Source organism: Diceros bicornis, chromosome 19 (genome assembly GCF_020826845.1).
Source record: "Diceros bicornis minor isolate mBicDic1 chromosome 19, mDicBic1.mat.cur, whole genome shotgun sequence".
NCBI lineage: Eukaryota > Metazoa > Chordata > Mammalia > Perissodactyla > Rhinocerotidae > Diceros > Diceros bicornis.
In genome coordinates this window covers 29,190,988-29,262,572 of record NC_080758.1, presented here as the reverse complement: position 1 = coordinate 29,262,572, position 71,585 = coordinate 29,190,988, and the positions used below count along the sequence as shown (strand labels likewise).

The 71,585-nt window shown below is 47.0% G+C and overlaps 2 protein-coding genes across 2 annotated transcripts; one reads left to right on the top strand and one right to left on the bottom strand.

Annotated features, from left to right (window-relative positions):
* Positions 1 to 11,577: 11,577 nt before the first annotated feature.
* On the top strand, positions 11,578 to 16,646 carry TMEM74B (transmembrane protein 74B). The gene is made up of 2 exons (XM_058563034.1): positions 11,578 to 11,722; positions 15,658 to 16,646. The coding sequence occupies exon 2, from the start codon at positions 15,699 to 15,701 to the stop codon at positions 16,395 to 16,397; it is 699 nt and encodes a 232-aa protein (XP_058419017.1). The 5' UTR covers positions 11,578 to 11,722; positions 15,658 to 15,698; the 3' UTR covers positions 16,398 to 16,646.
* A 14,739-nt stretch (positions 16,647 to 31,385) lies between these two features.
* Positions 31,386 to 70,847, bottom strand: PSMF1 (proteasome inhibitor subunit 1). The gene is made up of 7 exons (XM_058563032.1): positions 70,585 to 70,847; positions 64,290 to 64,442; positions 62,758 to 62,840; positions 53,141 to 53,326; positions 33,661 to 33,714; positions 32,357 to 32,515; positions 31,386 to 31,813 (listed from the first exon to the last, which is right to left on the bottom strand). The coding sequence occupies exons 1-7, from the start codon at positions 70,711 to 70,713 to the stop codon at positions 31,762 to 31,764; spliced, it is 816 nt and encodes a 271-aa protein (XP_058419015.1). The 5' UTR covers positions 70,714 to 70,847; the 3' UTR covers positions 31,386 to 31,761.
* Positions 70,848 to 71,585: the final 738 nt, after the last annotated feature.

The window sequence follows — 71,585 nt, the reverse complement described above, 5'->3', positions numbered from 1 at the left end:
GTGGAGTGTGGAAGCACAGCCCCAGTGATCAGGGAGACTGGAGAAGGGGCTCCACTGCCTTGGAGTTGGAACCTGGGGCTCCTTCCAAGTGTGAGACCCACTGGGCAGGAAAGGGGGCATTGTATAGGAAGCCAGGACAACCGGATTCTAATCCCACTTCTACCAAACTTTTTGTGTGAACTTGGGCCTCATGCTTTCCATCTTAGGCATAATGAAGCTCCAAATAGTTACTAAAACGAATTGTAAGCAACATCACATTTTTCATACCCTGGGGTTTACAGCCTGAGATGCATTCTGCCGTGTGCAGAGAAAACTTCACGTGCCGTTTCTCCTAGCTTAGCTGTCACTCTTTACAACCAAAGAGGATCTGAGAAACTCACCCGCCACATTCACACCTCTTCTGAACACAAAAGCAAGAAATGATTTCTTCCAGGCAGGCCACCAGGCTTTGTGTCACATGACCCTGTAATTATGGGACAACTGCCTGGATCAGAGATGGGTGCCCTAGCCCAAGGCAGCCATCTACAAACTGGACAGGAGGGAGGTCCTCATCTCGTGGGTGACTAGTATGAAAGGAGCTGTGATCTGGGGGGTGACCAAATGGTCCAATCACATCTTCTCTCGGAGAATTTGAATTTGCCACAGACAGAGAGGGTGGATTGTCACAAGGACGCTGCGTAACAAACCTCTCCAAAACTCCATACCTTGAAACAATTGTTTATTTTCACTCTTTAGTTTGTGGGTTGGCTGGGATAGTCTGTATCAGGGTTCAGATCTGCAGATCTGAGCCCGCTCTATGGGTCTCTTGTCCTCCTCCTGGAACCACTGGGCTACTGGCGCATGTTCTTCTCTTGGCAATGGCAAATGATAGGAGAGCAAGTGGAAGCATGTGACCTAGGCTCAGAACTGTCACACTCTCACTTTCGTCATGTACCACTGGGCATGGTGCGTCACATAGCCGAGCCCAAAGTTAAGTGGCTGGGATGTATGTTCCACCCACCGTGAGATCACGGCAAGTGTGTGGAGTTAGAGAGGGGTGAAGAAATGGGACCAACAATTCTACACCAGGAAACAAGTTAGTTCAGAAGTGGGGCCATAGGCCTGGAGGGCCCAGAGGGAAGGTGGCAAGCAGAAATGATGAGGTGGCAGGAGCTGGAGATAGGACGAATTGCTGGGTGGCAGTGGCAGGAGACACAGAAAGAATGAGAGAGACTTGAAGGGTAATTTAGGACCACCAATGCTTACTGCTCTCCTACTCTAGACTAGGCATTGTGACAAGCCTTTGACTACACAACCTCATTTCATCCTCAAAACCTTACAACTCGGTTCCCAAACTGTGTGCTGAGGCACCCTGAGCACTGCAGCAAACTCACAGAGGCACTGCAAAATATTTTACAATTTTGAGGGAAACACAATAACATCTGTCAGATACTGCACAAACTACTATTATTAAGCTCTTTGAACCTAGCTGCTTAATAAACAACTGTTAGGTATTTTTTTGGGCCTGGCACACTATGAAAAAATTACTGAGATGCTAAGGGTACCATGAACAGAGAAAGTTTAGGAACCTCTGCCTATGAGGTAGGTGCGATTGTTATCTTCACTTTATAGTTGATTACAGATAGATCCTATTATTAGCCCCATTTTACAGATGAGGAAACTGAGGCTTAAAGAGGCCTGGGTTTTCCTAGAATCACCCCATCAGGTAAGCAAAGGGCTGGAGTTAGAGCCTATTCTCCCTGACCTGTGTGGAGGTCTTGCCTGTTGTCTTGCAGGGGGGAGGGCCAAGTGGGGGCTCGAGCCAGCCATCTGCTGCCCTCCTGGGCAGGGCCAGCAGGTTCTCTGCCCGACATGGTAGTTGATAGGAGTGCCAGGCAGTCAGAATCTGGTGCACTGTCCTTGGCCTCTAGCGCTGATGCCTAATCACCCTGGAAAGCCATTTCTTGTGGTTAACTTATTTTGATGCACTTTCATTTATTTTTAATCCCACTCTTAGGATTCTGGCTCAGAGCACATTTTACTTCACGGGCTCAGAAAGGCTTGGCACACAGGGATAAGTGGAGGTGGAGCCCTGGAAAGGGAAAGAACTTAAACCCCTGGGTGAGGAAAAGTGTCCTCACTAAGTACTAAAGCCAGAATGGCCATCCACTCATCATCTGTGGGCAGCTAATAATATGGCTTCCATGTGTCAAACCTGCACTGCATGATGGGGTTATAGCAGTGAACAAGGAAGAACTCACACCTGACCTCACGGGGCTCATGGTCCAGCTAGTAAGAGGATCCATTAGCAATCAAATAGTTCAAAAATTGTAATTTATACCACAAGTCTGGCTCATATGTATGTAGAACGAATGAATAAATGAATGAATGAATGAATGAATTTGTAAATGAAGAAATTATGGCTCAGGTGGAGATGTGAGTTGCCCAAGCAAGTCAGCAGCTGTGGCAAAAGTTGCAGGTTGCCCCTCAATATCCCTTTTCCCATTCACACATGGCAAAAGACTACATTCCCAGACACCCTTGCAGGTAAGTGTAGCCATGTGATTAAATCTTGGCCAATGGGATATGAATGGAAGTGAAGTGTGAAATTTCTAGGTTGTGCCCTTAAAAGGAAGGAAGAGGGTTCCTGCGCCTTCTCCTTGTTCTCCTTCTGCTGACTGGAATGTAGTCATAAGGGCTGGAGCTGGAGCAGCCATCCTGAACCACAAGATGGAGGACGGCAGAGCAACAAGATAGAAGGAACCCGGGTCTCTTGTGATTGGGGAACCCACCGTGTCAGCCTTAACTGTCAAGTATATTTTTACATGAGAGAGAAATAAGTTCTGTTTTATTGAAGACATTATTTTGGGTCTCTTTATTACAGGAGTCAAACCAATGACCTAAAAATAGAGCAGCAGAGCTAGCAGCAGAGGCCAGGTCCCTTGATTTCCCCACTCAGGCCCTTTCCATAATCTCCCCACCTGTATATTTGAGTGTTTTATTCTCCTCTGAGTGTTTTCTTGTTCATGACCTGATCTACTCCTCACAACAGCTATGTGAAGTCCATAGCAGAGAGAGGACTTCCATGATGCTCACTGGGCAGACAGTGAACTTGAGATGCAAGAGTAGTATGTGACCTGCCCTGAGACACATAGACATCCGTAATCTCTTGGATGGGGCAAGTGAGCTCATTTAGCTCTGCTCTCGTGTCTGACTCCTAGTCTAGGGCTCTACCCACCCTTGAGGGCTGTCCCCTCTCCTATCCTGGGCACCTTAATCCTCATCCCCACTTCATAAAATATAAATGAGGTGGAAGTTTAGCAGAGACAAGCACCCACCTTCCCTTCCTGCCATGTAAGCACACGCCATCACCCAACCAGAGGGCGCATGAGGACGGAGTACAGTTGGCTTGGGGGTCCCAACACCGCCTCTCCTCCTGTGGCTGTTTATCCCCTTCCAGCAGCCCTCCCTTTGGCCTGGACAATCAAGGCCAGTAATCCAATCATTCGTCTTCTGCCTGTGCCCTCTCTCTGTGTACTCCGAGGTCCTGAACACATGCCCTGCACCCCTGTGTCCTGTAGCAAATGCTCCCTGGGCCCCGCCCGTCTCCCCTCAACACTCTCCTTCTCCAGGTGTCCGAGGTTCCCTACTGCGAAGCACATCTGACTCTGCTTAGATAACACTCTCGACCTGTCAGAGGACAGGGTGGGATGCTGAGAACAGCCTCAACAATGACAAACAGGCATTGGTGGATAAATACCTGCATTCCCTCGGCTCTCAGGTGGGACAATACTTGGTCCAGCAGGACTGAGACCCAGCTGCTCACAGCAGTTGGGTACTCATCAACACACCTGCAGCTCATTGGAAGCCTTCCCTTCCGGGTCTCACTTCCCCACCCCTCTACTGTGCTTCCTGGGACCACCGCCCAGATAAACCACCTGCCCTCAAATTCTTGTCTTGGGTTTACTTCTGGGGGAATTCAACCTATGACATGTCCCATCCACGTGTGCCCTGTACAGATGAGTCCCATGTGCCTCTTCCTGCGCACACCTGTGCTGGCCGCTCTCTGCGCACACCTGTGCTGGACGGGAGTGTCCTGTACACGGGTATTCTAGCCCTTCTGCTCTGTACTCCACATTTCTGTTTTACGAAGTGGGGATGAGGGCTAAGCTGCCCAGGATAGGAGAGGGACAGCCCCCAAGGGTGGATAGAGCCCTAGACTAGGAGTCAGACCCAGAAGCAGAGCTAAACGAGCCCATTTGACCTATTCAAGAGATAAGAATAACTGCGTCCACGTGTCTCAGGGCAGGCCCTATGTACTTGTGTCCTACACACACCTGTCCCATGCCCAGGTACACAGTCCCACGTCCCATGTCAGGGAAGTGCAGCCCCTGACTCCGATGAGGTGATGGAGACTCTGGTGAGGCAGAGTGGGACAGTGGGAAGAGGGTCTCTTGGTCCCAGCTAGCTTTGGGTGTGACTCTGAAGCAAGTTACCTGATTGATCTGACCCCCAGTTCCCTCCCCTGGTGAATGAGCCCCAAGTCACCAGCCATATGAGTGTGGGGGGACCGAGTGGGGGTCACATGGGTTACAGAGCCCACATGAAGCCCCGCACAGGGACCAGCACACAGGAGGAGCTCCATCAAGGCTCCTGGGCCTGCCCTCTCCCAAGGGAGTGGCTTTAAATCCAGCTAACCCAGCGCCTCCAGGGCATCAGGCCTGCGCTGGCCTGGGGAGAAGGGCACATGGACGAGGTCCCTGCTCTCGTGGAGCTGCCCGGCGAAGGTGCTCACTCCTGCAGAGACTGGGAATGTGGGTCTCGATTCCCCTCCTTCCTCTTTCCAGGCAGGGAGAGATCTCAGCACCCAGGTTTTTCATTCCCTAAGGCTGGGAGTTTCAGACAGACCAGGTGGAGAGGAAGAGAATGCCGGCGGGGCTGGCTGAAGATGTGTGTGTGTGTGGCCGTGTGTGGGGACACTCCCTCCAGGGCCTGGAGAGTGGCCACCAAGTCATTTCCTCAAATCCCTGAACCATGTCCCATTTCCGTGATATCAGAGCCGCTCCATAAAAGCATCAGAGCTCGAGGAAAACCAGATGAGCCAGGCTGGCGCCAGAGGGTAAATGCAAAACAACGAACAGACCCAAACACCCGAACCAAGCAAAATGCTCAGAGACAGATGAGACTGAATGGGGTGGGGAGGGCAGGCATGTGGCTGCAGCTCTGGGGCTGTAGGTCTATCTGAGGTCCCCAAATCAATCTGGAAGTCAGAGGTCTTTGGTTCTAGTTGCACTTCTACTGACCCTCAATGTGGTCATAGGACAATCTCTTCTCTCTTTGGCACTCAATTTTCCCAGATTAGAAATGGGGATAACATTAACAACTCAGGAATTTTGCATGTGCTTTGAAAATTATGATGGAATCCAGCATACTGGTTACAAACACTGAGCTGGGGTCTGGATTCAAATACCAGATCTGTGGTATAACTGCTGTGTGACCTTGGGCAAGTTGTTAACCACTCTGTGTCTCCGTTCCCTCACGTTGAAATGGGGATAATAATAGCATCTACGTGATAAGGTGGTTAAGAGGAGTAAGTGAGTTAATACGTGTAAAGCACTTAGAACAGTGTCTGGCCTGTGGGGAGGGCTGTATAAATGTGTCAAATAAAATAAACACACAAGTAATTCATTCCTATTATTTCATCTCTGGGTCTATTAAGTGTTGTTCCCTCTCCAGGAACACTTTTCCTTTCTCCCCCTCCTTCACCCAGCGAAACCTCAATCTGACCAGGGTTACTCTTTCAGATCACCCTCCTGGACACACTGCGGGCTGTTTTCAGAGTTTTTTCACCTGGAATACAGGGGCTTGGATTGGATCTGTATTTTTCAAACTTCAGCCACTCACATATCTCTTTCTCAAATTTTGCCTACCACTTCTACTTTGATTTATTCATATTTGTCTTTAAAATGACCATATTAGATAGGAATAGTTCTTCTGAGTAATAGAAAATCGCAAATAATAGTATGCGATTTATACAAGATAGGAGTTTATTTCTCTCACAATTAAATGCATGGAAAACTATCCCAGGCTGGTGTTTCCATGGTCATCTGGGATCAAAAGTCCTTCAATTTTGTTTCTCTCCAATCCTAACATGTTTCCACCTCATGGTCTAAGATGGCTGCTCCAGCTCCAGGCATCAGGTCTGTATCCTGGCAGCAGAAAGGACAAAAGGGGAGAAGGAGAGCATACCCCCTTCCTTTAAGAACAGATGATACATTTTGCCCATACCACTTGCTCTGATATTCTAATGGCTCACTGTCCACTTGGTCATACGTAACTGCAAGGGGGACTGGGAAATGGAATCCTTATTCTCAGCACGCTGTGCTAGCTATTGATCAAGAAATAGCTATCCCGGTGGAAGAAAGAGAGAGTGATATTAGAGGAAACCAGCAGATTATGTTGCCCCAAATTTACATAGATTCATATTTTTTTCTCCCTCACTCTAAGCAATATTATCCATGATATCTTCTTATTTCATGAACTAGTTATATATTTTTCTAAAATATATTCAAAATAAATACGTAGCCATTACAATGAATACATACACACATACGGTGTGTGCGTATAGATATAGATGTAGTATAGACGGTGGGAGACTGTTACTGCCCCGGCGACCCCTGCCTCTCGGTATTCATAGCCTTGTGTGGACCCCTCCGCTTGAGTCAGGGCTGGCCTGTGACCTACATGAAAGCAACAGAATGCGGCAGAAGTTACACTGTGCCTGTTCAACCTGCAGCTTTAAGAACCTCCAACAGCTTCTTCTTTTGTACCGTGGGGAAAGTTGAGGGCCACAGAAAAACTCCAACTACCTTAAGACCACCATTGAGTGAGGAAGCCCAAGCTAGCCACCTGGGGATACCGTGTGGGCCAGAACAGGAAAACCTGGCTGACAACTCGCGGTGAGAGCCAAAGCCCCAGATACACGGATGTCGGAGCTTTTCCAGCCAGCTCGCAGCTGTTCCACCACTCCAGCTGACACCACGTAGAGCAGAACTGAGCTGTTCCCACCATGTCCAGCCAAAACTGCAAAACTGAGCAAATAAATGCTCATTTTCTTTTAAGCTGCTAAGTTTTGGAGGTGGTTTGTTATGCAGCAATAGATAACCCACACACATTTATCTATATGACAACTAAAATCATGTTATGTACATTACTCTTTGGAAAATTCTGGATTAAGGGATGTTCTAATGTTCTACAAGAGGTCCCTGTTCTCTAATAGACCCACACATCTCACAGATACACAACTGCGGGAATTGATCCAGGACTTCTAGCATGCCAACATGAGCACAGTAACCTCCCAAAGGTCTCTGTTTTCTCTCTTGTCCCTATGCCGCTGGAAGCAGCCAGAAAGAGCATTTCTCAAAATGCAAATCTGATCACGTCACTCTCCTGCTTATCACACACTGCAACGTCCACAAGGAGCCTTCCTAGGTTCAACTACAAATTCAGACTCAACAGATGATCACAAGCCATGCTTGGCATTGACCTGCTCTGAAAGATACAGGACAGGAGCCTGCTTGCTAGTGTGGCCCTCACTGCAGCACCAGGCGCTCTTCTCAGCGGGAGTCCTTGCTGCCGCCCCGGCAGAGCAGTACCGTGCACTGCAGAGAGATGAGCCCTCCATGGGGGCGGGGGTGGGTGCAGGTCCTGGCTTAAAAGCTTCATGTCCCATGGGAGCCAATTGCTTTGGAATTGTTCAGTTATATGAGTCACCATGCTCAGGAAACACAGGAAGTATGATCTCCCACCAGGTATTTATAGTTCCTCCCAGCCCAATGCAATTGACCAACCAGAAGTCTTTTTCTTTTTTCTTTAATAACTTTATATTTTAGAACAATTTTAGATTTACAGAAAAATTGGGAAGACAGTACAGATAGTTCCTGTATACCTCACACCCAGTTTCCCCTATTATTAATACCTTATGTTAGTATGGTACATTGTTACAATTAATGAACCAGTATGGTACATTATTATTAGCTAAAGTCCATCTGTTATTCAGATTTCCTTAGTGTTTACTTAAAGTCCTTTTTCTGTTCCAGGATCCCATCGAGGATACAGCACTACATTTAATCGCATGTCTCTTTAGGCTCCTCTTGGCTGTGATGGTTTCCCAGACTTTCCTTGTTTTTGATGACCTTGACAGTTTTGAGGAGTATCAGTCAGGTATTTTGTAGAATGTCCCTCAGTTGGGATCTGTCTGATGTTTATCTCATGGTTAGACTGTGGTTATGGCTTTTGGGAGGAAGACCACAGAGGTAAAGCACCCTTCTCATCCCATCATATCAAGGGTACATGCCATTAACATAATTTGACCGTTGAAGTTATTCTTGGTCATCTGGCTGAGGCAATCAGGATCACCACGTTTCTCCCCTGTAAAGTTACTCTTGCCCCCTTTCATACTGTCCTCTCTGAAAGTCACTGTGCTCAGCCCACACTTAAGAACTGGGGAGTTATGTTCCCCCTCCTTGAGCACAGAGTATCTACATATTTGGAATTCTGCATGGGAGACTCATCATATCTCCCCATTTTTTCTCATTTGTCATACTTTAGGTTACAATCAGATATTACTTTATTTATTTTATTGATTAAATCTTTCCAGCTTTGGCCATTGGGAGCTCTTTCAGTTGGTCCCCGTGTCCTCTGACATACCCCCATCATTGTGTGTGTGTGTGTGTGTGTGTGTGTGTGTTTTGTTTGTTTACTTAAGCCCGTCCTTACTTTCTGGGACTTTAAGATGCTCCAGGCTCATCTTGTGTATTTCCTGCTCCCGTCCTAGCATCAGCCATTTCTCCATGGTTCCTTTTACTGGAGAATGGTATTAGAAACCAAGATCTGGGCACTGAGTGTGCTCGTTGCTATGCAGTATCATTGCTTCTAGGCCCTCTCAGCTGACAGAGAAAGTAAATGTATACGTGTATAGTAACCTGTGTGTAGACACATGTCTATAACTATTTCTATATGTAATCATCTGCATCTATGTTAAGGTAAACATGAGTTCATACTGATATCTCCATTTCTAATCCATTACCATATGGATCACTCTAGCCTCCTCCTCGGGGGTCATTTTTGTCAAAGTAATGTTGCCTAGTAACATAGTGTACATATATTTATCTGTTTCCAAGGAAACAGCTAGACAGTTAACCAAAGGTCAAATTCTCAGGCAAAGGAGGAAAAGGCTTTGTTAACTCTTTCCTCATGCTGATCAGTGCTCCCCACTGCTCTGAGGATAAAGAGCGAGCTCCTTGGCCTACGAGGCTCTGCAGGGACCTGGCTTGCTGACAGTCCAGCCTCATCTCTTCCCATGTTCCTCCATGGCAACCACCTTGGTCTCCATCCATCAAAACTCACACTCGCCATACGCCCCTGTCTCCCATGGCCTTTGCCCACGCCAGTCCCTCTGCCAGGCCTCTCTTCCAGGCCCTCTTTACCTGGCTGCCTCCTATCCATCCTTCTGATCTCAGCTCAGTCCTGGCTTCTGCAGGGGAGCCATCCCCACCTCTCAGACGAGGTCAGCCCTTGTTTCAGGCTGGCACAGCATTGTGTACCTTGGCTGTGTAGCACTTACTACAGTAGCAGTGTAACGTTTACTTACCCTTTGTCCCTGCTAGAACACGAGCTTCTGGAGGGGAGGGATGAAGTCTACCTAGTTAACCAGTATACAAAGGTGCTCAATAAATATTTGCTCATTTTCTTCATTCTTTACCCAATAAATATTTATCCAGGGCCTCCTATGTGTCAGACCCTTTTCTAGTCTCTGGGGGCACAGCAGGCAGGGAAAGAGGCAAAGCTTCTGCCTCTCGGCACTTATTTTTTCGTGGGGATGACAATAAACAAAGAAGTAAGTTGCTGTCAGGAGTTGATCAATGCTATGGAGAAAGATTCAGAGTTAGGGAGTAAAGGGTGCTGGGGCACTGATGGTTTTAAAAGCGTGGTCTGGGAGAGTGTCTGTGAGAAGGTGACATTTGAGCAAAGACTTGAAGGAAGGAAGAGAGTGAGCTCTGGGATATCAGGAAGAGTGTGCCAGCCAGAAGGACCAGCAAAGGCAAAGGCTCTGAGGCAGGACTGTGCACGATTGAGGGAGGGAACCGTGAGCACTTTACAAGGACTATCTCATCCAGTCCCCATCACCCTCACTAAGTCCATTTCACAGATGAGGAAACTGAGCTTCAAGGGGGAGCCTTTTGCACAAGGCCACACAGCTGTGAGTGGTGGTGATGGGTTCGCGTGGGAGTCTGGTGCCACAGCTAGCTTCCCTTTGAAGTCCCCAACAACAGGCCAGGCCTCTGAAGGAAGGAAGAGACTGAAGCCTTCCCATCCCTGGAGGTCCCGTTCAAGTCTCCGCCACACCTGCCTCAAAGGCCCAGGTACCCGGCTTCCAGGGCGGCCTCCGCTCTCCTGGTTGTCGATGACCGCACAGCACTTCGGAGCAGGACAGGGCAGGCTCTCCCATGAGGTGGCTGAGGAGCCAGGACAAGGCAGCCTCATCTGCTGTCCTTCCAGATGGCCGGCCTCTGCTGACCTTCTCAAAGCCCCGGGAGCCTGCATTTTCAGGATCCCTTCAGCAGAGGCCAAAACTGAGGCTCCGAGAGGTGAGAGGACTAATCTGACTGAGGCCTCCTGAGTGAGCTGGCCACAGTCTTCCTGGAAACCCCATGATCTTCAGACCAAACTCCTCTCTGGGCTTGGCTTTGGCCCCCCCAAAATGAGCACCTCCTTAACTTTCATGCTCTAGGCACCTCACTTGACTCACCTTAATCTGGGTCCTGCAAAGGCAAGAAACAGTGAAAGTCACCCTGCTCACCACCTGTTCACCCACACCCATCGCTCTGGGCCTTGTCCTCCAAGAGCTGCTGGTCTGATGAAGGAAGCTGGCACTTACAGAAAACCACAACTCTCGGACATAAGGACAATAACTCAGGCAAAGGGAGAGCCCGGCTGGAGGGGCCCCTGGGAGAGGGAGTGTGTGGGGGAGCCAGGAAGGCTTCCCAGGGGTGGAGGCACTGCAGCTGGGCCTTGGAGGGCGGGAGTGTGTGTGCCATCGGCAATGCCCCAAGAGAACACCCCTCTTGGGCTGTGCACCCGCTGTCCCACAGAGAAAGAAGAGCAGGGAAGAAGGCGGGGTTGAAGGGGCTCATCAGAGGCTTCCTTTCAGCCTTCAGGTGGCGCCCTTGAGCCACGGAGCCGCACGCGCCGGAGAAGGCTACCCCGATCTGAGGACCGGGAGAGGACCCTGGGCTCTACCTGGGAGCTGTGTGTGGGGGGGAGGAGGGGTGGGAGGTGGAGGAAGAGTCTGGGCTTGGCGCAGTAGGGGCTCCCCAGCGCCCAGGAGAGGCAGGCGGCGGGGGGAGGGGTCTCCTTCGGCACCCACCCCCGCGCCCCGCCCCTGCGCCCGGGCACCGCGGGCTCAAAGCTCCCGTTCCCTAAGCCCAGGCGCTGGCGAAACAGATATGCCCTAAGGGGAGGGGGGGGAGGATGGAGCCGCACCCCCCCACCCTTACCCCAGTCGATCACCCGCCTCCCTGTCCCTCCCCGCGCTAACTCTCCGGGCGCCCTCGCCGGCCGCGGGCGGAGCTCGATCCGCCGCGCTCGGCGATCCCCGGCTCCCGCCCCTTCCCCTGTCGCTCCCTCCCCGGAGCCCGGGCGGCCGCGGCCGCCGCCGTTCAGCCCCGCGCGGCGCGAGCAGGTACGTGCGCCTCGGCAGCGGCTCCGGGCCGGGCCGGGAAGGGGGCGGGAGCCGGGGAGGGCGAGGCGGTGGCGGCCGGGCCCGCGCGCTCCCGGACTGCGCCGCAGCAGAGACACCGGCCGGCGGGCGCCGGCTGCTGGGAGGCGGGTGGGCGCCCGGGGAGGACGCGCCCTCGCCCTGGCCCGCCGGCCGCCCAGCGCCCTCGCTTCCCGCGTGGGGAGGCGGGGAGGGAGGCCCGGCACAGGTATGCACGCGGAGAGGAAACTGCGGGGGTCGGCAGGAGGCTGAGGGCCCGAGGCGGGGAGGGGCGGCGGCAGAGAGCTAGCCTGACCTCGCGGCCCGGCCGAAGGACATGCGGCGAGGGGACCCGGGCGCACGCCGGTCCTCGCGGAGCGCGGTCTCCCTGGGCCGCCTGGCCGCCCTGCTACCGGCGCCGCTCGGCCCGGTCCGGCCTGGCCTGGCCCGGCTGCTTTTGTGGTCAAGGGCAGGAGCAGGGGGTGTGAGTCGCGGGCAGGCGGGCGCGCAGGTGCGGCGGGAAGCCGGGGTGCTGGGGCTTTCTGCGCGGAACTTTGGGTATAACAGCGTGGACCTGCGTGTGCGTATGTGCGCGCCCCGAGGCTTTGTGTACAACTCGTGCGTGTGTCTATCCATTGGGTTTTGTGAAGCTTCACACACGCCTGCTGTGCGTCTGTCTCCCCGCGTGTTAGCGCGCGCGGGAGGGTGGGGTGCTGGGCTCGGGGGGTGGGGGGGGCGGTCTTGGTGGGTCTGGCTTAGATCTTAGCAGTCCTGGGGGTAGTTAACTGTGTGTGTGTGGCCAACTCTACTCCTTCCCGGGGTGTGGGTACCAGTGTGGTCTGTGGATCCGTGGGTCACACTGCTCGGTTTCCCGTGTCTGTGGATGCTGCGGGTGGAAAAGGCCCCAGGGCTGTCAGTGTGGAACTGTGATGTGCCTCTCAGGTCCTGTTGGACCGCAGATGAAATCGGAGTGTAACTGGCACAGGTGCAGAGTGTGAGCACAGGACACCAGCATCTTCGTGGGTTTGTCTGTCTCTGCGTATGTTTTGGGTGATTGACTGGACATGCCCTGGTAGGTATCTCTGAACCTGTGGGTGAGAGGGAGCCTCCTTTTTCTTCTGCCCTCTTCCTAACTCTGACATCCTAAGGAAAAAGTTTTGGGCTCCTGCTGGGTGAAGAGAGCCCTGCTCGCAGAATTTGGGTGCCCTGGGTTTCCTCTGGGATATGGAGGCATCAGTGTGTCCGTGTGGGAAGGGGATTCCTAGACCACTCCAGGAGCTGAGTTCTGTGGAGGGTGTTGAAGACCTGGGAGGGGTGGGGGGGTGTATCTGGACCCCCAGTGGGCAGGAGCGGTCACCACCACTCCCTGTTTGTGGCTGGCCACTCAGGAAAATGCTTTTGATGCCAAGAGTAAAAAAGCCAACCAACACCCCTCTCCTCTGGGTTTACTGGAATGTGGGAGCAGTCTGGGCAGAGCCTGGCCCTGAGTAGGCATTCCTCGGCCCTGGGGGGCGGGGGTGGATTGTCTGCCTGGGCAGGTTGCCAAGCCATTCCTGAAGGCTGGCTGTGCAGAGGGCTGGGGACCCAGATGGAATTCAGACATATCCCTGCCCTCAAGCTGCTCCCGGTTGCTGTTCAACAGTGGGATAAAGTAGAGAGTCCACCAGTGAGGGCTGGATGAGCCAGGGAGGGAGGGTGGCATGATGCCACTGGTACAGGGGTGTGTGGGTTTGCAGGTTTGTATAGGTGATAACAATTCTTAGGGAACCTGTGTTCAACTCCCGGCCCCCACATGCATGCCATGGTATCTTGGCCACGTTTTGTAAAACAAAATTCCTGCTCGTGGGGCTGGTGAGGGTTATACAGGACACTCCTGAGTGAAGTGCCTGCCATAGGGCCCAACAGGGAGTGTGGGTGCTCAGTCAACATTTATTAAATTGGAGCTCAGGAAAGAGGGAGATGGTGACAGAAATGGGTTGTAAGTGGAAACAGGCTTTGTACTCAGATGAAAGGCCCTGTGTGTGCTAAGAGGAGGTGTCTGAGGCAAGTCCATGTTGGAAGGAAGATCAGAAAAATAGAAAAACGTGCCTTCCTGCACTGAGGCTCTTTGAATTTCATTCATTCATTCATTTTCACTTCATTCATTTGCTCATATTCTCTCCCTCTCTCTCACATACATACACAGTCACAGAGCACTAGAGAATAAACTCAGGCATAGGCATGCAGAGAAACATCTAGAATCGTGTGTGTGTGTGTGGGTGTGTGTGCAGACACACCAGAGTGTATGAGCCACTCTGCACCTGGGGGTCTCTGTACAGTGTGGGGACTTGGGTCTGTGTGCCTGGGGCCCCAGCTGTGTGTTCCCCCAGGGCACTGATGTGCACTGGGGATGGTACTACTGTGGGCTCAGGAATTCTACATGTCAGGTGGGGAAGGGGGTGGAGGGGGGACCTGTGGGGGAGAGCCCTGGATCTGCTGAAGGGAGGGCTCCATCATCAACTCCAGCTGAGTGCTGTAGTGAGGGTATGGGGGCCAGATTCTTCCATTTCGCAAGAGGAGCCAGGAATCCAAAGTTTAAAATGTAAAATCTTTTGCTTTTTATATATTGGCAACCAAAACATCAAAAAAAATGAACAGACCAGAAATGAAAAGAAAGCAAAACTTTTATGAACCAAATACAGTCTCTGGGCTGTAAGCTGGTATCCTTTGGCAGGAATGCACATGTGCTGTCTGTCTGTCTGTGGGGATGTGTGTTGAGGTTCTTGGGTAGGGTATCTCCTCTTTGGGCAGAGAGTGCCCCCTCCTCACTTCCCCTCCCTGCTCCCCTCCTGTGGTCTCATCCAGGTCTCCCCTGCTTCTACTTACAAACAGGCATTTGGCTTTGACCTCAGTCGTGGCTCTCAAATACGCTCCTCCCTCTTTGTCCTCCCAGGCACCATCCATGCCTCTGTTGACTGTGCTGGCTTCCTCCCTGGACCCCTGCCCTCCACTCTGCTCCTTCCCATCCCGTCAGCCCTCCATGCAGTAGCAAGAGAGAGCTTTCTGGAACCTGGGCAGATGTCAGCACTCCTTGCCTCCCTTGCTCCTCAGCCTGGCTTTCAGAGTCCTTTGAGAGCTGGCCCCAGCTGACCTCTGAGGCCTCCCCCCCCCCCCGCCCCCAGCCCTCTCCGGAATGCCCTCATCCCCTCCCACTGCTGGGGTATTTCCTGCTTATCCTCTGAGGTCTGGCTCAAGTGCCACGAACTCCTAGAAGCTTCCCTCTCTCCTCTGTTCCCACACCACCTTCCTCATTTCCCCCCCGCCCCTGCCTCCAGTCACCCTCACCTCACCGCAGCAGTGTCCATTCATTGACATGGCTGGGGCCTTATATGCATTATGTTATGAAATCCTCACATCAGCCCTGTGCGGGAGGTTTTGCTTATTTCCCGTTTAACAGATGAGAAAACTGGGTCTGAAGGGTCCCATCACGTGCCCAAGTTCAAGTGGTGAAGCTGGGGTTTGGACCTGACGCCGTTGTATCTAAATTCCCTCCGTCATCATCAGAGCTCACGACTGGTATTTAGTGAGCACTTACTGTTCTGAGTACTTTGTGTGGATTATCTCAATCCCTACATCAGCCCCGTTACATAGGGAGTAGTAGTATTAGTGTCATTTTATAGATGGGGAAACTGAGGCCCAGAGAGGATAAGTGAATTGCCCAGAGCCACATGCCAGCCAGTGGTGAGCAGGTTCCTAGCACGGTTTGGACCGCACTGCTCGTGATTGTCTTATTCCCCACGGCCCCTCTGTCTGCGGGACCCCCAGGTGGGACTGTGCCTGACTCACCTTCAGACCACTCGGGGCCTAATGCAGTGTCTGGCACCAGCAGGCTCTTGGTAGAAGTTTGCGAAATTCGACTGACTTTCTGTTTTCTCTTCTAGCTGCAAAGGGGCCCAGGGATGAGCTGGGGCCCTCCTTCCCAATGGCATCTCCCCCTGCTCTTGAACTGAAGACACTGAGTAATGGCCCCCAGCCCCCAAGGAGACCAGCTCCTCTGGGCCCGGTGGCCCCACCCAGGGAGGGTGTGGAGAATGCCTGCTTCTCCTCCGAGGAGCATGAGACCCATTTCCAGAACCCTGGGGACGCCAGACTGGGCAGCTCCCCCAGCCCCCCCGGGGGTGTTCCCTCACGGCCCCGATCCCAGAGGGACGATCTGTCCCTGCGTTCAGAAGAGGGGCCAGGTGTGGAGCCTGTGAGCCGCCCAGTGGATTATGGCTTTGTGTCCGCTTTGGTTTTCCTGGTGAGCGGGATCCTCCTGGTGGTGACAGCGTACGCCATCCCCCGCGAGGCCCGCGTCAACCCGGACACAGTGACAGCGCGGGAGATGGAACGGCTGGAGATGTACTACGCCCGCCTGGGCTCCCACCTGGACAAGTGCATCATCGCGGGCCTGGGGCTGCTCACGGTGGGCGGCATGCTCTTGTCGGTGCTGCTGATGGTCTCCCTGTGCAAGGGCGAGTTGTACCGCCGGCCCACCTTCGTCCCCGGCAGGGGCTCCAGGAAGACCTATGGCTCCATTAACCTGCGCATGAGACAGCTCAATGGGGACGGGGGCCAGGCTCTGGTGGAGAACGAAGTTGTCCAGGTCTCAGAGACCAGCCACACCCTCCAGGGGTCTTAAGTAAGAGCCCACCCAATCTGGCTGCTTTAGCTGCAGGGCCACAGGCCCCCAAGGCCTGGGGTTTCAGACGGAGCTGCACAGAGGGCCCTGTGGAAGCAGTCTTGGATGCTGAAGGGGCAGCCCGGGGCCTGGCCCAGTCTCCCTTTGGGAGAACAGCCCCCTGATCTGTTTTGTAGCCTGAGGTTTTGCACAAGGTTTTGTTTGAAGGATGGCTTCTGCTGCTAAAAATACAAAAGTTTGGAAACTGCTGCCCTTGGAGGATGGGGTTTCTTGGCATTTCCGAGGATTGAGAGCTGCTTGAAAGGCGGCCCATCCTGTTCCTCATGCCTTGGGGAATTCTGGGATCTCTGCTCTCCTCATCAGCAAAGTGTGGGTGTTGGGCGACCTTGGAGGGGCCCCTTTCAGCCCTGACCATCTAAGGTGGGAAGTGGCTTCACCATGAGGAGGGACGTCAGCACTGGGGTGACCCTCCCCTCTCCAGGCCTCAGTCTCTGTGCCTGTGAAGGGAGAGGGTTGGACTGGACGATCCCTGGGGTCCCCCCAGTTCTGCCCGAGGAATTGGAGCCCAGTATCTGCCTCCAGCCACTCCTTCAGGGGAGGAGGGTGTCCGGCAGGTGCTGACCATTCGCCATGCCATTTTCTGGCCCGGCCTCAGTGGCCACCACGGTCAGCTAGCCAGCAGCTCGCACGGTCCTGCTAAAGAGCCCCCTAGGTCCCCAGTTAGGCTGGATTAAATCCAGAGTTTGCTCCAGCCTGGTTTTGGTCTTGGGATCGCATTACCCGCAGTGACTAGATCTTAGCACACATTTTACAAAGTCAAGCGCACAGTTTTCACAACTCCCTGGACAAGAGGGCTCTTATACAAGAAAGGGTGAGGGCTTGGTTGTGTTTCTGTGGACACGACGTGGGCCTTCTTCACCTCCCCTCCTCAGTAGTATGTCTCTTGAGCCTGACCTTATTCTGGTAGCAGAAAAATCAATTTTTTTAATGTTGAATTTGTAACTTCCCCCACCTCCCCCTCAGCAGTGTAGTACAGCCGCAGTTTATTTGGGGAGAAATCAGGCACGTTCTGGTGGCCTGGAAAGTCCAGCCACATGGATCATCATTTATTCTGTTTCTCCTGTGGAGTGTTTCCAGGCTCTGTCCAGACTTTTTAAACTGCTGACAAGGAAAGGAAGTGGGCCCTGAGAGGCAGGGAGATACAGGTGTCTGAGGACTTGGGGAGGCAGGGTCCAGTCTGAATGGCCCTAGGGGGCTTTGAAAGGACCTGCCTTGTAGGCTACTTGTGTGAAGACTCTGAAGGAGTCATTTCAGTGAGCCCCCTGACCCCGTGCAGGTCCTACTTCAGCCGTCTCAGTTGGCCCTGTGGGCCTGCACCTTAACTGTCTCTTGGGGGTGGGAGGGCGGGGTGGGCGAGGGGTCTGGAGGCCAGAGCTGCCCTGATCAGCTGTAACCTGAGCCTTCAGTCTAGAGTTGAACATCCGGGCAGTGTAACATCACAGCTTCTGTGACAGATCAAATATCTGCTCCTGCGGGCAGGTGTTGCCAGGAGCAGAGGGGGAGGGCTGGAAGTGACAAGGGCTCTTCAGCTTGGCCTGCCAGGTCCTGTTCCTGGTGTTGAAGGGGTGGGGCTTGAAAAGAACAAAGCCTTGAGATGGTGAAAGATTCACAAGCCCCAGGGCTTCCACTGAAGTGTCAGTTTCTCCCGGGCTCCCAGTGAGGAGTGGATGAGCCGGCACAAGCCGTTCTAGGTAAACTCCAGAACTGAACATCCCAATGATAGGCTAAGGCATTTCAAATCCATAATGATAATAATAAAAATATCACTTCAAGCCATATGGATTACTGTGACAGTGGGGGACTCGTTTGGAGACCAAACCTGTTGAGTGCATGCATCTGGGACCATCAATTCATATCAGTTTAAATGCAATGAACTGTGTTTAGGGGCTAAATCTGTTAGAAGATTAAATCCCAGGAATCTCAGGTTTTCTCCAAGCCAGAGAAGCCTGCTTTGCATCCTAATGCAGAAACTCCCTTAGAAAATGTGTGTAATGGATCGAGGCAGTCATTACTTCGTCAAGGAATTAAGAGAACTTGAGAGATGCCAGAAACATTTCCCCAGGATTGCAGCTGAGATCTCCCAGCCGGTAGATCAGAAACAGAGTTCGGAAGGAGTCGGGCATGGAGGAGGGTGCCGAGAACTTTCTTTGCAGGTTTTTCTGGGGATATGTGTGGAGTGGTCCGGGGGACCCTGTGGTCGCTGGAACGTGCCTCACCTCCAGGAACTGCCTCTCCCACCTGACATGCTACTGGGGTCCCCAAACCTTGCTTTTCCTGGTGTATCAGAACAGGTATTGATTTTGCAGTTGGTAAGACCTGGGTTTGAATCCAGGCTCTGCCATTTACCGGCTGTGTGACCTTGGGCCAGTTACTCCACCTTTCTGTATCAATTTCTTTATCTGTGAAGTGGGATGAATGAAAGTTCAGCCTCAGGGAGGTAGTACAGATCAGAGACAAGATAGAGACCTGCTGGTCTGAGGTCCAGTCACAATGATCATTCTCCTTCCCCTCTCAGTTGGGATGACTCGATTAAGCCCAAACCCTCAGGCTCAACCCTTCTGCCTTTCTTCTCTCACACCTCTCATTCTACCCATCAGCAGATCTTGTCCTGCCTTTGAAATCTGACCACTGCCCACCCCTCAGCCACAATTACCTGGTCCAATTGCTCATTGGCATCCCAATTTCTCTCCTGCCCACCCTCCACCCCCAGTTCATCACCAGATGATCCTGTTAAAAGGCTAATTGGCTTAGGTCACTCCTCAGCTCAGAACCCTCATATGGCTCCCTCTCACTCTGTGCAAAAGCCAAAATTCTCGCCACAGCCAGAGGCAGATTTACCATCCAGGCCCGTCACTTGCACAGGCCCTGAGTCAAATTTTTATTTGTAATTTTGATTTCTTTTAAGGGTAGCCCCTTATACTGCATAAGCTTCGGGTCCCCGCAAACCTGGGTCTGTCCCTCACAGTAGCCTATAAAACACTACGTAGTCTGGCCCTATGCCTCTGACCTTATTCCCACCCCTTGCCTCTTTGCTCACTCCACTCCAGCCACACTCGCCTCCTGGCCATTCCTCAACCTTGCCAGGCACACTCCCACCTCAGGGCCTTTGCACTTGCTGCTCCTTCTGCCTGGAGGGCGTGTCCCCTCAATATCTGCAAGGCCCACTCCCTCACCTCCTTAGGGGCTTTATTCAAATATCACCTTCTAAGTGAGGCCTTTGCTGACCACCTATTGAAACTGCACTCCCCTCCCCCCAGCCTCATCCCTCTTTTCCTTCCCTGCTTTATTTTTCTCCGACCACTCACCACCACCCAGCAGGCTGTGTCTTGTACTTATTTACTCTCTCTCTCTCCTACCACCTCCTCCACTGGAATGCAGGCTCCATGCGGGCTGGCATTTGGGTCTAACTTGCTCCTAGTGCTAGAACAGTGACACACAGTAGGTGTTCATTGTGAGTGAATGAATGTAACAGATGTTTCCTCTGCCTGCTGCAGTGAGGCAGGGCCCTGTGCAGGGGCCTGGAGACCCACAGTCCCTGCCCCCTGGAGCCCCCTCTAGGGGTGAGATCAATCACACAGAAGATCAGGTGCCCAGAAGTATTGAAAGAGCTTATTGTGTCACTTGGTCCTGAAGTTGGAGCTTGGGAACCCATCTGCCTTCCTCTCTGAGGGCCTTGATGCTGCTTTATGTGGGAGAGGTAGACGCGTCTCCCCAGTGGGGGAAGACCCCTCTTGCCCAGCCTTGTCGGGAACAGCTAGGATCCAGCTAGTCTTGGGGGACATGTGCTGGGTGTTTAGGAGCCTGTGAGATAGATACACCAGCCTGATTCTTCCTCATCCAAGGAACTCGAGTGCCCAGGCCTGGCTTGGGAACCCCAGTCTCCATCAGCACACCTGCTCACTTCCCTCAGACATCCTGTCATCTCTCTGCCAAAAATGCCTGCTGCCTGAGACTCCATTACTGCTCCCTTCCTTGGGAATAAGCAGACCTTCTCTGGGATTCTCTTTAAAATGTCCTCCTCCTCGCATGTACACACCTACATATACCGTCATGCACTGCATACCGACAGGTATGTTCTGAGGAATGCGGCATTAGGCGATTTCGTTGTTGTGTGAACAGGAGTGTACTTACACAAACCTAGATGGTGTAGCCTACTACACACCTAGGCTGTATGGTACTAATCTTACGGGACCATCCTCGTGTATGCGGCCCATCGTTGACTGAAACGTCATTATGCAGCACGTGACTGTACACGCACATGCACACACGCAGGAGCACACACTGTGCGTGCATACACACATGCACATACATTGTGCATGAACACACACACACAAGGGCTTTCTCTTGTCTGACCTAGCTCAGAAGCCAAGGACACATACTCTTTTGAAGCAGCTCCAAGCCAGGGCAAGCCCTGGATTATTGATAATGTTTTCTCTTTCTTCAGAAGCCATAGGCCTTGCAGTTCCCAGGATGCTAACCTCACAGCAAGAGTCAGGTTTCCCTCTCCAGGCTAGGCTGGTACCTCTGTATCATTCCTGCTCTCCCACTGTGTGGTCCTGGGCCGGGAACCAGGTGAATCAGGTCCTGCAGGTCACCCACTCCTGGTGGGCCTTTGGGCAAATCACCCCACCTCTCTCGTCCTCCAGAGTGAGCTTGGAAACCTTCCCACTCTGCCTTCCCCAGGGACTGAGGGGATCAGGAAACACAAGCAGAGGGCTTTCCAAAGTGAAGAGCATGGTTCTGTGTGTCTGGGGAGCTTTGGAGGGGCAAGAGGAGCGGGGAGGAAGGGAAGCATTATGAAGAAGCCATAGGAGGCAGAGTTCTGTGTTCAGTCTGTGAGGAAGGCAGGGTGTTGGTGGCACTGACAAAGTAACGGAGATGCCCTCCAGTTGGAACTGTTGGTTTCTCCCGGAGAGAGTGGACTCCCCTTGATGTCCCCAAGGAGGTAAATTTCAGCTAAGGGAAGGAGAAGCTTGCTGAGATCTGGCCTGGGTTGGAGTGGTAGGGAGCTCCTTGTCAGTAGAGGTATGTTAGCTTCTACTAGTCAGGTGTTGGGTATCTCCAGGGATGGAGCCTAGTGGAGTTGGGTAGGATTTAGTCAAGAGGCTCCTCTGGCTTCCAACACCCCTCCTTGGAGGAGAGCCAATGCCCCAGTGGCCAGAGCCTGGCTAAAGACAGTAGCAAGCCTGGCCCTGTTGTATCTCCTTGTCTTTGGCCCAAACACCCTCTTCCCCAGATCAGTCCTCTCCCTGGGTCAGGCTGTTCTTGAGCAGAAGGGCAGGCCCGCAATATCTGACTGGTGCAGAGGGTGGCAGGATCACCGCCTTCCTCCTCCCAGGGGGCCAAGTGCTTCTGAGCTTTCTCCCTCCTCAAATCTCAGAGGGATCGGGGGCAGAGCCCTTTCTGCAGGGGGTCCATTGAGGATCAGCCATCAAATAGGAGTAGAAGGGCACTGGCTCTGGAGCCTGGTTGCCTCGTTGCTTGGTGGATGCCTAACGCCCCGAGCCTCTGTTTCCTCATCCGTTAAATAGGGGTGCTAATAGCACCTTCCCTGTAAGGCCTGCTGAGCGGTAGATGAGAGGATACCTGTAAAGCACTTAGCATAGTGCCTGGCACTTCATCATCGCTCAATAATGTTAGCCGTTGATGTTCATTCGTTCATTCACACCTAATGTGCATTCTTGCCTGGGCAAGGCACTGTGGGGACACACGGGCCCTGCCCTTGAGTTGGTCACAGACTATCTGGGGAAACAGGACAGTGCACAGCAGGCTGTGTGTTTGGGGGGGTGGGGGTGCAGAAGAGGTACCCCGTCTGATTGAGTTGGGGTCAGAAAAGACTTTCCTGGAAGTGATGATGTCTAACAGGAATCTTAAACAAGAGGCAGTATCTGACGTGGGGTGAGAATGGGGAGCAGGAAAGGTAGCCTGGGCAGAGAGGAACAGCATGAGCAGAGGCTCAGAGGCATAAAACAGCCTGGTGTGTACTGGGGAGGGGCAGGGGTAGGAGGGAGGTCTGCAGGTTCTCTGCTAGAGTGTCAAGATGAGGCATGCTGAAGGGCAGGGGCATCGTCGTGGGGCCTTGCATTTCATCAGCTATAGAGTGGGGGCAACCAAAGTCCTTAACTCGTAGGGTGGTTATGAGGACTCTGAGTTCATGCTGGTATAGCACTTAGCAGGGGGCCTGTACGGTACATGGTGAGAGCTCACTGTCAGCCATTATGATTGCTTGCAGATGTGTGTGGCAGGAAGAATCTCCTGATGGTGCGTTGTAGGGGTCACATGGCACTGGGGAGGCCAGTCCATGGGACTATCGGTCTCCAGTTGCAGCCAGAGAACATGACCTCGACCTCCAGGTCTCCATCTCGGCAGCCTGTCCCTTCTGGGCCTCCAGCTGCCAAGGTCAAGGTGACGGTTTCTGCTCTCCTGGGCCCGGGGGAAGGTTAGTGAGTGGGAGGATCTTCTGGCAGGAAAGCTGGCCCCAGGGGAACAGGGAAGGCAAGGGAGGAAGGAGGCTGCCATGCCAACCACTTCCCAGGTGGCAGAGCTTCTGGTCCAGTACTGACTTAGGGTCAAGGGCATTCAGAAAAGACCCTCTCTCTCCCTCTCTGTTTTTCTCTTCCTCCAATCTCTCCCTATTCTCCTTCTCTTTTTGATTCCTCTTCTGTGTCCACATCTCTTTTCACTGAAGCCACTCCTGGGGGGTGAGGTGCCCACAGGTGAGTTGTTAATTGCTGACTCACCTGCCAGCCATCTGACTCTCCTCCTGAGAGCCTCCACTTCCCCCAACACAGATGAAAGCAGAGGTGCAAGTGCAAATGCCTGCTGGGCTCAGCAGGTGACATTCACGAGCGAAGCAAGTGGCTGTGGGCAGCAGTGGCAGGATTAAAGGGGTTCAGCTTCAGCTCTGGCTGCCTGTTGCCCTATGGTGGATGGACTCAGGGTTGCACGAGCTCCGGACTTTTCAAGAGCAGCTGGACATCTGGACCTTTGTGTGAGTAAAAGGATGCTGCAAGTGATTATCCCACTGCCTGAGGACTGATGGGCCAAAACTGAGAACAAGGGAGTGTCCAATGAGATGCCAACTGCTGGGGCCAGACATCTGCCCCTCTCCCCCTGCCCAGGGCTTACTAAGCCCTCAGAGATGCGGGCGCCCTCAACAAGTGGACTAGCCTCTGCCTCCCAGCTGGAGGCTTGCTGAACTGCAAGGCCTACAGACCACTTGAGCGTTGCCCATCCAAGATCCTTCACTCATTCTTTCAACAAAGATTTGAGCACCAATTCCATGCTAGGTTTTGAAGGTTTAGCACCCAACAGTTGAAAAACATAAGGAGAGTATTCTTGAGAGGGCCTCAAATGTATCTTCTGTAGCTCAGTGGTGATTGTGAACATGGAGACCAGGTCTATTTCTCACCTGGAGAATTTCTGATGTGGGAGGCCCATAGGAACAGCCTGCGCTGGCTTGAAGGGATGGTGGTGTTGGGGATCAGGAAGGAAGAAGGGCAGTGCTGCATCCCCTCCCAGTGTGCTGAGGCCCTTGAAGGTAGGTGAAGGACCTCAGTGTTCCAGGGCTCCAAGTGTTGATGTAGGGAGGGGAGAGGAGGCTGGAGCTGTGGGGTGGCACAGGTGGCTAGGCAGCCCAGCACACCGCCTCAAGGAGCAGATGGGCCATGAGCCTCTGGTGGACTGGACAGAGACCCTCACTCCTCTCTGCGAGTCCAGGATGAAGCTCTCACCATCCCCGCGAATCATGCATGTTGTCTACTGGAGACCCCAGCATCAACCTCCCCCCCAACCAAAACAAAAAAATCCCCCCACCACCAAAATCCAGTATGAATTAGGGTAAGTGCACCTCCCCCCACCCCCCATCAGCATGGCCAGTGAAGAGAGACTTCATTTCTCCCTCTTTCTCCTCCCCACCCCACTGTAGTGGAGGAACAAGAGTTCAAAAGAGGTTAGAGGAGAACTCTTGGAACTGGATGTGAGTTGGAAAGTTTTAAACTGGACTGGACTGAGTTTGAAAATCACGGTGACCAGTTAGTTGATGGTTGGGCCCTAGATGCTGAGATGAGAAAGGGGGATTTGACAGAGTTGGATAAAAGAAAATACTTTATGTTTGTACATTTCAGTGAACCAGTTATGCATTATACACGTTAGATCATCAAATTTTTTAATGAAATACAGTGTTCTTTCTGTGCCAGGCATTCTTCTAAGGTTTTACATCTACTAGCTCATTTAAACCTCACAGCCACCTTGAAGAGTGGGTGCTATCATTAATTCCATTTTACAGATGAGGAAGCTGAGGCACAGGGAGGTTAAGGGACTTGCCCAAGGTCACACAGCTGGTAAATAGCAGAATCAAGACTCAGATTTAATAACATGCAGGCCAGTCAGAGCATGTTTGTGGACGGATCTGGGCTGTGGGCTGCCACTTTGAAGCCCATCGTTTAAATGAGAATGGGGAAGCTCTGTGGGGGAGAGGAGGGCAGGTGGGGGAGTACTGAACTTGGTCAGGCCCACGGCCCACTTAGAATCATGGAATCTCACAGATGGGCAGGATCTTGAAGACAGTCGGCCCACCTTTATCCCCATTTTACAGCTATGGAAAACCAAGGGGGACAGGCCTTGCCCAGGGTCACCATGGCTCAGGCCCCCTGCCTGTGCCTCTCTTCTCATAGGATTCTTACGTGAATTTATGTCCTGTGAACCAAGGATGCAACTGTGCTCCTGCGGTTCTAATCCGAAGGAGAGGGGGAGGGCGGGGATCTGTCCTGGAGGCAGGACACCTAGGTCCAGGTTCCCTTCTTTTAGGGATGCCTGCCTGTCCCCTGGAGTTGGCCACCCTGGACTGGGAGCAGCAGGCACCGGCCTATCCTGGCCCAAAGGCTGCCTCTGGCCGTGGCACATAAGGTGGGCGCTGACCAGGGTGCTGAACCTACATGGCGCCGTCCTCTTAACACGCAGCCTAGCTGAGGTTAGAAAGGGAAGTGAGAGGGAAGGGGATTCTCATATTTTGTCACTCAGGGACCAGTATGACTGTTTTGGGCAGTGTTTAGTGGGAAAGCCTTGGAGCTAGGATTTCTGTGGTCTTCACGTCCTTGGGAAGGTCACTCACCTGCTCTGGACCTGCTTTTTCATCTGTTCAGTGGGGAAAGTAGCTCCCATCCTACCAAACTCAGAAGACTGAGGTGAAATCACGTGGAGCCAGTGACAGAGCCTTGCGCAGAGCCCAAGCCCATTTCAGAGGCTCACACTCACAGAGGCTTCGTGGCCCGTTTCTCCTCTGTGGAGTGGGGGTCACGCTGGGTGGTTTCTGCTGCTACTAACCTAGGTGCTCTGGGTGCTGTGGCTGAAGGTGGAAGTGCTCAGAAACATGAGATATGCTTTGCAAATGGGACTGATTTGGGAGTCTGAGACCATCCTGGGGATTATGCAGCATTGTTCCTTTCTCACACAAGTCCTGACGTGGTTTTCCCACTTCAGGAGTAGTTTTTGCCCAGGGATCCATGCTCCTCACCTGGACAGGGTGTGGGTCTGGGTACAGCAGTTCTACTAAAAAGAGCACTGGCTCTAGAACCAAGCTGACCTAGGTTCCCATCATGCTTCTGCCACTTGCAGAAGGGCAAGCCCAGCGCCTCAACCAAGGCTGCTAACAGTGTTTCCCTCGGGATGGCCAGGAGTACAAGAGCCCAGGAAAAGCCTAGCACACTGGGGGCACCAGACGCGCTTGTTTTCTGCACTGGAGGGCAGCCTAAGGTTCCCTTCCTCTTGTTCATGAGTGCCTAGCCTTACCTTACCCAGATGGCCTCCATGCTAAAGACAGCTCCAACTATCTGTTTATAAGACACATTATTTGGCTGAACTCTGCAACAATCTTTAAGGTAGAGGTGATGCTCATTTTGCAGATAAGGCCACAAGCAGAGGGAGGGGCAGGAGTCACACCCATGCCTGCCTGATTCTGAGACCCCTGCTTGGCTTTGGGCAGATTCCTGGACCTTTCCAAACCCTTTTTCTGGTCTAGAAAATGAGGATAGTATCTCATTATAGTTGTTATGATCTGAAGATATAATGTATGCCACATTACAAGGGTACATGCATATTTAAAAACATATACGAGAACACATCTGAGTGACGTACAGGGGCAAGGGAGGGAGACGACACCGGGTAAAACTGGAAACACTTAAAATGACGGGGTTCTCGCATGCATCAGTCATAGTGTGCTATGAACCAAGAAGACTGACACTATTCTTCCCACCTGATATTGAGGTGAAGGAAAAAGATACAGTTTGTACACTAGAGCGTCTCAAACTCTAATGTGCACACAAACCACTTGGGGAACTTGTTAAAATGCAGATTCTCATTTAATAAGTCTGGGGTGGGGCCTGAGATTCTGCATTTCTAACAAGTTCCCAGGTGAGGCTGCTGGTTTGAGTGGCAAGGATATGGAAAGTCTTCCCTTCCCTTCTCAGGAGTCCTCAAACTTGCTTGATCATATGAATCACCTGAGGAACTCATAAAAATGCATTAAAGGCCCTTCCCTAGCGAACTGGATCCAGGTCTGGGTTGGGGCCAGGATGTACTGTGTACTTTGAGCAAGCATCTCAGGAGACTGGTAGGCTCAGGTGAGCTGGGGAAGCACGGCTGTGGTACGCATCCACTCATGGCCCATGGTGTAGACAGACATACGAGACTGGCTCCCTAGACCTCTGTCCCCATTGCACCTTCCTGAAGGAGAGGAGGGAAAAGGGAACAAAGACATTTTCCCAGGCTCCCTTGCAGCTGTGGTTTGCGAGGTGATGTAGGTTCCAACTGTCAGATGCATTCAATTGAGCCTTGAATTTGGAGCTGAGCTGAGTGGGGGGTCAAGGTGGCAGTAGGAAGGGCATTCACTTCTGGTGCAGATCTAGGCAGCTGCCATGTGGCTCTGGAGTCTCCTGATCCCAGATCATGGTGATGATAATGTGATCTTGCTGATCTCTGTATATAAACCTTCTTGTTTAAAAAAGCTAAAGTAGTTTCCGTTTACTGCAACTGAACCCCAGGACTAACACTTCAGCAGGACCCTCCTACTGTCTCCTCCCTCTGCACCCCCATCACATTGTCACTCTCACAACACTCACCTTACGCAGCTCATATGGAACATGGCCTTTCACGTGGTCAATCTTCTCTATCAGACTGCACCGTCAGCCTAAGCAGACACTGGGCCTTCAACTTTATACCTTCACCTGGCCCTGTCATTGCTGCTCCCTGCATTCTAGCATCTGTCCTTACTCACCTGGGTCTCGCCACCCCTCACTGCCCACCATCCTCACTGCCTGCCACTGCTGCCTTCTGACCCACCCTGCAGGTCTGATTCAAGGCCAAGCACAGCCGGAGTGACCTGGGGTGTCCCAAGGACAAGCAACGGCTGGGGACTTGGATGCTTGCATCTCTCCTTCGGGGCACAAAGCCGAGAGTGGCCCACAAGCATGCCAGCTTTACAACAGAGAAAGCCGCGGTATGCGTGTGGGGGATCTTTCCTCTTCTTGATGGTGGACCTGTCTTACTGGAACTGCACCAAAGTAGACAAGATTAGAAGATGATAGAGGATATTAATTGCTACATAGATTCTAATTTTCTTTGTGAAGAGGCATGGATCAGTAACAGAATGTCGTTCGTGACAGCAGGAAGGAAGGCCGGGAGGGAAGATGGGTTCTAAGAGTGAGGCTGTGTGGGCTTGCCACTTGTTTCCTAACTGCATGTCCACAGATACTGACCTGACTATAATATATTCTTGGAGTCGGGGTCGCAAGAGACTCATGACTTCATCCTGGAGGTTGACAGACTGAATAGACAGATGCAATGAGAAATACAGCCAACTCTAAGAATTGGGAAGGAGACAAGGCAAGGAGGAGAAGGTGGGGATGCAGGGGCTGCCAGAGACGGTACAAGTGGTCTATGGCACTTCACCAAAGGACAAGATCTGGAACCAGACCTTTATTTTACTTGTAGGGCACTAGATGAACAAAGAAATTTCAAACTAAGCAGAAGTGATGCCATGAACCTCATTAGACCTGGAAAGGTCATGGGAACTCCCTTATAGACAGGACCTGTCTTATAACACATCCAGCCCAGAACTTCCCCCAAAAGTCAAACCCAGCTCCTCTGTGGCTCACCAGCCATGGTCATCCTAAAGTGGCTATCACCAAAGCCATGGTCTGCTCCCCAGGGGTGACTGTCTCTGGTCTGTGCCTTGCTTGGCCTAGATCAAAATTCTTTTTTTAAAAAAAACAGAGGACAAAACCACAATGAGATGCCACTTCACAGCCATTAAGATGGCTATACCAAGAACACCTCCAAGTATTGGCAAGGATTTGGAGACATTGGAACCCTCATACCCTGCTGGTGGGAATATAAAATGGTACAACCATTTTGGAAAACGGTCTGGCAGTTCCTGAAAAAGTTAAACACACAATTACCAAAAGATCCAGCAATTTCACTCCTAGGTACATACCCAAGAGAACTGAAAACATAAGGCCACACAAAAACTTGTACACAAATGCTCATAGCAGCATTATTTGTAATAGTCAAAAGTGGAAACAACCCAACAGTCCATCAACTGATAAATGGATAAAGAAGATATGGTATGTATCCATACAATGGAACATTATTCAGCCATAAAAAAGAATAAGGTACTGATACATACTACAACATGGATGAACCCTGAAAACCTTAAATGAAAGAGGCCAGACACAAAAAGCCACATATTGTGTGATTCCACTTATGAGAACTGTCCAGAATAGGCAAACCTTTAGAGAGAGAAAATAGACTAGTGGTTGCCTGGCGATGGGACGGGGAGAATACGGAGTGATTGTTAGTGGGTATGGGGTTTCTTTTTGGGGTGGTGAGAATGTTCAGGAATTAGATATGGTGATGGATGCACAACACTGAATACACTAAAAACCACTAAATTGCACACTTTAAAAAAGGGTGAATTTTATGAATATGTGAATTATATTTCAATAAAGCTGTTACTAAGAAAAATAGGAACAGGTTATTAAGTGCTGGTATTTATTGTTAAGGCTCCAACTTTTCAGGTGCCACAAAACCTGAACCATTTCCTTTTGCTGCTTGGTGATTACCTGGTGGTGGCTGGAAGGAGGCAAGTGGCCCAGACCACAACAAGCACTGACAGCTTGACCTGGAAGTTCTTAAAGCCCCATTCACTTCCCCCACATAACAGCTAAGACATTGTCTGTGTTCCTCAGTGTCCTTGATGCAAGGAGACCCATTCAAAAAATGGCTGATTCTGCAGATGAATCACTAAAGTTTCTGTTTTCAGAAAACAGAATTATGTATATGACTATCCTTTCAATCTTTGCTACTAGAAAATCTAAGTGGCAAATTTATTGTTTCAATCTTGTCTTTTCCTTGAATCAGGGTCCTGAAAGTTATCTACCTTCCCTGATTGTCTGATGGTCTCTGGTCTGATGTTCCTTTAAATACTTCCTTTTATAATAAAAGATGCTTTTAGGAGCAAATTGCCCCAAGTCCTTTTGGTAGCAGATATGGTCCAATTTCAAAACAAAAACATTCCACCCACTTGCCAGCACTTGAGGAAGAAGACTCTGACTGATGATTGCATCTGCAGCCCTGCCTGACCTCTGAGTCTTGCTCCAGAGCAGAGCTGCTGTAAAGGCTTCAAGGTGGTCTTTTACTAAATCAGTGCTTGAGATGGGGTCTGCCAGAAATGCCCAGGGAGCCTACTCTTGCTAGCCTCCTCACCAGGCCCAGCCCCCATCCAGGACTGACCCTGGGCACATGTGCCAGTTTAGCTTACCCCCAACCCACTCTCAGGCAGGGCAGACAGGCAATCCCAGGCTATAGCGTATTAGTAGACACCTCTGAAAGGCTCTAGTAGCCCTCTGCCCACAGATAAATATTTATGTCCTAATTTAGGGGAAGGAGCCCAAGGAGCTAAGAAGTGAAGGACCCACCCATGGCTGAAATGCTAGTTGTGGAAGGAAAGTGACTAGTGCCTTGAGCTCTTGCCTCTGAGCCTGGTGCTCTATGGTGCTCTTTCCACTCCAGCACAGGGCTTCATCACTGACCACGTCTGCCAGGCCTCGGGCTGAAAAGGATCCAGAGAACACCAAAGTCAGGTGGGCCTGGACGGAGGGCAAAGGCTTCCAGAGGCCTGGGGGTGAAATGCCTTCCTGGGTTGTTTCTTGCTTCACTAGCTCCTCCATCCACCCCAGCCACTGGCTCCCAGAGGCTGGGCTCCCTGCTCCTCCCCAAGTTCAACACCATACTCAAATGGAGCCCACGCTCCCGTGCTCGTCTGGGCCCCAAGGGGGACGAGAGGCACAGAGTTACAACTGTAGGTAAGGACCACACAAAGCTTTGAACCTTCATTCTCTTCCTTTTACACCAGTTCCTATGGGGCACCATACACAGAAGCAGATGTCAGAACGTTAGAGCAGGAAAGGCACTTCAGAGTTCATAGGTGGGCATGAAGGCCCTGGGAGAGGACAGGACTTAGGGTCACTCAGTAAGTTAGTGGCAAAAATGAGATCAGCCCTCAGGTCTGTTCTGTCTCCTCCTCTGTTTATAGGCTGCCATTGCCCAGGCATAGACAGACCCAGAGGACTGGCTCAGATAGGCAGAACTGGAGGATTCTGCCCTTTCCAGCAGGATGCAGTCTTCCTGCAATGGGCCTGCCCTCGTGAAAGTCATCCTTGTGGCCTATGGGGTTTCAAGTCACTCGTTTTCATCCACGCAGCCAGACTGGGACCCATCTTAGTGATGTCAGGAGCAACTGTAATTTATGAAGGGAAGGTGCCTGAGAAGCAAGAATGGGCCCTGGGTAGGAAAAGAGTCATTTAGCCCCACAAAGATTCAAACTCTCAAATCTCATAACTGGAAGGAGCTGTGCAGTAAAGAAATGCAGGAGACTGGCAACATGATTTTTGTATTGACATTTGGTTCTCAATAATAACATCCAAAATGCGTTCTGTTCTTATAGCACTGTAGCTGGGACTGCATTGGGCCGAGGGTATATGTTGCCGAGTCTCCCTTAGGAAGCAGGGAGGAGCTGGTGACAAGAGTGAGACACTGATTTCTCTTTGGGACCTATATACAGCCAGGTGGAGAGCTGCAGTAGGTGTCTTGGCTCTGATAGGGGGTGGGGAGGCAATCCCAGCCAGCCTGCAAACACATGGGCAGAGTCCCTTGCCCCCAGCCCACAAGAACACGGTTGCTGATGGGGCCAGTGGTGGCAGCTCCAGGAGAATGGAGGGAAGGCTGGGATGTTACATTCTTGAGGCCTTCACAGGTACATGTCATCGTAGCCCGGCGGGGGGAGATGGTCTGGGTTAGGTCTGGAATGGAAAGAGGGGTTGGTGAGTTGGAGTGATGGAGGGCCAGGGGCACACAGGCAGACAGGGCCCTGAGCTGAGTGAGCCTGCCCTCCAGGATGATGTGGTGGTTCGTGGAGTTTAAGAGCGTGTGCTCTAGTGTCAGACAGGGCTTAAATCCTGATTCTCCACCTGGGATAAGTTACTTCATCTTTCAGCGCCTCAATTTCTGCAGCTGTAAAATGTGGACGGTAATATCTACCCACGAGTGTTGACATAAGGATCCAGTGAGTTCCTGACAGACTAAAACACACACTAACACTCGCTAAGTGTGAGCAGCAACTCCTCCTCTGAGTCCTCCCTGAGGGGAACTGGGGGAGGGAGGCACTGAGGAACGGGGCTCCAGGGAGGCATCAGGCAGGCGCCTGGAGGAGGCTCCCCTCTCATGGCAGCAGGGGATGGAGCTAGTGGCAACTCTGCGCCTGACGTGAGACATCTTCGTTCCTGCAACACTGAGCTGAGCTGCCAGCAGGTCCTACTTCTCAGCAGCCCTGAGCGAATACCTACCCAGACGGGCTAGTCCCAATGGGTCCAAAGGGGTCAAAGCGTGCTCCTGGGGGCACTGCGCCTGGAGGAAGCCGGTTTGGGAGGCCCGACGACGGGTCAATAAGTGCTCTTGGGAAGCCGGATCTCAGGGGATCCACAATCATGCCACCTCTCCGACACCTGAGGCAAGAAGGAAAGCTAGGTAAGCAGGAACGGCAAGGAGCTGTTGAAGAGGTGCAGGAGGCAAGAATGGACTAAGAATGACTGGGATATCTGCTCTGGGCGGTTCAAGCAGACATGTATGGATGGCTGTCTGAGTGCCAGCAGGAAGCGGGCAAGGGCAAGGACACAAAGAGCACTCCTTTCCTGGCATGCATGGCCTGTACTTTTGGTTCTACAGGCTCCCTGAGCCTGCAAAATTGAGACCTCTGTCATGACCTACACCCAAGGGGGACAATTTGATTAAGAACTGGCGCTAGAACTTGCCAAGGTCAATGCAGAACTATCACAAGGCTCTGCAGGGCACTACTTTAGGTCTAACAACTAACAACAGCATTGAGACAATGCATGCTGCTAGCTTCTCTGATGTTTCCTTAAAGGACCTCAGGGAAATCTATGACTGCCTGTGGGTTGCCCAAGTCTGGCTCCCGACAGCATCTGTCCCTCACGGAGTTCCATGGACCTGACCTCATGGCTCAAACTAGGATGAATGAGCTGATCTTCCCCAAACTTTGAGGTTACTGTTCAAGCTTAACTGCAAGCTTACTTTCCCCACTGTCTAAAAATGAGATGCTCAACTTGGGGTCACTTTGTAACAGAGGTTAAAATCTATTTTGAATCAGTCAGAGAAGACCGTGTATAATTGAGGCTGTAATAACTTTGTTGCGTGTATGACAAGAAGCACACAGAGTCTAACGGGGATCAGAGACTCCTCTTATCAAGTGAGGGGACCTCTGAATAGCCCTGAACTGCTCTAAGGTCTGTAGCCCACCTAGTGCTCTTCAGTCTGCACCTGATAAACCCCCGTGGTATCCTTCCACCTAAGGGAGGACTACTGTCTTCCACCAGGGCAAATGGGGCCAGAAAACAACACAGAAGCTGCCCGCTGGGCTTGCTCGGCCCCTCCCCAACACTCAGAGCCCTCCTGCACCGCCCTGGGCATGGCAGAGCAGAATGAGTGGTGGTGATTTCTAGGCTGCTCAGCAACAACTGCCTCCCTCACCCCAAAGGAAGACTGATGAAAAGCTCTAAAATTAGAAGATGAGCTAGGGCTGAAAAGCCACGAGAGCAAGTTGTGTTGCTGTCAGCACCCCAGCAGTACTCACCCAAAGGGGTCTAGGTCCTCTCCCCCGACAGCAAACGGGCCCAGGGGATCAGACCTGAAACAAACAAGGGACAATTATTGAAAGTCCCAGAGCAGCCGGGGGCCTGGGTGCCCAAGGGCCGGAACCTGACGTGCATGGGGTCACAAATGCACTCACTCCCAGGCACGGGGACAGGGGAAACGCCTGCATGAGACCATAACACAGGGATATTCCAAAGTGATCCTTGGCACAGACTAACACTGACAATATTACAATGGCAGTTATGTGAGGAGAGCTGAACACAAAGCTAAAAACATGGAAAATCCTAATCTCTGTACAAATTTTATCTGTAGAAAGATAAAAATGATAACCTCCAGATGAAATTTATTCACACCTTTTTCAAGTTCCTAAACTTTGTATAAAGAACCAAGAACTTTTAGATCAGAAAAATATTATTCTAAAACCCCAAACCAAAAGCTCAGATTTAAAAGCGTCCAAGGGTGGAGTGAGACGGGTGGTCACATACAGCCGGAACAGTGCTTCTCAACCTTCTGTTCATTGTGGCCCCTGCACGGAGCTTTAATACCACAGCTACTATGTATCTGTTTATGCACTGTAGCCCACTGGAGGGCCACAAACCATGTAATCTCTAAGATTTTTTTTACCCCCTACCAAGAACTAATTTTTGTCCTCATTGAGAATGCATGAACTAGGACCATAAATGAGTGCATGCTTTCTGGAGAGCAATTCCATCCTATATAATATATACACACACAAAATATATCTATCTTTCAAAATTCTTATATATCTTTATATTCTTTGATTCAATAATTTTACGTCTAGGTTTCTACCTTAAGGAAAGAATACAGAATTCAAATTAAAAATATCACCATAAAGACTTTAATCAAGGGTACTGGATTGGCCTAAATGGGGACCAGTTAGACACATTATGGTATATCCCTAAATGCAGTTGTGGAAACATTCTTAGAATATTTTAAAATAATGTGGAAAAATGCTTATGCTCTAGTGTTAACTGTGGGGGGAAAGAGGATTATCAATAGCCTAGGAAATCAACTGTGAAAAATGTATGTGTGGGTGTGTATGTATAAATAAAACTAGAAAGAAGCATACTGAAATATAAACAGTGACAGTTTTTCCTGGGTGGTGAGTTTCTTCTTTATACCTTCCTGGTTTTCTCTATAAAGGATATGGACACAGATACAATAAAACAAAAAAAATTTAGTGTTTGAAAAAGCATGCTTTGGAATCTGCTTGGAGCCCCAGGAAACAATACAAACCTGACAGTTCTGGGGCACCTCGAGTTCCTCCCAGACTTCAGGAAAGTCTTGTAAACAGCAGCTAATCTAAGCTTACAAGTAAGAAGCCATTAATTAAACAACTGGGAAAAAATCCAAATGTAGGTGCTTCTCCAGTCAGTTCTACCTAATGCAATGGAAACGGTATTGTGATTTAGGTGGATGTGGCTAGGTTTCCAAGGGAACAAATTTCTCCTGACCTAGGTTAGTGTTCCCAAAACATGGTCCGTGGAGCTGGTAGTCAAAGTTTCTGGTGGCCTCCAACATTCTGCCTTACTGGACAGACCAGGTGGTGCCAAAGGGCAGTGAGCATCTTACCTATCCCTACAGAGCAGCAAACAGAAGGGGCTTCTAGTAGGCTATAAAAATGCCTGGGAGAAGAGAGCCTTGACGGCTCCTGACACATGCAGCTGTCTTTATTTTTCTTTCCTGGGTCACAGAGTATGGGGAGGGGAGGAAAAACAGAGAACAATGGAGGTTAGAAAGGCAGCTGCGAGGCCCTCTTCTACAATTTGTGTACTTGAAATTGTCAGCATATCCTTTAGGTTCACACTCAACACAGCCGCACTGTAACACATGCACACTTCTGTGACCTCATGATGTACCTGCTTAGAATCCATTTTTAAAATAGTCTCAGTCATGGATGTGCAGAATGAGGTTCTGGGCATTTTACAAAAAAAGGTAATTTTTGTACATGGTCTCTGAAATCAAGCCCCTATGACTTCATCTGGTAATCAACTGAAGGAAAGAGTGTTTTAACCAACCCTGTAGGCAAAACTGCCTGGGCCCAATGGGCAGTATGTCCCCATTCCATAAGGGGCCCCTCCAAGGGATCTGAGGGTGATCCTGACCACACAACTTCCCCCTTATGGGTTCCCTTCTCCTCTTTGATAAAAACAAGCCTCTTTTGGGCACACAAATCCAGGTGACATCATTCTAACGGCTGAGGTCTAGTGAACTGGAAGGGCCTCAGGACTGGGAGTCAGAAGATGGGCCTGGACTCTGGATAGGGAATTAGCTTAGCTGGCTGGCAGAGGTCTGTCACAAACCTCTGCATCTCAGTCTTTTAAGATGTAAAATCTAAGTTGTAATACTCACAGGGTCTCCATGATGGTGAAAGTAGTACTGGATATGAACAGATTTGTTGACAAGAAAGGCTTGAAGAAGAGAATAACAGCAGCCGCCATTTACTGAGAGCTTGCTCTGTGTCAGGCACTGTGCTAAATTTAGTTTTTAAAAGATTAATTTTTAAAATTTTATTTACTAAATAGGCAATGCATTCACCAGTTTCAAAATTAAAGAATAAAAAAGGATACACAGGTCTATAACCTTAGGCTAGATGTGTTGTGGAATTCGGACTTTTCCATATTTTATAAAGGTCAGATGGGCACACCTAATGTGTATTGTGTAACACTCCCAAGCAGCACCCTGTAACCAGTACCCTAGTATTTCTGCAAAATGAGTGAGTATTCACAAGTAAGTGGGATAAATGAATATATAAGGAGCTTCATGCCACTTCAGGTTGGGTTGTGCTCCCAAACAAGGTTTGGCACCAATTTTATGAAAAGAAACTTGGTTTTCAGAACTCTTTTGATTTCAGAATTGTAGATAAGAGACGGTGGACCCTTAAAAGTAAAAAAATCTCCCCCTCACTGCTGTCTCCTAGGCTACCAGGTCTTCCCACAGACAACTAACAACATCAGTTTCTTGAATGTCCTTCCAAAGATACTCTGCATATATGAGCAAATATGTATCTCCCCTACTTGTTTAACAGATGGATGTGCTGAGCTCCTTATATACATTATTTTAGTTCATCTTTGCAGCAGCCTTCTGAGTATGTATGATTCTTATTCCTATTTAACAGATGAGGAAACCAAGGTTCAAGAAGCAAGGTTTCTTGCACAAGGCCACACAGGCAGTAAGTGGCCAAGACAGGTTTCGTACCAGGTCTGCCCAACTTCAAAACTTGTGCTCTTTTTCTTGGTGTGTTGAGATCATTTACATTTAATGTCATTTAATGTGATGCATTTAGATTTAGATCTACCATTTTATTATTGCTTTTCCAATTGTTCCCTGTTTCTCATTTCTCTGTCTCCTCTTTTTTTAAAATTCAATTTGAATCTTAGTGTCTTTCACTAGATCACTTTGTATGTTTTTTCCAGTGGTTGTTTGAGGGATTACAATATACTTACTTAACTTTTCACAGTCTACTTAGAAACAGTATCTTACCATTTAAAGTGGAAAGTAGAAACCTTACCAGCATACCCAGGTCCTTTTATTCTCCTCCCTTTATGTTGCAGATGTCATATATTACATCTACATACACCGAAATACAATTTTTGCTTTCAACTATAAAACGTATTTTAGAAACTTCAAGAGAAGAACAGTCTATTTATTCAGACATTTATCATTTCTACTGCTCTTCCTGATGTTCCAGTTTTCCATCTGGTATCACTTCCCTTCTGTCTGAAGAACTTCCTTTAGCAATTCCTCTTGAGAAGATCTGTTGACTACGAACTTAGTCACCTTTCACTGAGAACATCTTAATATCCTTCAAAAATAAAGGTGAAATATTTGCTGGATATAGAATTCTGGGTTGACAATTCCTTTTTCTCCACACTTCCAGAATCTTAGTCTACTTCTTCCTGATCTCCAGTGTCTGGTGAGAAATCCACAATCATTCAAATTCCTCTGTAAGCAATGTGTTGTTTTTTCCCAGCTGCTTTCATGATTTTTTTCCCTTCATTTTTAGTTTTCAGCAGTTTGATTCTATGTCTGGGCGTGGACTTCTTTGGGTTTATCCTATTTATGGTTTGCTGAGCTTTCTGAATCTGTAGGTTTACGTCTTTTGCCAAATCTGAGAAGTTTTCAGCCATTATTTTCTCCAAATAATTTTTCTGTACTGTACTCTTTCTTCTCTCCTAAGACTCTGAGGGCCCAATGTTAGACCTTTTATAATTGTCCCACAGGTCCCTGAAGCTGTTTATTTTTAAATCTTTTTTCTCTCTGTTGTTCAGACAGGATAATTTCCATTATCTATCTTCAAGTTCACTAACTCTTTCCTCTGTTATCTGCATTCTGATACTCATTGATCCAGTGAGGTTATTCTGATCATTTTTCAGTTCTAAAATTTCCATTTGGTTCTTTTTTTTTTTTTTTTTTTAATTTTATTTATGTATTTTTCCCCCAAAGCCCCAGGAGATAGTTGTATGTCATAGTTGCACATTCTTCTAGTTGCTCTATGTGGGACGCGGCCTCAGCATGGCCGGAGAAGCAGTGCATCTGTGCGCACCTGGGATCCGAACCCAGGCCGCCTGCATCGGAGCGCACGCACTTAACTGCTAAGCCACAGGGCCAGCCGCCATTTGGTTCTTCTTTATATCTTCTATTTCTTTGCTGAGACTTTCTATCATTCCATTCATTTCAAGACTGTTTGCCCTCACTTCTTGGAGCATTTTTATAATAGCTGCTTTCTGTCTTTGTCAGGTAATCCCAACATCTATGTCATCTTGATATTGGCATCTGTTGACTGTCTTTTTGTGAGCTGCAATTTTCTTCGTTCTTTGTATGCCCAGTAATTTTGGATTGTATTCCCCGATATTTTGAACATTTTGTTAGGAGACTTTGGGAGAATCCTAATATTTTTGTTTTAGCAGGCAATCAACCCAGCTGAGTTTGGGCTCCAAGTTCTGGTTTCAACATCAGTACCATTTTCAAAGTCTTTGCAGTGCTGTTCAGTTCTCTACTGTGTATGTGCTATCCAGTGGTCAGTCTGAGACCTTGTAGTGGGCTATCTTAACCTGTAGTTTTTTGTTCTCAAAGTCTCTGGTATGATATTTAGGAACAGATCTACTTATGTATAGTTTGCAGGTAAGGCCAAGAGTCCATAAACAACTTTATGGGGTTGCTTTCTGAGCTTCTCCCTTTCTGTGATCTCCTCGGTGCTTTCCAGTTCCCTGGGGCTCCTTTTGGTCCTCTGGCCAGAAAGCTGGGGCTTTATTTATCACGCTCTGCCATGTACTTCCATGACTATGCCTGTGTCCACATGCCTATGTAAAGCGATGGGAGGAACAAAAGAGGACAAAACGCAACAGTGGTTCACCCCATACTCTTGAGACAAGTCTTCTTACCGGAAAGGAAGGTTCTTCTCCCCCAGTTTTAGGTGTTTGTGGACTGTCACAGGCTCGGGTACAGAAAAATGGAGAAAAGGAAGAGCAGACACGGGATATTTTTTCCACTCTCTCTGGGCATTAGTAGTAGATCCCTTTCCCGCTCCTTTAGCTAGAACTGGAGGGCTCTCCTGGAGTGCTCTCTGTTCATGCCAATGTCCACTTCCTCATTTTGGGCTTTCTTGAGTTCAAAATGGAGAACACCGAAGGAGGACAATGGTGAATTCACTGCCAGTTTGGTGGTACTTCAAACTCTGGTCTTCTCCAATCTACCTGCCACTACTCTTCAGAGTTCTCACATAGCTACTCCATGCATTCTGTATAGCTGCAGTCAGTGGGAAAGTCAGGATGGAGTGTGTTTACTCTAGAACTCCTAAACCCAAGCTCTTAACCAGGACAGAACACCAATACGGCTGCCTTCAACACAGCAGCTGGTTTGCACCCATAGGGGATTGCTGGGTGTGAACATGAAGCTCTCAATCTGCACATGAGGCTTCTCTAGGAGTGCTTGCTGTGGTTTCACAGAGCACCCAGCAGCAACGACCTGAAGATTTCCAGACCCTAAGCCCCGGGTGGGTTTTCACAGCATTTTTTGAAACTCCTAGGCCAGTTCTGCTCAAACTGTAATGTGCACATGAATCGGTGGGGGATCTTGTTAAAATGCAGGTTCCAATTCAGAAGATTAAGGGTGGGACCTGAGACTGCATTTTTCACAAGCTCCCAGGTGATGTAACTCTGCTGGTCTGAGGAGCACAAACAGGCTGTTTCCCAGTCAGGGTACAAGTTCAGCTGGGGAATTTTGGTGATCTGGGTTTATTTACCTTGTTCTGCCAAGTGTGGAAATCCAGGAGTAGGGAAATGGAGATAATGGATAACTATAGATAAGAGTGTGTGTACATACACATGTACAGCACCAGTTACAGTGCTCAGATCAAGCAGGGCACTAAACCTTTCCTTTTCCCCACTCTGAGGATATCCTATGAATTCAAAGGTGAATCAGGGACTGAGAACTGTTGGGAAATACTGCATTTAGACAAAGTGAACAAAGATTTTGAAAAGAAAGAAAAAGAGAAAAGATATGCATAAATTATACTACAAAATTTTAAGAAAATGTGACCCACAATCTGACTTTAATGATTTTTGCTATTCTTTCCTAGTCTTCCTTCATTAGCATGTTTGTATACAATTAAAATATTATAAACATAATTTTAGATTCGTGTTTTCCTCCACTATGTCCCCTATTTCCCAAGTTGTCTTTGCTATTAGTATGTTTAATGGCCAAGTAATATTCACTCAAGTGAAGCAAATTTTTTAAACTTACTTCATCTTATACCGTAGGCATTGATATTGCTTCTGGTGTGTGTAACTAGAAATAATACTGTAATTAATAACCTCTGTGCATATAGTTTTTTCTGTATTAGAAATCAATAACTGTTACCCTTTGCCTGTCCTACCACTGTATGACAGGAACATACAACCTGTTTCTCTGGTCAACAGACAGAAAGGAGTTGTGCTCATTTAGTTATGCTGATTTAGAGGGTGAGATTTGGGTCCTTCAAGCTGATGAGATTTAGATAAGATTTTAGACTGAGCTGATGCAGTAATGGGATAAGACTCTTGAAAATCTTGGGCAAGGGGGAATGTATATCACATTTGGGAGGCCAGAGGGTAGACTCTGGTAAAATTTCTAGAAATGGCCCCCTCTCAAGACTCCACACCCCTGAACCCCCAGAACCTGTGAATGTGATGAGAAATAACTCCTGTGATTGTTTTACATTATATAGCACAATTGACTTTGAAAAGGGGAGATCATCTGGGTGGACCAATCTAATCACACGAGCCCTTAAAAGCTGAGAACTCTCTCTGGTTGATGGCAGAAGAAAAGGCAGAAGGGAAGATTTGAAGTATGAGAAGCACTTGACACGCTGCTGCTAGCTTTGAAGATGGAGGAGGCCATGTGAGAAGAAATACAGGAGGTCTTAAGGAGCTGAGAGAGAGGTCCCCAGCCAACAGCCAGCCAGTGAGGAATCGGGACCCCAGCCTTACAACAAGGAACTGAATTTGGGTTCAGTTAACTTACAAATATTATGGGGATGATGCTGTAGGGTATGAAGACATATCCTCTACCCTCTCTGGGTCCTTCTAGCTGGGCTATGAATTAAAACGATATGAGACAGAATAACAGGAGAAAATCAAACAAAGCTTTATAACATGTATACATGGGAGAGACCCAGGAAAAACTGGGTAACTCAACAAAACGGCAGAGGCTCTCATCTTAAATACCATCTTCAGCTAAAGACAAAGGAGGATGTTGGGGGTAGTGGTTTGGGACTTCAAAGGGGAGGAAGGAAATTCACATGGAGATGGAAAAGCACATGGGCGTAGCAAGGACCCTCCCAGTCTACCAATACCCGGAGTTATCTATGGTGATGGCCTGTCCTGGGGGCAGGCCTTCCATCTTAAATTTCTTTTAGACAGTTAGTGTTTCTGAAAGAAACAAAGTTTCTTTCAGAGTCTTTTGTTCTTGAAAATAATCAAGGTAAAGAGACATATTTTAAGGTGGACAATTCTGATTCCCCACAATGCTTTTCCAAATAATTTAAAAGAAAAACGAGACTAACTCCAGCAATGGCAAGGATAGGGAAATGACATCACAATATAGTGGGAATGCCAACTAATATAACTGGTTAGGAGGGCGACTGGGAAATATGTATCAAAATCTTTAAAAAGAGGCTTAGTCCTTAATGTAGTAATTCTACTTTCAGGAATGCATGCTAAGGAAATATTCAGAGATCAGCTCTAAGTTGCATAAAATGTTCACTGAAGCGTTAGCTATGGTAGCCCAAAATTAGAAATGACTTAGGCTAAAAAAACCCTTGCATCATCCTTGATTTTTCTTCCCTTCGTTAAGCCAACCCATCAGCAAGTCCTGTCAGGTATACTTCTTTTTTTTTTTTTTTTGTGAGGAAGATCAGCCCTGAGCTAACATCCATGCCAATCCTCCTCCTTTTGCTGAGGAAGATCAGCCCTGAGCTAACATCTATTGCCAATCCTCCTCGTTTTTTTCCTTTTTCCCCCAAAGCCCCAGTAGATAGTTGTACGTCATAGTTGCACATCCTTCTAGTTGCTGTATGTGGGACGCCGCCTCAGCACGGCGTGACAAGCGGTGCGTCAGTGCGCGCCCAGGATCCGAATCCAGGCTGCCAGTAGCGGAGCGCATGCTCTTAACCACTAAGCCATGGGGCCGGCCCCAGTATACTTCTGAATTAATGCCAGATCATTTACCTAGTCTATCAGCACCTACCACCATTATTGTTTGCCAGAGTGCCTGTGTCAGACCCTTACCTGGTCTTCCTGTTTCTACTCTTGTCCCTCTATACCCCATTCTCTACAAAGAAGCCAGAGGGATTAAAAAAAAAATGTAAATAACATGAAGTCCCTCCCTTGTTAAACACACCCAGTGGCTTCCCACTGCTCCTGATCTCGACCCCAAGGCTCTACATGAACTGGCCTGTGCTTACCCCTACGGTGTCATCTCCCATCTTTCTACCCTACCCCATTGGTTTACTGTGCTCCAACCACACTAGCTTTCTCTGTCTTGAACACTCCAAGCCAACATAGTTTCTTTTGAAGCAATTGCTGATACATGTGTCAAAAGAAGGAAATACTAAAAGCTGAATCCTATTCCAATGTTTATGAGCCATGTCGCTTTAGGCAAGTTAATGAACCTCTCTGTGCCTCAGCTTTCTTTTCTATAAAAATGGGAATAACAACAGCACCTACCTCGTTTGCTTGTTATGAGGATTAAAAGAGATTTTACACTTAATGTAAGTGCTCAGCACACAGTAAGGGCTCAATAAATATTAACCATGTTAGTTGTCAGAATCTAACTGGGATTCCTGCAAAGAAAAAAAGTCAATGGCTAAAAGAGTCCCAACTAGATAACTTTCTACCCAAAACATTTTGATGGCTCCCATCACCCCAGGCTCAAATCCAGCTCCTTAGCACATAAGGCCCCTTGTGATCTGGTGCTCACATTCACCTATTCTCCCCTCACGTGCCAGCACAAGTGAAATATACTTGTAAAATGGGGATAGCTGATCTCATGGGGTTGAGAAGATTAAATATGAGCATGTGGAGGAAATGCCTGGGATGTTGTCTGAAATACTTGGCACTCAATAAACAGTAGCTATATAAATATTATTGAACTAACTTTGCCTCCATGGGAAAAAATCAAACAGATCAGGATTATTTGGTTTCAAGAGGAAAAGAATGAAGGTAAATTTTTTTTTTTTTTGGTGAGGAAGATTGGCCCTGAGCTAACGTCTGTGCCCATCTTCTTCTATTTTGTATATGGGATGCCGCCACAGCATGGCTTGATGAGTGGTGTGCAGGTCTGCGCCCAGGATCCAAACCTGTGAACCCTGGGCTGCCAAAGTGGAGTGCATGAACTTAACCACTATGCCACTGGGCCAGCCCCAAGGGCAAATTTTAATAGGAAATAAGTTTCACAAGAAATGAAAAATGAAAGTTGAATTATTAAGGTAGCATAGGTAGAGGATAATTCTTTTCAAAATATGGTGCTGGATCAACTGGATATCAATATGGTAAAATATGAATCTATCTTGTACCACACATAAAAATTAATGTCAAATGGACTGTATATCTAAATAAAAGGTAAAACAACAAAGCTTCTAGAAGAAAATATATGAGAAATTCTCCATGATCTTGGGGTAGGGCAAAGATTTCTCAAACAGATCAAAAGCATGAAACATAAACAGAAAGCATTGATAAGATAGATTACATAAAATATTAAGAACATTTTAATTAAAAAAAAAAAAACACCATTAACAGAGTGAAAAGGCAGGCTACAGAGCAAAGATATTTGTAACACATATATCTGACAAAGGACTTAAATCCAGAATATATAAACAATGCCTACAAATCATAAAAAGGCAAGATAACCCAATAGAAAAATGGGTAAGAGACCTGAACAGACTATTCACAAAAGAGTAAATCCAAATGGCTTGCAGACATGAAAAAAAAGAAGATTCAAAATCTGGTCCATGGAGCCCTGGGCGGGTTGCTGAGACTCTCATTTCAGGGGGTCCAGGAGGTCAAAACTATTTCATGTTAGAAGCTATTTGCTTTTTTCACCATGTTGATATTTGAACTGATGGTGCAAAAGTAACGGTGAGTGAAACTGCTGATGCCCTGGCATCAATCAGAGCGGCAGCACTAAACCTGCAGGCACGGAGTCCTCTCTCACCAGCCACCCCTACACACACCCAGTCTCACTTTAGACTATCCTGATGAAGTAGTAAAAATCACCAAGCGTTCTAAAATAGCAATCTTTGAGTACACTTCTCTTTAATGTTCTGTGTGATAAAATGGAAAATATGCATAAAGCATTTTTTTTGCCTACAGAAATGTAGCGCTGTCTCAAAGAAAAGTACTTGTGCAGCTGCTGAAATCGCTAGCTGCAGTAACCATTTTTTCATGAAAAACGTATTTTACTTGAAGGAATGACTGACAGACAAACCCTGGTTATTCAGACTTGGCTACATAGTAGACATTTTCGTGAAAACAATGTGAGCCTTTTACTTCAAGGAAAACAACTGACGGTATATGTTGCCAATCATAAAATTCAAGCTTTCAAATGAAAATAGCAATTTGGAAATTTCTATTCACCACTAGGTTGATGGCTTCTCAGTACTAATGCTGACGAGATCTGTGATTTTATTGACTGTGATTCTTTGACATTGTGTAAGAAAATGTGCCAATGTTTAGCAGATCTGTACATCTCAGTGAACCAATATTTTCCAAATGATCAACACGTGATATTCCAATTTCACGCATGGGTAAAAAAGATCCATTCAAAGGGCACGACAGATAGAACAGTCGATTTTAATGTAATAATGTACTGATATAGATTCAGATTCTATATTGCAACTAATTCTTAAAGAAACTATCACTTGTCAAGTTTTGGTGTACAGTGGTCCCCCCTTCTCCATGGCGGATACGTCCAAGACACCCAGTGGATGCATGAAACCACGGACAGTACTGAAGGCTATATATACTATGTTTTTTCCTATACATACATACCTACAATAAAGTTTAATTTATAAATTAGGCACAGTAAGAGATTAACAACAATAACTAATAATAAAATAGAACAATTATAACAACAAACTCTAAGAAAAGTTACTGTAGATCTTAGCAACCTCAGAATGTGATTTTTTTTCTTTCCTTATTAAGTCAAGAACTTTCGCCTTTTCACTTAAAGGAAGCAGTTTAGGGCTTCTCTTTGGCATATCTGAATTGCCACCATCACTACTCTTGTACTCTGGGGACATTATTAAGTAAAATAAGGGTTATTTGAACACAAGCATCGTGATACCACCAGAGTCAATCTGATAACCAAGACGGCTGCTAAGTGACCAATAGGCGGGTAGCATACACAGCATGGACGCGCTGGACAAAGGGGTGATTCATGCCCTGGGCAGGATGGCGTGGGACGGTACGAGATTTCATCATGCCACGCAGGATGGCGTGCAATTTAAAACGTACAAATTGTTTATCGATGGAATTTCCCATTTAATATTTTCGGAGTGAGGTTGACCACAGGAAAATGAAACTGAGGATAAAGTGCGACTACTGGAATGCAAAGAAGAATTATTTGAAAAGATTTATTAAACTACTCCTCTCTTTTCCAACAACCTGTATTAAGGCTTCCACAAAAACAATTATCACCTGTAGACTAAATGCAGAAGCAGAAATGAGAATCTAACTGTCTTCTACGCCAGATATTAGAGAGATCTGCAACAATGTAAAACAATATCACTCTTTTCACTAAATTTTTTGTTTTGAAAATAGTTATTTTTATAAAATTTCTATTTTATGTTAACACATAATGGGTTTATTGCTACTTTTAAATGAATGAATAAATGTGTACTTTTAAAAATTTCAGCTATGATTTCTAATATGATAAATATTGATAGATATAACCCAAACAAGAGCTCTTTGGGCTCCTCATTAATTTTTGAGAGTGCAAGAGAGTTCCTGAGACCAAAAAGTTTGAGATCCGTTAGCATAAGAAATGTAACTCTAGGAAGTAAAAGAAAAATTTATATACAGATGTTCATAGTATACTATTTCAAATGAAAAATTGGACATGCTTGAAATACCCCATGGAGGTTAGGCAAACCGTAGCATATCAGTAATAAAATATCAGATACTAAAAAAGATATGTTCAGCACTTTAGTAAATGAATGATGAAATCTTAAAAAGAGAATGTAGACCACAAAATATTGATAGCATTTAAAAAATAAGTAAAGATACAGACTGACTGGGATTGAAAATGAATTTTGAATGACATAAGAGCTTTATATCTAAGGGTTTATTTTTAGCAAGGCTGGTTAAGCATAGGAAAAACTGGTTTCTCAAAACAAGCAACAGGATTTGGGGCATACAGTCTCCTGACTGAGGACAGATGGAGCAAAGGGAAATGGGTTAGAGTTGTAATGACAACACAAAAAGAGTTAGGCTTAGATAAAAAAAAAAAAAACCATCCCTTACAGATGGGCTGTTTTCAGTAATTCTTCCCTAGAGATCTCAAGAGTAGCACAGACCTACTTTTCACCCTCAATTCTCCATCACAGTGGAATATCCTCTCCATCTACACTCCTAGCCTGGAAGCATCCAGCATCAAATCAGCAGACCAGTACTCTTTGATAAGCTCCGGACACATGTCACCACACATTCAGGGAAGCAAATCTCTTTATGCACTAAGGCAGACATCCCATCTTCGGTCTGCATCTGGAGGTTTCCAGGTGTGGGATAGGCAAGATGGGGGTGTGGAAGGCGAGAGGTGAGACAGAGGACTGTGTCCTGTGGGAAGGGGCAGAGGCTGCTCTCTCCTACACAGAGCACGAGCCAAGGCTGTTCAGTGACAGGGTAATTAACACCCCGCCACAGCCAGATGGGCCCGCTGCTGTGCTACTCTTTCCCTTCTTCCTGCCCTAAGGCCTCACCCCCAAATCAGGCATTTGAGGGAAAAACAAAAAGGTGCAAGTCTTGAGCGCCTGGTTGCCCAGCAACATGGTGGTGGAGGCTATAATAAAGGAATCAATGTCATTATAGACTTCTGTGCTGACAGAGGAAGGGGACTGGCAAGGAGTGGGGGTGGAGGGAGGCGAGGTGACCATAGAGGGAAGACCTGGCGGGCTGTCAACTTGCTAGCGGCTGACAAAAAGCCTCCTAAACATTCCACCTCCTCTTCCAATCATCTCATCCAGTTCAAGTCCTAGTCCTGGGAGACAGGCTTGCTTGAGATAGACCTAACTGAGAGGGTGGAAGTGGATGGATTTTTCTCCATTATCAGTGGGCACTCACTACAGTGAACTGGTACACACAAATTGACTATTACATGAACTAAAACTGAAGGGTGCAGTGGGGAAAGCAAAAGCTTCTGAGTCAGACCCAGATAGGGGTAAACCCCAGTCTTCACCTCCCACGGCGATAATGCTGGGAAGCTATGCTACCTCCCTATCCACTGTCTCCTGCTCCTGTAAAGTAGGGATGCCACTGATCATCTTGTAGGGCTGTCTGGAAGATGAGAAACCATATAGGAAAGCATCTGGTTCAGGGGTCAACACATGGTAGACAGCCAAGAAATGGCAGTTACCCCCATTCTTTTTTTTTTTTTTTTGTGAGGAAGATCAGCCCTGAGCTAACATCCATGCTAATCCTCCTCTTTTTGCTGAGGAAGACTGGCTCTGAGCTAACATCTATTGCCAATCCTCCTCCTTCTTTTTTTTTCCCCCAAAGCCCCAGTAGATAGTTGTATGTCATAGCTGCACATCCTTCTAGTTGCTGTATGTGGGACGTGGCCTCAGCATGGCCAGAGAAGCGGTGTGTCGGTGCGCGCCCGGGATCCGAACCCGGGCCGCCAGTAGCGGAGGGCGCGCACTTAACCGCTAAGCCACGGGGCCGGCCCACCCCCATTCTTGATAAAAGTGGCCAATGTTGACAAAGGAAACAATGTCCATAAAGGGCCGGGGCCTAAACACAGTTGCCTAACGTACCCTCTGGGTCAATACTCTCATACCTAAGCGGCTCTACTGCACCAAATCCTTTTTTGGAGGGTAAAGAGTAAGTATTTAAAAAAATAAAACAAGGTTCTCTCTTTTAGTGGATCCTCTACTCATTACACCTTCAGTCTTGTTCTCATCTCTGCCTACTACCTGAATGAGATCTGCTGAGTGCATACTGAACATTTACTATATTCTGAGAAATAACTCAACATGTGACATCATCACATTCAATCCTAAGAAATCTCTGAGACAGGTATTATGATAATTCCCAAGGTGCAGATGAGAAACCAAGGCTCTGAGAGGCTAAATGTGCTCACTGAGAGACAGGTAAAGCTACAAGGTTAGGGTTGGAACCCAGCTGATCAACCTCTGAAGCCTGTGCTCCTAACTGTCATATAATACTCTCTCTCTGACAGGGGGGTGGGCGGGGCAGCGGAAGGAAGGGGACCAAGTCCCACCTGCTGAGTGGTATGCAGGAGTGACAGGCTCTGCCTTCTGCCTTACCCCCTCCAACCCACCAGGTTCTTTAGCCAAAGGCACTACTGCCCTCATCAGAATCCTTCAGTGGTTTCCAACTGCTCATGGAGAGATTCACGTACTTCGCATCAGAGGCCTTTCAAAACCTAGTCCCGTCCTCCTATATCCTAGGATTCCAGACATGAATTCTTTCTCTAGCCTAACTTCAGGGACAGTCCCACGCTTTCAGACCTTGACGCCTCTCGCCTACTGCTCTCTCAGCCGGGAACAACCTCCCCCCTGAAAGAAGTGTTAAGAAATAATTCAGACACACGAAAAGGATTTCTCAAGAATACTTCTCCTCTTCCCCATGAAGACACAGCTTAGGCAGCACCTCCTCCAAGAAGCCTTCCCAGGCTACTCATGAAGGATCTCTGTGCTAGCCTCTGTAATGGCAGTTATCACTCTTATTTACTCACCTGTCTCCCACGCCAGAGGGAGAGCACATGGCTCAAGAGTGGGAGCCCAGCCCTAAGAATCCCTGAACCCACAGGGAAACACTGGCTGATTAGACAACTCATCAAAAATGTGCAAGGCACAGGTCCAGGCGATGGAAATACAAGAGATGAAAAAGTGGGACAAAGGGGATAAAACAGGATATGCACTTAAAAAAAGCCAACAATCTTGAGATTAGACAAAAATAACCGAATGTTAGTGTTTTCAGACTGTTCATGCTAATGTATAGAAATATAATTGATTTTTGTTTATTGATCTTGTATCCTGTCACATTGCTGAACTCATTTATTAGTTCCTAAAAGTTTTTTTCGAGGATTCCTTAGGATATTCTATACACAAGACCCCATGTCATCAGCAAAGAGAGATTGTTTTACTTCTTACTTTCTAATCTGGATACCTTTTATTTCTTTTTCTTGAGTGACTGCCCTGGCTAGAATCTCATGTACAATGTTGTATAAAAGTAGCAAGGGCAGACATCCTTGCCTTGTTCCTGATCTTAGGGGGAGAGTATTCCATCTTTCTCTATAAGTAGGATGTTAGCTGTGGGCTTTTTGCAGAAGCTCTTTATTGGGTTGAGGAACTTTCCTTTCTTTTGCTGAATGCTTTTATCATGAAAGGGTGCCAAATGCTTTTTCTCTGTCTACTGAGATAAACATATGGTTTTTGTCCTTGTTCTATTAATATCATGTATTACACTGATTTATTTTCAGATGTTAAACCAACCATTTCTGGGATAAATTTCATTTGGTCATGATGTATAATCCGTTTTATATGTTGCTGGATTTGTTTTGATAGTATCTTGTTGAGGATTTTTACATCTGTATTCATAAGGAATACTGGTTTGCAGTTTTCTTGTGATGTCTTTGGTATCAGGGTACTACCAGCCTCACAAAATGAGCTGGGAAGTATTTCTTCCTCTTCTATTTTGTGGAAGACTTTGTGAAGGATTGGTATTAATAAAAAATTCATTATTAAGGAAATTTTCAAATGGACCAAAAAATAGTACAAATAGTATAATTTATGAAACCCCATGTAGCCTTCCACTCAGTTTCAATAATTATCAACATACTACCATTCTTATTTCAGCTATGCTCGTTTCCCAATGTCTTACTCGTTTAGAGGGTGAAATTATTTTAAGCAAATCCCAGACATGTCTTTTCACCCCTAAAGACTTCATTCAACATATCTAACAGGTAAAGACGACTTTTTTTTTTAACATAACTAGAATTTAATTATTTCACCTAACAAAATTAGCAGTAATTCTTAATGTTATCTAATACCTGATCCATGTTCAAATTTCCCCAAATATCTCAAAAATGATTTTTAGAATTAGTTTGTTTGAATCAAGATCCACACAACATCCAACATTGTATTTACTTGAAATGACTTTTAATAGCCCCCTTCTCTCTTGTCCCCCCCGCCATTCACTTATTTGATGAAAAAAACAAGGCCAATTTATCCTGGAAAAAGTTTTCACGTTCCAGTTTTGGCTGTAACACATCTATCCCCATGTGTCTGCTTAAATTGTTCTTCTCTCCCTCATGCTTCTTTCATTCATTCATTCATTCATTTATGAGGAAGATTAGCCCTGAGCTAACATCCATTGCCAATCCTCCTCTTTTTGCTGAGGAAGACTGGCCCTGAGCTAACATCCATGCTCATCTTCCTCTCCTTTACATGGGACACTACCACAGCATGGCTTGATAAGTGGTGCAGAGGTCTGTGCCCAGGATCTGAACCTGTGAACCCCGGGCCACCAAAGCAGAGCATGTGTACTTAACCACTATGACACCGGGCCAGCCCCCTCATGCTTCTTTTAAACTGGGAGTTAGATCTAGATTCAGGTTACTGTGAATTACTACTGCATCATATTAGAAGACACATAATGTCTGGCTGTCCCACTTTTAGTGCTAAGTTTGATCTATGGGTTCAGGTGCCATCAGCCTCATTCACCCATTATAACATTTCCCATCAACCTTCTACCTAATGGTTTTAGCAACCACTGACAACTCATGCCTAGGTACATTATTTCAGTAGGAGTTGCAACATGGTGATTTTCTAATTCGTTCTGTTGTTCCAAGGCTAGGATTTTTTGCCTTCATATTTATGGACTCCAGGTCTATGATTCCCAGTTAGGACAGCACAGCTTCCAGGTGCCACTGCAGAAGCCCTGGCATTTATAGGCAGAGACCAGAGAAGCTGCATGCTCTACAACTCACAGTAGAGTTCCACATAACAAAGAATCACCTGCATCCCACACAACTTTCGAAAGTCTTGTCAGACATTCATGGAAGTGTAAAGCCTATAGAAATTACGCGAGTCTAAGACCATTTTATATACGAACACAAAGTATTTTTTATACTGTTTTAATACAAAGTTTTCCAGGAATGTAACTATGACGTAACTGAAGAAACACTGTCCATCTACTATCTTGTTGCCATCCTCCTAAGGGCTATGCACCATTTCAGAAAAGTCATGTTAGTAACAGCAACACAGTTTGTGGTATTTGAGTTGTTGACATAACACACCTGTATGTCAGCTTTTGTTACTGTCGAATTCAAGATAATTCCACATACAAGTGCAAACGTCTATGTTTTCCCCAAGGTAATTATGCTCAGGCATCTACACGATGAAATACACATTACCTTATTAATTACTTTCTATTTCTCATTTAGATTATAGTTAGGACTTCATAGCGATTCTTTTTGAAATTGTGCATTCAGTAAGTTAGATCATCTACAAATTCATTCATCCATTTCAAGAGGGTAAAAGAGATTTCATAGAATATTTGCTTTGAAATGGGCAATGAGTCTAAGAGAACTGAGAATTACTATCTACCTCAGGTCTAAAAAAACTCCCCCAACTTGACTGCTGTCTAGTGCTTACTCTTAAATCTTGTTACCCTATTCTGGTTACATCACAACCAGAGCACTGTGCTGGGAGTGAGGACATCTGGACCGCAGCGCTGGCTCTGCCTCTTTATTAGTGTCTGGTGACCTTAGGCAGGTCATCTTACCTTTGTTTCTGTCTGTACCATAAGGAGGTTAGATCAGACAGCTGTTTCCAACCTTTCAACCACTTTTTACTATTCTCCACTCTCCCCTCAGGACCCAATATTTCCCAAGAGTGCCAAAGAGACTTGTCAATTTACTACTTACCGTAATAATTAAACCAATTTCCCATTTTTTAAAACTAACCAAAGGTGTAGAATTGCAAAATAGAATAAAATAACAATGGCAGTTAACACTTACGGAGCGCTTATTATGGTCCCACAGTGAACCCTCCTCCTAAGCCTGCCAACCCCACCATTGCTACCACACTGCGGACTCCAAATTGGGAAGTGTTGTCGCAGCCAGAGACTAAGGTCTCCTAGTCCTTGTCTCCTCCCTCAGAGCGGAAGTCTCCAGTCCTAAATGCTGCCATTCTAATCTGCAAAGATCTTGGGTGTGACTTGCTCATATCCCATGCTGTTTTGGTAAAGTTCTGAAGTTGTCAAAGAGGTCAGGGGACTACAGTGAAACGAAATGCACAATGAAAGGCAAGACAGTGGGAACACATCCCCCTTCGGGAAAGTACTTCTGCATTTTCCCAAACAGCCTGGTCCAGGGCCCTGCACAGACAAAGAGGTCTGGAATGAATAACTAAATCACCTGGGCAGCAACCCTGAGTCTGCACACAGCCCCAGAGGCACTGCCCCTTGGGCAGACTCAGCAGCTCTGTGTGCCTCTAGAAAGGGGATAGGCAGCCTTAAGACACTGGGTAGTCAGGCAGTACAGTACAAGAATGCACTGCTCCACTTGTGTCTCCATTTTCTACCTCTGTACAACCAGACTCTTGACAATTCTGTTGAAGACACATGGGGGCCAGAGAAGAGGGCAAGTGGCAGGAGAGTCATGACTGGAATTCTTCTGCAGAAGCATGGGCTGCCCACTGGGGGCTCTGTACTCACCAGGGAGGCTGCCGGCTGGTGTGTGGGTGGTGTGGGTGAATCCGGAGCGGGTCCACCTCTCTGGCAGTGGCAGGGGGAAACTCCTGGGGGGGACTGCTTACACTAGCCTTTTCCCAGTGCTCATGGATAGGCGTGATGATTCCAGACACAATACGAGACCGAAGCTCCTCACTGTTCTTGTAGGTCCTGTGGGAAGCAGATGAGGTGTCAACTGCTTGCAGCTGGCGGGCAACCCTGTGTACAGTATTTTGGCAGCGGCGGCCCTGACAGCTCTTGGCGTTGCGCTTGGACCGTTTGCAAGGGTGGGAACGGGCCGCCCGGCAGACCTGCGTGAGGGGGGCAACAGCCTGGCGCTGTCTCCGAGATTTGGGCCTAAGCTTCTTAGGCATCTGAGTTGCCCCTCCTCGTTTACCACCCCATTAGAAAGAGGTGAGGGTGTAGGGGCACAGGGCCTGGACTGGCTACTACTCTGTACCAGCCCCACCTCACCCTCACCCCACCCTCACCCTCATTGTGTGTTCATCACATGTCACGGGAACGGTCAAGGAAGGCCAAAGCTCTGTGGGGAGGACAAATCAGGTTCCTGGTCCAGGTAGGCAGGGCTCTGGGGACTCAGGCCCAGTTCTGTCACTAACTCAGAGGGCCTCAGAAGGCTGCTCTGGGCCTCTTTTCTCTGCCTGTGAGAGACAAGCAATGTGAGCTCTAGATGAGATGCTGATGAAGACTGAGGTAATAGAGTGGGCAGAACACTAGAGTTCCTAAATATCTGGTGTTTTAAAAAGAGCCATATCCTGGGTCAAAAAGCAAACCTCATAAATTTAAAAGAACTGAAATGATACAGAGTATGTTCTCTGACCACAGCAAATCATACTAAACATCAAAACAGAAAGGAAGTCTCTAAATACGTGAAGATTAAGCAACACAATTTTAGATAATCCATGGATAGATAAGAGGAAGTCTTAAAAAAAAGTACAAAGCACTAAATAAAAATAAAAATACAACAGATTACAATATGTGGGATATAGCTAAAGCTGTGTTGAGAGGAAACTTTATAGTACTAAATACCTATACTGGAAAAGAGGAAAGAAATCAATAATCAAAATTCTGACTTCAAGAACCTAGAAAAAGAGCAAATTAAGCCCAAAGCAAGCAGAAGTAAGGTAATAATAAAGAACAGAACTCAATAAAACCGGAAAATGATAGAGAAAATTAATAAACCAAAAACTGGTTCTTCCAAAAGATGAATAAAACTGATAAAACTTCTAGCAAGAGTAGCAAACATAAAAAAAGAGAAGACACAAATCACCAGTATCAAGAACAAAACAGTGACTATTACAACACACCTGTTGCCATTGAAAAGATAATAAGAGAATACTGAAAGTAACTCAATTCAACAACTTAGGCCAATTCTTCAAAAACCATCAACTGTAACAACTTAGCCAAAATGAAACAGATACTCTGAACAGTTCTATTAATGTAACTAAATTCATACTAAGCACTCAAAAAAAGAAATCTCCAGGTCCAGATGATTTCAGTAGAAAATTCTACCAAACATTTAAAGAAGAATTAACACCAACTTACAGTCACTTCCACAAAACACAAGAAGAGGGAATGTTTCTCAACTCATTTTATGAGGCCAGTATTACCCTGATATCAAAACCAGGCAGAGAGCACAAAAAAAAAAAGAGAACTACAGACCAGCTATTTCCTGTGAACTTGGATGCAAAAATTCTCAACAAAATATGAGCAAATTGAATTTAAAAATATATAGAAAGAATTATACACCATAGGATTTATTGTAGGCATGCAAGGCTGGTTCAATACCCACATATCCCTACCATATCAATAAACTAAGAAAAATCATATGATCCTATCAATTGATGCAGAAAAAGCATTTGACAAAATCCAACATGATAAAACCATTCATGATAAAAACTCAACAATCTAGGAATAGAGGGGATCTTCTTCAACTTGATAAAGGGCATCTACAAAAAAACCTATAGCTAATAATATACTTAATAGTGAAAGATTGAATACTTTGCCTCTAAGACTGAGAACAAGGCAAGGATGTTCTCTCTCACCACTCTTAACATACAATTAACAGTATTAACAATATTGGAAGTTCCAGCCACTGCAATAAGGCAAGAAAAAGGAAAAAGGATACAGATTAGAAAGCAAGAATAAAACTGCCCCTATTTGCAGATGACATAATAGTCTACCTTAAAATTCCCAAGGAATCAAAAAAAAACTCCAAGAATACTGTGAGTTCAACAAGGTGATAGGATAGAAGATCAACACGCATAATGCACATTAACTGCATTTTTATATACTAACAATGAACACTTGAAAATCAAAACTAAGAACAGAACACCATTTATAATCACCCCCTCAAAAGAAATAACACAAAACATCTTCCATATATATGCTTAAAATTACAAAATGATGACGAAAGAAACTGAATTATGACCCAAACAAGTGGAGAGACATACCATATTCACAGTAAAAACAGAAATTTTCCCCATTATAAGTTTAATGATCCATAGGTTTAATGCAACTCCTATCAAAATCCCAGCAAGGATTTTTACAGACATAGACAAGCTTATTCTAAAGTCTGTACAGAAATGCACAGACTCTAGAGTAGCTAAAACTATCTTGACAAAGAAATAAGTGGGAGGAATCATTCTACTCAATATTATGGTCTAATATGTAGCAACAATAATCAATACTGTGCGATACTGGCAGAGGGATAGACACAAAGATCAAAGATCAAGGGAAAAAACAGAGAACCCAGAAACAGACCCACACAACTATACACAACTGATTTTTGATAAAGTTGCAAAAGCAATTCAATGAAGGAAGAACAAATGGTGTTAGAGCAATTGGACACCCACAGGCAAGAAAATGAACTTCTGTCTAAACCTCACACTTTACACAAAAATTAACTTAAAATAGACAACAGACTTAAATGTAAAAACATAAAACCATAAAATGTTAAGGAAAAAACACAGGAGAAAATCTTTGGGCTCTAAAGCTAGGCAAAGAGTTCTTACATTTGACACCAAAAGCTTGATCCACAGAAGCAAAAATTGATAAAATAGATACTATCAAAATTAAAAACTTTTGCTTTGCAAAAGACCCTATCAAGAGAACTAAAAAAAAAAAACAACCTAAAGGTACAGCCACTCTGGAAAATCATTTGGCAGTTTTTTAAAAAACTAAACATGCAATTACCATTGCACTCGGGCATTTATCGAAGAAAAATGAAAATTATGTCCATACAAAAGCCTGTACATCAATGTTCATAGCCCCATTATTTGTAATAGCAAAAAACTGGATGTGCTTCAACAAGTGAATCGTTAAACAAACTGTGGTACACCACACCATGAAATACTACTCAGCAACACAAAGGAACAAACTATTGATGCATGCAACCACTCAAATGGACCATAAGGGTATTAGTTGAGTGAGAAAAGCCAATCCCAAAAGCTTACATACTGTATGATTCCACTTATATAACATTTTTGAAATGACAAAATTTTAGAAATGGAGAATAAATGGTTGCCAGGGGGTTAGGGGTGGGAAGGAGTGGGTGTGGCTATAAAAGGGCACCAAGAGGGATCCTTGTGGTGATGGAAGTGCTTTGTATCGTTGTCTCAATGTCAATATTCTGGCTGTAGTATCTAGTAAAATTTTGTATGATGTTATCAATACAAAGAGTCTCTCTATATTATTTCTTACAACTATATTTAAGACTAAAAATACCTCAAAATAAAAAGTTTAATTAAAAAATGCATTATATAACCATAAGATAAACTGACTCTATTGGACTAGAATTAATAGGTTTTCTCTAGCATAGAAGGGGGTTCAGGGAAGGCACGAGAGAAAGCCTCTATTTCCTGCACCCATCCTTTCCACCAGAGAAACTCTACTTGAACTAGCTTAATATGTCAATCCTAAAGAACACTGCTTGAGGGCCGGCCCCGTGGCTTAGCGGTTAAGTGTGTGCGCTCCGATGCTGGCAGCCCGGGTTCGGATCCCGGGCTCGCACCGACGCACTGCTTCTCCGGCCATGCTGAGGCCGCGTCCCACATACAGCAACTAGAGGGATGTGCAACTATGACATACAACTATCTACTGGGGCTTTGGGGGAAAAATAAATAAATAAAAATTGAAAAAAAAGAAAAGAACACTGCTTGAAGAAAGAGTTCCAGGGTTAAAAAGTATAACACCAGCAATAGCCTGGAAAATCTAGAGGCCTGTGATCCACACATCCCTACAAAGATCAGGTTCCTATTTAGAACACAGAACTGCGGGGACCTTGCTGCTTCCCTGCCCAAGCTGGGTGGAGGGGATAAATCTAACTCGTCTTTCCTTCAATCAGACGAGCTGTGTGTGATACAGCTGGAAGGCCTCTGATCTCCCCATGTAAGATGTTTACCTGTAGAACTCAGGTCTGATTCAAAACTGCCAAGTCTTGAAGGAGAAGTTCTCGCACAATTTCTAAGCCTCAGTAGAAGTGCCACTTTGGTAGTAGCAAAGACAGCCTGTCATCCTAATATGGAAGGGGCATGGCAGGACATGTTTATACACCCTAGCAGATCAGTTTGCTCACCAAGGGGCACAAATTCCTACCTAGAACAGACAAGACGTGCCATGATAACCCAACAAGGAGGGCCCAATGGGGGAAGGGGACTATAAGCAGGCAGCTGAGGCTGCTGGCAGTAAGGCAGGAGAGAGGGAGGGCCTTATGATCAGGAGGCAGATCCATACCCAGCTCTCAGAGCCTCAGTTTCCATGGAGATGATTCCCAGGGATATTTTTCTCCTTTGTGTATTTACTAAGAGCTGGGCTCAGCACTAAGCACTCTGTGCTGACATCTCATTTCGTTCTCACAACAACGCTCTGAGGTAGTACTACTGTGCCCCTCATTTCACAGTAATCAAAAAACAAAACAAAACACCTCCCCCTCACAAAACCCCCAAAACAAATGCATTTAAAAAAAATAAATGGAGACTATCACCATTTTCTCTGAGTACTGCTGAGCGGACTAAATGCTCTAACGAGCCTGAACAGCCCAGTTCAGTGCCTGAGTTCTTCCACAGGTTTTGTCAATTTCTCTCCCAATGGAATGCCAGAATAAGAAGTCGAGAGAGACCACCCTCCAAATGTCCTTCCCTTACTCCCCTTCAGGGGTGTGGGGGGTCATGGTGTGGGCAGTAGCCAGAAGGTCAGCTCTGCCAAGGCCAGGCCTGGCCTCGCTTCACTCCTTCATTCCTTTGTCTGCTATACACAAAGCAGACCCAGGGCCTGCCTTCAGGGAGATCAGAGGCTAGTGGGGGAGGCCGACTCTAAGAAGGCAATCATCAGATACCCACTTATTAAAGGCTTATAAGGTTGTTTCAAAACATCAAACATGGGGGGCCGGGGAGGCTTCTCTGAGGAACTGACGTGTAAACGGGAACTGAAGGAAGAAGAGGAGCTGGCCATGTGAGGAGGCTGGGGAGAGTGCTCTAGGCAGAGGGAGAGTTCTGAGAGGGAAGACTGGGCCTGGCGTGGGGGGAGCAGGGCACTGCGGCTGAGGCACAGGCACTAAGGGGGAAGAGGGACAGGATTAGGCTGGAGGGGCCGCGTGCTAGACTTTAGGTCTCATCAAAGATTTTGTTCTTTATCTTAAGAGCCAGGAACATGGAACATTCACTGAAAGGTTTTGTTTTTTGGATTTTAAAAAACTTTTCATTGTAAAATACACATAAAATTTATCAACAGCCAGTTTTAAGTGTATACTTCAGCAGTATTAAGTACATTCAGATTGTTGTGCAATCACCACCACCATCTTCAGAACTCCTTTCATCTTGCAAAACTGAAACTTTGTACCCATTAAACAGTAATTCCCTATTCTCCCCTCTCCCAGCCCCTGACAACCACTATTTTACTTTTTTCTTCTATGAAATTTGACTACTCTAGGAACCTCATATAAGTGGAATCATATCATATTTATCTGCTTGTAACTGGCTTATTTTGCCTAGCATAACGTCCTCAAGGTTTATCCATGTTGAAGCATGTGTCAGCATTTCCTCCCTTTTTAAAGCTGAATAATATTCCACTGTATGCATAGTTGTCCCTCAGTATCTGCAGGGGATCGGTTCCAGGACCACTCACCAAGGATACCAAAATCCTCGGATGTTCAAGTCCCTTAATCAGCCCTCCCAAGCTTGTTGAATCCGTGGATGCAGAACCCTTGGACACAGAGGGCCGACTGCATATACATTTTATTTATCCATTCACCTGTCCTAGGTATTCACAGACACCTACGTTGCTTCCACCTTTTGGCTACTGTGAATAATACTTCTATGAACGTGGGTATACAAATATCTCTTTGAATCCCTGCTTTCAATTCTACTGGGGATACCTAGGAGTGGAATTGCTGGATCATATGGTAATTTAATTTTTTGAGGAAACAGCATACTGTTTTCCATAGTGGCTGCACCATTTTATAATTCCACCAATAGTGCACAAGGGTTCCAGCTTCTCCACATCCTTGCCAATACTTGTTTTCTTTTCATAGTAGCCATCCTAGTGTGTGTGAGGTGCTACCAGTGAAGGATTTTAAGCAAGGTTTTAACCACAACCTGATCTATGTTTTAAAAAGGCTGGTCTGACTGCTGTGTGGGAAATCGACTGGAGAGTGGTGGGCAGAAGTGGAAGCTGGGATCTCCTCACATAGAGGTTGCATGGAAAAGGGGAAGAGACAAAGAGGGGTGGCCAGAATGATGGAGGTAGGTGGTCTGAAGTCTGAGAAGAGTGCAGCAGGTTCAAAATGGTTACTGCTAATTAGATGCAATTAAATGCAACAGGGTTTTCTAGGCAGTTCTGATGACTGTGAATTTATAGCAATGCCAGGCTTCCTCAAAAACCCTGATGAGGTCAACGAGGATGGGGGAAAAGTCCCTAAAGGGGAAATAAATGGGCCTAACTATATATCAGAGATAATTTCATTACACTGATGGAAAAACAAGCATTAATCTAAATACCTTTTGAACACAATACTCTGACTATATATATCCTCAGTGGGACAAGGTCAAAGGACAAAAAGAACTGGAAAGAAACCGTATTTGGAACTTTACTGAGATCTGTTATTGGTAGGTACTGACGCAGCAGTTCAGAAACTATTTGTGCGTTATTTTAAGGTCAAACAAAAAAGTAAATATATTGATGCTGTTGGGCATCAGGGTTCTCACCACAGATACAAGTACGGAATAAGAGAATAAGAATCCTGTGGTGTTAGATTAAAAATAAAAGTATCAGTTTAAAATTTAAGGAAAAAAACTTGAAAAAGCTTCCTAGCTCTATTCTCTGAAAAGGCCTGGAAGCAATAACATCCTTAGCATTAATGAGCACACTCAGGGCCCAGATATTGGTTTTTAAATACTATTCCCCACCAAAGGAAATCATAGTTCCTTAGAGAAATGGCTGATTTCAAGGTAGGGGTGAGGAAAGTACAAGGTGAGGCTAGAACATCTTACTGTGCCAGAAAGTATGAAAATGCTCAAAGAATGATGAGGATATGTCAAAACGACAAAGGAGGCAGCTTGCAGGGGTTTCTACCAGTCAATTCTGAACAACTTGCGCAAAGAATAACAGAAATGGACCATAACTTCGAATAAAATAGAATCTGTGAGTCTATACTGATATTTAAAAAATTAAAAATAAAGGGGACAGGGAGAAAGAAAACTCTTTTTTATTAAAAAAACAGCTAAAAAATGTAGAAAGAATGACCAACATAGAAAATTACTGTTTTGTAATCATCACAGTAATAACTGATTCAGGCAAGAATCATCAATAGATGCTAAAACCACTGATGAAAGACCTTTAGGAAGCAGAATATCCACAGTCTGCTAATATAATCCCACAGATCACTTAAACACAAAAGAAGACAGATGCCTTTACTATAGAGAAACCTGGCAGATACTGTCATAACCAAGTGATCAAACTGAACCAAATCAACGAAGAGATAGACGTCACGTGCCTGATGTGAAACACTGAGGAGAACAAAGCCTCACCTATGTAGTGTTCGTGCCAAAAATGTTCAACCTGAATCAAGTGATGAGGACACAATCTGAACAGTCTACACAACAACTGCCCTCGAGTCTTCAAAAATACCAATGCCACGAAAACAGTCTAGGAAACCATTCCAGATTGAAGGCAATTAAGGAGACATGAAAATAAACGCAACATGTGATCTCTGGTTGGATAAGAAAAAAACCTCAAACCAAAAACCAAAAGACTAGCTAAAAAGGACACTCTTGGGATGACTGCAGAAGTCTCAGCATGGACGGTGTATTAAATAATCTTAATCTATCAATGCTACATTTCCTGAGTGTCATAACTGTTTTAAGGTTATACAGGAAGTTGCCCTTGTAAGAACAAGGAGATACATGCCGAGCTATTTAGGGGGTTAAGGTTCAAAAAGAGCGGAAATAATTCTCAGATGGTTCAAGAACAAAAAAGCACACAGAAAAATTAGGCAAATCTGGCAAAATGTTAAAAATTGGTAAATTTAGGTAATAGGTATATGGTTTTCACTGTAATATTTTTGAAAACCTTCTTCTCTGTGGGATTGCAAATTTCAAAACAAAAAGTCAAGAGAATGAGAAGACAAGCCAGACTAGGAGAAAATATTTGCAAAACATAGATATAATAAAGGCCTGTTATCCAACATATACAAAGACCTCCTAAAACTCAATAATAAGAAAACAACTTGATTAAAAAATGGACCAAAGACCTGTACAGACGCCTCACAAAAGAAAACATACAGATGGTAAATAAGCATATGAAAAGATGCTCAATATCAGATGTCATTAGGGAATTGCAAATTAAAACGACGAGATACCACTATACACCTATTAGAATGGCCAAAATCTGAAACACTAATACCACAAATGCCGACAAGAATATTGAGCAACAGGAACTCTCACTTACTGCTGGTGGGAATGCAAAACTGTACAGCCATTCTGGAAGACAGTTTGGCAGTTTCTTACAAAACTAAACATGCTCCAACACCACCAAGAGTGAACCTTAATGGAAACTATGGACTTTGGGTGATAATGTATGTCAGTGTAGGTTCGTTCATCTTTAGATATGTACCACTTTGGTGTGGGATGCTGACAGTGAAGGAGACTGTGTGTGTTAGGCAGGCAGAAGGTACATGGGAACTTTCTGCACTTGCTGCTCAAATTTGCTGTGAACCTAAAACTCCTCTAAAAAAGTCTATTAAAAGAAAAAAAAAACTTGGGGGTGGAGCGGAAACCTGATTCAGCACACTTTTTCCCAGAAGCCTACAGTGACTGACCCCATCAGCCTGGCCCCATCTCTATTCCGTAGCCAGTGTAGCCCTTGTGGACTCTTGACTGCATCACTTTATTTCACATGGCATTTCCCATGTGGTCTTCTCTTCAAATAATTTAAAAACAGAAAAGAGAACTTAGAAGTGACTGTGCCCAGGGGTGAAAGATCCTTCCGTTAACCTTCCTCCATTCTCTGGTCACCTCCACCCCATTCCTCATATCTGGCCACTGGTTCTCTCTTTTTCCCAGAGAAAGGCCATCACTCAGAAGTACCTGTGGAAGTCAACCAGGTGTTCTGAATCAATATAATCATCCAAGTTCAGGGTCAAGTCTGACACTTGCTGTGAGCCACATTCCTAGAAAAATGAGAACATAAAATGAGAGACTGGGGATATTTCTAGGCTAATGAGTGGGTGGGTAGGAGGAGAAAATTAAATATGGAATCTAAAGAAACACATATATGTACAAAGAGGCACATATAAGGACTGCCTGTACTACAGGAAATACTCTTCTAATGCTTGGAGACTTCTCTGATTTAGGAATACTGCCTTTCTGAGGTAGAGCCCAGAAAACCTACTCCCAGGCTCTTTGCAGCTTGGGCACAGGCATGTAACTGAGGTGCCAAATGGATGCACAACTTTGAGTTGGAGGTGGGCAACATGGAAAAGCAGACCCAGCAAGGGGCAGACTTCTTGCTAATGAGGGAGGCAGCAGGGGTCACAACATAAGTGGCTCATGAGAGGGGGCACCAGGGCTGGCAGTATTGGCCAGTACCTAATGCCTCGGGGTGGCAGCAGCAGCAGTGGTTTCCATGGCACAGTCTGGGGCACTATCCTGGAAGCCCAGCCTTGAATCTGTTTTTCCAGCCCTTCCAACAATTCAATGAGCTGTCCTAGTTCTTTTAATAAACACAATCTGTTTAAACTAAGCTGAAGTGATCTTGTTGTTTGTAAGAATCCTGTCTGACACAGGATCTAAATGTTTATCAAAAGGAAAAGGGATAAATAAATTATGGTATTATGGAATACTACAGAGAAGTTAAAACGAGTAAGGTATATCTATATGCATTCCCACATAAAGACCTCCAAAACATATTGACAGAAAAAAGCAAGGTGCAGTACAATACAGACTGCACGGTACTTTCATATGAACACACAAAAACAACCAGGACAAAACTTAACAAAAGGGAAGTCATTGCCTTCGTGGTGCTTCCAGTCCAGTGGCAGAATACAAACATTAAACCAAAGCATAAATAAATATATAACTACAAATTGTGGTAAGCTCTAGGCAGGCAAATAAAACGATGAAGTAGAGAGGCATAATTTAGATTTTCCTCACAAGTCAGAGTAGGTAGTCAGGATTGAACTTTTGGAGGAAGTGCAAAACGAGTGAGAGCTAGCCAGGCTAAAGGAAGGGTGGAGGGTGTGCATGTGTGTGAGGCAGTCCAGGGTGGAGGGGAAGAGCTTTCCAGCACAGGAAACAAGAAGTGTAAAGGCTCCAAGGCAGCAAACAGCCAGGCTTATCTCAAGTAGCCCCCTGAAGCTACAATAAGCTTTTTTCTCCCATGTGGTCACTGAAAGAATTTACCTTAATCAGTATCTTTTACAATACCAGGCAGTGAACAGCCCTGAGCACAAAGCTTGTCTATATTTAGGGTTCTTGCCTTAGGATAAAGTTCCAGAAGTAGGATCACTGGGTAAAGGTGCACATTCAGGGCTCTTGATCCATACTGTTAAATGGGTTTCAAAAAAGCAATCCCAATGTCCACTCCCACTGGTGGACCCCTACGTGTCCGAGAGACTCACCAGCACATTGATGATCATGCTGTTCTCCACGGTGACAGCCTTCACAAGGAGCTTTCTGGACCCATCCTTAGACTCATACCGGAGGACATACAGGTCTTTATTGTTGTTCCACTCGGCTGGCAGCAGTTCTGATTTCTTATCATTGGGACCCGGCTGAAGAGACACCAGGGTTGAGAGGAGGAAGATTATAACCTCAGAACACAGAGCTATAAAAGGACCTTACAGATAATCTAATCCCACTCCCTCACTTCACAGATGAGGACAGGGAGGTCAAGAGAAATAAAACGACCAAGGTCGTGCAGCAACTCAGAGGTCTGAGACTCAGGTCTCTGGACTCCTAGTCTAGTGTTCCCTCCCTCCTATCTGACTGCCTTTATGGCACAGCACTGGAACCTGTCAAGAATCTGCAGCCTCAGTTCACTAACAATCTCCTCTCGATCCCCCTGCTGAGAATAAGGCCAATGATCTCAACGGATACCATGAAATTTTAAGGCAGTGTTTTTCAAAGTTTGGAACTTGGGCCATCTGTAATAGGATCACCATAGAGTTGATTAAAAATACAGATTCTAACATACTACCCTCTAGACTAGTGTAGTGGTTTAACAAAAATTATGAACAATTTTCATACAATCACAAAATGTAGCATATGTACAAGATAAAAAAGAATGATAAAATGGACACCAATGTATCTACCACCAGCTGAAGAAACAGAACACTGCCAATACTGCTAATGCCTTGAGTAGCGTACTCCCAATAAATCTCCTTCCACTCCCTCACAGGTAATCAAACTCTGTATTTTCAAAAATTTCCTTACTTTTCCTTATAGTTGTATTACTATACACACAACCTTAAAAGTATATTGTTTCAAATGTTTTTGAATTTTATATAAATGGCATCACTTTTATCACTTGCCTTTTTCATTTGATAGTTTTTTGAGATTCAACCATGTCAATGCATTTATCTATAGTTGATTCACTATACAGCATTCCATTACTATACTGTTCACAGTTACACAGCATACCGTCGTATGAATACGCTGCAAGTTACACATTCACTTGTTGATGGAGATCTGGAGTGTTTCCAGTTTATCTGTTTTGCTGTTATAAACAATGCTGCTACTTGTACACTTCTCCTAGTACACATGTGGATGAGTTTCTATAGAGCATGTCTAGGGGAAGAACTTTTAATTTATAAAATAAAGTCAAACTGTTTTCCAAAGAGGTACTGATTTACAGTCCCATCAACAGTGTATCGGATTTCCTGTTCCGCGTGGTCAGCAACACTGCTATTGTCCAATTTTTAAATTTTTGCCAACCTAGTGGGTGTAAAAATGCATCATGTGAGTTGTGATAGCTTCCTTTCTTTTCTTTTTAAATAATCCTAGGACTTTCCTTTTACACACTAAGGTCTGAGAAACAGTTCTCAAACTATTTCTATAGTAAAAACTAATATAGTTATTTCCAGGTGGGGAAAGATTTCTTAAACAAGATCCACAAAAGAAAAAAAGTGGTCTTTGAAACCGTTCATAATTTAAAGCTTCTGTTCAACAACAGACACCACAGACAAAGTTAACAGGCATCACAGGCTAGGATGAGATGTTTGCCATGGCTGCAAATGAAAAGAATTAATAACTAGTACATAAAGGGAACGCCTGGTAAATAAACAATAAAATTGGGAAGCTACTTGAAAAACTGGCAGAAGATATAAACAAGCAAAAGATAATGGCAGCTAACAGTGTATGAAGAGTTATTCAACTTGACTAGCACGCAGAGAAGCCCAGGTTGAAATGATGAGATACCAGGTCACACCCATATTGTTCTGCCAGGTGTTTGTGTGGGTGTGGGCAGAATGAGAACCTCCAGGCACTGCTGGTGGCCATTTACACTCATACCACTTCTCTGGAGAGCCGTGTGGCAGTATTTAGCACAATTAGGAGACCTGATACTCCATGACCCCAAACCTCCACTCCTGGAAGAAACCCTATGCACAGAGACACAAGAGATACAGCAAGGGATCTTCATCACAACCTTGTCGGGGGCACCAAAGTGGAGGTAAAATGCAAAATATGATCACAGAGGAATACGATATAGCAGTTTAAAGGAACAAACTAGATCTAATTGTAGTATTATAGATAAATGTAAAAGATATGACTTAAAGAAAAGTTAACAAAAAAATAAGATTTATAGCTGGGTACCATTTATGTAAAAAATTATTAAAACAAAAAAATTTGTATTTTTTTTCATGGATGCATATTTATATAGCTAAACACAGAGCAAGTAGACTGGGAAAGATCTGTATTCTTGAGAATACAGTGGGAGGGAGTGGGACCAAAGAAAAGGACAACGGCAAAGACAAAGGCCCAGCACACGGACCTTACACACAACAAGGACAACGGGAGGCCAGGAGTGGGGAGAACTGTGGGCCTCTCCTCTTTGGTCACCCCTGGCGCTCAGGAATCCAATGCGGGAAGCGGTCCCAAATAAATTTCAAGATGTTGCAACTGCATGGTTTAAAACCTGGCTGGCCTGAAGCTGTGAAAGGAGAGTGACAAAAAACAAAAGTGAAACTTATCAAACCACTCTGCTAAGTGACAAAGAGAAACTATCCTGTCACCATAACCGGGTAAATTTCCTATAACATGTTTAGTGTTGTGGATTTAGGGTTTACTTTGATAACACGCCTTGTCTTTGTTCTGTCAAGGGCCTTTGAATTCATATTTACATCTTTCATGTACAACTTTCAACCCACCAGATTCTTTCTTGGAATATAGATAATTCAGTCTGCTCAACATCCCATAATCTCTGGCTTCCAGAGTAACAGAGAATCCTGGGGCCAGGGGAGGCTGATGCCTCTCACTGCAGTGGAACCGATGTTCCCCAGTCCAAGGGCTACCCTGATATGGGGAAAACAGGTGGGACTGGGAGGGACTGGCTTGGGTGATATCAACCAGTGGCATTCGACTGCCTCTAGGCCCTGACATCAAATATCAGGCTTTCCAGAAAGCTACAACTGGAAAGCAGCCAAAGTGCATGGTTGTGTAGTTTAACTCCCTCGGATGGAAAAGCTAAGGGCTGAGAGGGTTTGAGAACTGCCCAAAGTTAAGTCAGGTGCAGAGCGGGGTTTGGCATTCAGAGCTCCTGGATGCCCAGGTTATGGCTGGAGAAGATTTTTCCCAGCCAGGTCCACCAGACTGGTCCCAAGAAAGTAAAGACAGTTGTCCCCTTAGACAATCCCAAGGGGCTGGAAGCATTCTTTAGCAGCCATGAGTTTACCCCAGTGTCTCTTGGCTAAAACGCATTCAAAGAAACTCAAACAGATCATTTTGGGCATTTTCTCTTTTCCAACATAATCCTAAGATTCCTACAACAGAAAAAAAATTCTCTAACTTAAGTCTATGGCCATCTCTATCCCCTTGCCACCTAAATCACTTGACATAGCTGTAAAGCTCTTATGAGGAGTGGTGTTGACTTCAAAAAAAGAAATCCAAATTCAAATACTGCGTTTTTATTGAAGCCAATGGCTACAGTGCTCTCCTAATCAAGTTTTATGTACAACTCCCTTGTACCAGAGGAGACAAAACCAAAGAGAAAAGCAAACGATTCAGCTTTCCATTTAACTGTCAATATACTATATGATCAAGTATACACTTTCAGGACCTTTCTCTCTCTCTTATCACCCTCAAAAGGGTGGGGAGCAGGAGGTGGCTGGAGGGGCAACATAAACATCCTCTGAGCTTGGTAAACACTATTGGTCTCAGGCCAGAAAAATAAAACCCTCTCTTAAATAAATTACTAGGAAAGATGCCTCTCCAAACAGCTTCTACTCTGAGTGAAAGTAGACTCGGCAGAAGCGAGAGGAGGACAAGTGCAACCTGAGCTCCCGTGGCACCTAAGAGAACGGGCAGAGAGGCAAAACTACACTCCAGTGTGCAGTACAAGCACCCACCCCCTTAGAGGGCATGCATGATTTAGCACTGGGGTGGACAGATGGACAGAGGGCAATGCCTTTCAAAACCCTCATCCCCACTCTGTGGCCTCCCCTGGAGCCAGCATCTTTTTCTGGCCTGCATCAACTCAACACGTGGCCCCATGAACAGAGTAGAATTAGATGGACCTTTGGGAATCAGCCAAGGATCTTTTATTTATTTTTTTAAACCAGTATTAAAATAAGATCGTATTCTTTCTACATATTTCACCTGAAAACTTTTGGGCCAGGAGTATATGGCAAAGGGATGATGCCAGCTGGAAGGAGGCAACGACCTATATGAACCGATGTCCCTAAGCTATCAAAGTGATTCAGACAGAGTTGCTGTTGCTGACAGGATGTGTGAGGGGACGAGCAGTGGGAGCAGATGTGCAGTGTTGATGTATCTGTGGAGTGGGAAGAAGCGAAGGGAGTTGCGCAGGCCCTGTGTAACAAGTTCCTGTTCTGGAGGAAAGGTTCCGACAGTGTGTCCGAGTAGAAATAGCTACTTGGGAGTAAATAAGGTGAGGTACATGAGGAGGGGCAGAGAGCAGGGCAGACCTGGCAGATCTGAAGGACAGGGCAAGGGGCAGGGGGTGCTGAGGGCCGATGGGGGAGCTCCAAGGTCAGGACCAAGTCTTACTCGCCTCTCCAATCCCACTTCCCCCTGCACCACCCTACACACCAGCCTCCTGGGAGAAGTTCCCAGGAAGAGCTGAAATGAAATGACCGGGGCAAATGAAAGAGCTGCTAAAGAGGAGAAAGCTGGAGTGGGCAAGTGAGGAGAGATGGGTTTCTGAGGGGAGACTATGCACTGAAAGGGGAAGCCTGACACTTGTGAGCGGGGCCCGACTCTACCTGGTGCCAAGGTCTGAAATGCTGAAGGGCAAGGTAAGTGGAAGAAACGGTTCCTGCTTGCAGGTGTGTGTGCAAGGCTGGCCTTTCTTTTCCAGCCTCATCTCCAGGCCTAGAGTCCACGTGCGGGATGAAGTAAGAGTGAGCCTAGAGGTGGGGACGGGGGATGCTAAGTGTGTACCTGGGGTCCCAGCGAGATAACTTGAGGTCTGAAAAAAAGAAGCCAGAAATCCATGACAGTTCTTGTGCTTCCAATTCCCGTTGGTGGGCAGAAGTGAGAGGGGTGTGGTGGTCTTGGTCACTAGTTCTCAGGGACAGAGGAAGGGGGCCGTGGGGGGTGGGGGGAGTACTTAGCTCTAAGTGCTCAGGATGTGTAAACCGTGTTTGAGGAGGGATCCTACAGCTCTGTGTCGACAGGAAAAATGAAGACTCTGGATACATATCTGAGAAACTGAAAAAGGATTACGGAATTTGAGAACTGAAGCAATCAGAGAAGAGAGGAAGGTTAAAATTTCACTGTAAGATGCAAGGGGTGAGGTGCTCCGCTCCCCAGAGCTGGTCCAGGTTCTGAGAGTAAGAAGAGAGCGACAGTGAGGGGCAGCTCGGAGTCCCGAGCGTGTGTCGGGGGGAGCTGGCTGGGAGCATCTTTTCTCTGACGGAGCAGAAGGCAAATGAAGGGGCAGGCCCAGTTCCCCCAGGAATCTCACGTGTAGGCCGCTGTGCAGGGCGCGAGTCACAGGGAAGGGGCAGGGGAGACGGAACAATGCTACAGCAAAGAACCGGCGAGATGGGCTGGGCCCAGCATCCTGGGGCTCTGCGGGGAGGACAACAGGACCCCAGCTGCGAGAGGCAGAGCCCGAGGACGGGAGCGCAGAAGGGGCTCGTCTTGCAGGGACAGGCTGGGGGAGGAACGCGTACCCGGCGCTCACACCCAGGGTGTGCGTGTGCGGAAGGCGGGGATGGCAGCGCTGAGCGGTCTGCGGGGCGCGCCCCTTCAGTCCAGGGTGCCGAGTGCGAGCTCTCCGGGCCGTGCTGAGTGCAGGAAGGGGCCTGACCGGGGCTGCGCAGATCAAAGCTCACCCTACCTCTGTGCCTGGACCCGGACACCCGGTGGAGGCTCGAGGGCAGCAGGAGGGCAGGACTGAGTCCCCCCAACCCCTGTGCGGGAAGGGGCTGGGCGGGCGTTCAGGCAGCCGAGGAGCGCGCAGGGGAGCTGCACGCTGCCTCGGGGCCCGGCCCACCCGACCCTGGCCGGGGAGGCCGCCAGCCGTGCCGGGGCGAGCTTCCGTCCTCGGGTTTTCATACCACGCTGCGCCCGAGGAGCGCCCCCGACCCGCAGACAGACGCGCGGTGTCCGGACCCCGGGCCCGGACTCGGGAGGGGGCCGGGCGCTCCGCACCGGGCTGCGGGCCTGCGGGCTCCTGGTCTGCGCAGAAGACGCCGCGCCCCTCCCCGGCCCGGCCGCCCCGCGGCGTACCTGGTCGCCGGCGCCCAGGCCGCAGTAGCCGTGCGTCACCACCTCCCAGTGCAGGAAGCAGACGAGCGCGTCCTGCGCGCAGGTGATGGCCGGCGCCACCGACGCGAACAGCACCTCCAAGCCCGCCATGCGCGCCCCCGGCCTCTGCGGGCGGAGGAAAGAGGGAGAGAGAGCGGTGAGCCGACGTGCCCTCAAAGCACTGAAGACGCCGCTCCGCTACCCGGCTGGTCCTGGCCGCGCCTCCACCAGCGGCCAAAATGGAGACGCCCAGGGCTGGGGGCGCGGCCGCCGGAAGTAGCTCCAAGCTCCCGCACAGCGCGCGAGCGCGCCCGGCTGGAAGCCCCGCGCGGCGCTTAAAGGTTCCGCCAGGCAGCGCGCGGGGGTTCCGAGCTGGACTCCGGTTTTGTCCGGTAGCTGGCAGGACCGCTACGCGCAGGGGTTCCGCCTTCGAGCAGAGCCCGCCTTGTTCTGAGCCAGAGATTCCCAGGTGCAGAATGGGGTGGGCGTGTGCTGGTGGGGGAAGAGGTTATGAAATATGGCTAAAACATATTCATAATAACAGTTGGGACTTAGGCAGTGCCTGCTACGTGTCACATTATTCTAAATGCTTTATTTGTAGTCATTTATTTACTTCTCAGGACCCAACCCTATGAAGTTGGTGTTAATGATAGCCGCATTTTACAGATGGGTAAACAGAGGCACAGAGGGGTAGATTTGACCTAGATGACACAGTCAGCCAGTGAGTGGCAGCGGTGGTACTGGAACCTAGCGGTCTGGCTCCTAGGACAACGTTTATTAAATGTTTGTTGTGTGTTAGATCCTGTGCCAAAACCTTTACATCACCCTATCAACAACTCTACGAGGTGTGTTCCGTTGACATCTCCATTTTGGGGATAACAAAACCAGCTCAGGGTTGAAGCCACTTGCCACGAGAAGACACAGCTGCCGACCGCACAGCGAGAGCTCCTGATCCACTACCAAATGTCAATCATTTATTGGCC

What these genes read in the sequence shown, in the direction of transcription:
- TMEM74B (XM_058563034.1), top strand. Translation starts at nt 15,699, where the DNA reads ATGGCATCTCCCCCTGCTCTTGAACTGAAGACACTGAGTAATGGCCCC.
- PSMF1 (XM_058563032.1), bottom strand. Translation starts at nt 70,713, where the DNA reads ATGGCGGGCTTGGAGGTGCTGTTCGCGTCGGTGGCGCCGGCCATCACC. An exon ending in GCATGATCATCAATGTGCTG is followed by an intron (nt 62,841 to 64,289) that starts GTGAGTCTCTCG and finishes TCATTTTTCTAG; the next exon opens with GAATGTGGCTCACAGCAAGT. An exon ending in GAGGACCTAGACCCCTTTGG is followed by an intron (nt 32,516 to 33,660) that starts GTGAGTACTGCT and finishes TTCTTGCCTCAG; the next exon opens with GTGTCGGAGAGGTGGCATGA.